This window comes from Sciurus carolinensis, chromosome 16 (assembly GCF_902686445.1).
Source record: "Sciurus carolinensis chromosome 16, mSciCar1.2, whole genome shotgun sequence".
NCBI classification, from domain to species: domain Eukaryota; kingdom Metazoa; phylum Chordata; class Mammalia; order Rodentia; family Sciuridae; genus Sciurus; species Sciurus carolinensis.
In genome coordinates this window covers 43,221,699-43,291,982 of record NC_062228.1, presented here as the reverse complement: position 1 = coordinate 43,291,982, position 70,284 = coordinate 43,221,699, and the positions used below count along the sequence as shown (strand labels likewise).

The 70,284-nt window shown below is 44.6% G+C and overlaps 2 protein-coding genes, 2 long non-coding RNA genes and 1 pseudogene across 10 annotated transcripts; 2 read left to right on the top strand and 3 right to left on the bottom strand.

Moving 5' to 3' along the window:
• Positions 1 to 1,890: 1,890 nt before the first annotated feature.
• Positions 1,891 to 10,690, bottom strand: Rbm42 (RNA binding motif protein 42). Of its 2 annotated transcripts, XM_047527569.1 has the most exons (10): positions 10,448 to 10,690; positions 10,070 to 10,214; positions 8,765 to 8,849; positions 8,586 to 8,660; positions 6,812 to 6,877; positions 6,558 to 6,733; positions 5,233 to 5,565; positions 4,861 to 4,978; positions 2,225 to 2,419; positions 1,891 to 2,132 (listed from the first exon to the last, which is right to left on the bottom strand). In XM_047527569.1, exons 1-10 carry the CDS (start codon positions 10,573 to 10,575, stop codon positions 2,020 to 2,022), a joined length of 1,434 nt encoding a protein of 477 aa, XP_047383525.1. In that variant the 5' UTR covers positions 10,576 to 10,690; the 3' UTR covers positions 1,891 to 2,019. The 2 variants fall into 2 exon arrangements, with proteins under 2 accessions (XP_047383525.1, XP_047383526.1); XM_047527570.1 differs by lacking the exon at positions 6,812 to 6,877 and having other exon boundaries at positions 6,558 to 6,712; positions 10,448 to 10,689.
• Positions 10,691 to 13,703: 3,013 nt separating this feature from the next.
• LOC124966427 (60S ribosomal protein L36a-like) lies at positions 13,704 to 14,040 on the top strand (annotated as a pseudogene).
• Positions 14,041 to 15,798: 1,758 nt separating this feature from the next.
• Positions 15,799 to 26,869, bottom strand: Haus5 (HAUS augmin like complex subunit 5). Of its 6 annotated transcripts, none has more exons than XM_047527477.1 (20): positions 26,754 to 26,869; positions 26,336 to 26,651; positions 25,773 to 25,835; positions 25,658 to 25,690; positions 25,498 to 25,522; positions 24,795 to 24,900; positions 24,561 to 24,720; positions 23,471 to 23,540; positions 23,302 to 23,384; positions 22,757 to 22,817; positions 22,477 to 22,601; positions 22,227 to 22,290; positions 22,013 to 22,143; positions 21,639 to 21,801; positions 21,398 to 21,478; positions 21,152 to 21,297; positions 20,698 to 20,809; positions 20,487 to 20,619; positions 17,942 to 18,074; positions 15,799 to 17,812 (listed from the first exon to the last, which is right to left on the bottom strand). In XM_047527477.1, exons 2-20 carry the CDS (start codon positions 26,431 to 26,433, stop codon positions 17,695 to 17,697), a joined length of 1,905 nt encoding a protein of 634 aa, XP_047383433.1. In that variant the 5' UTR covers positions 26,434 to 26,651; positions 26,754 to 26,869; the 3' UTR covers positions 15,799 to 17,694. The 6 variants fall into 6 exon arrangements, with proteins under 6 accessions (XP_047383433.1, XP_047383434.1, XP_047383439.1 ...); XM_047527478.1 differs by having other exon boundaries at positions 22,757 to 22,814; positions 26,754 to 26,868; XM_047527483.1 differs by lacking the exon at positions 26,754 to 26,869 and adding an exon at positions 26,089 to 26,142 and having other exon boundaries at positions 26,336 to 26,470.
• Positions 26,870 to 33,228: 6,359 nt separating this feature from the next.
• Positions 33,229 to 35,621, bottom strand: LOC124966441 (uncharacterized). The gene is made up of 3 exons (XR_007105343.1): positions 35,475 to 35,621; positions 35,070 to 35,297; positions 33,229 to 33,925 (listed from the first exon to the last, which is right to left on the bottom strand). It is a non-coding gene; the product is annotated as an uncharacterized LOC124966441 (long non-coding RNA).
• A 97-nt stretch (positions 35,622 to 35,718) lies between these two features.
• LOC124966444 (uncharacterized) lies at positions 35,719 to 43,587 on the top strand. The gene is made up of 3 exons (XR_007105348.1): positions 35,719 to 35,902; positions 42,470 to 42,599; positions 43,138 to 43,587. It is a non-coding gene; the product is annotated as an uncharacterized LOC124966444 (long non-coding RNA).
• The last annotated feature ends 26,697 nt before the right edge of the window (positions 43,588 to 70,284 follow it).

Below are 70,284 nucleotides of genomic sequence, written 5' to 3'. Positions count from 1 at the left end.
TTGTGCATTCACTCCATGTATCTGAAGGGAGTCCTGGTTTCTTTCCCTGAAATTGGCCTTTCTCCTGTCTGTGTATGTTTCTCCTTTGGTTGGTGTCTCCAGCTCTGGGTCCCTGTTGCATCAGAACTGAATCCAGTGAGGCTTTCTCACCCAGTATCTCCAGACAAGTCTTGCTCCCTCCCTTCTCTGAGTGTTCCCATCTCTTTTGCTCCCCACCTCCCTTCTCATTGCACTCTCTGCTAGTTCTTATCACTCTGCCAGAGCTTTCCCCTCTTCCTCCATCTCTGTATCTTTGCCTCCTCCTCCTCTCCATCTCTGTGCATCTTTTCCCATCCTCCCTTCCAAGACTCCTGTGCATACTTTAAAAACCCTTCTTTCTGGAATCACTCTCTTTCCATGTCCTCCCTTGTCCCTGAGGTTGCAACAAGCAGTTCAAGTATAGGAAGGGCTAGTGATGGGGAAAAGGGGGTTTGAGGGTCCTGGGATTGGGAGGTCCAGTCCAGGTGGCAGGGGGCTGAAGGGTACTTCCTGCCAAGGAGGGAGGCCCTCACCACTCTGACCAGACTGGAAAATGTGACGTCAGAGAGGAGGCAGTAAGGGAGGGAAGACAGGAACAGAAGTAACTTGATACCTCTCCAGGGTGATCTCCTTCCTGAGAAGACTTGGTATTGCACCCCCATCCCCTAGTCCTTCCCCGACTTGTCCAGGGTTCTGATGGCTGCATCCCTGAAGACCTTCATTCCTTTTTCACACTCCAGCCCTGCAAGCTCCTTAGAACCTGCCCTAAACTCCTTCTAGACCACCAGTGCTCAGTGGTGGTCTCATGGCTCTTTCTCAAGTGACAATCTGTGATGCCACCCCTGCTTGCTGCCTGAACTTTGTCCCAGCCTTTTGGGCTCCCTGCTGCCTTTAGGGTAAAGCCTAAGCTCTTAGCCTGGTGTTCAAGGTCCTGCTTGGACACTCTTCAGCAGGGAGAGGAAAGTTCAGAGAAGGGAAAAGACCTAGAAATACAGATATTTAGAGACAAGAAACAGAGGGCACTGAGAGACACCCACATAAGACATGATGGCTGGTGTTTGGCAGAGTGAAGAAACTATAAAGAGAGATCCAGAGGGTAAGAATGACAGTTTCAGAGTGGATAGTTCCTTTAGGAAGCCCTCCCTGACCCCTAGGTCAACACCCAGGGCTCCCCCTGCTGCCCCTGCTCAGTCTGGGCTCTCAGTCTGGCATGGGGCCTACCCTGACAGTGGACCATGAACTCTGAGGAAGCCGGGTACAGAGCTGTTGGTTACCACTGAGTCCCCAGCATCATCCAGGCCCTTGATGAGAGTTCGCTGACTGCTTAGAGCCTCAAGGCTGTGAGCTCCAGAAGGCGGGTCTAGGAGACCTCCTCTCTCTTTTTTTTTGGGGCAGGGGTGGGGGGTGTGTATACCAGGGATTGAACCCAGGGGCACTCAACCACTGAGCCACATCCCCAGCCCTATTTTGTATTTTATTCTGAGACGGGGTCTCACCGAGTTGCTTAGCACCTTGCTTCAGATGAGGCTGGCTTTGAACTCGAAATCCTCCTGCCTCAGCCTCCCCAGCTGCTGGGATTCCAGGTGTGCACCACCATGCCTGGCAAGACCTCCTATCTTGATGCTGACAACCAGGCTGGTGTATGGACATTGATCTGAAATCTGAGCCTTAGTTTGGCTGTCACCTTCCCACAGCCTTCCTTCCTGCTCTGGAATAGGTGGCACTCAATACGCACTTAAGAGGTTTCAAGTGGAGGTAATGAGCATAAAATGGGGCTCAAAATGCCCATCTGGATGTTTTGCCCAGGTAAAACTTCAAGGCTACTCACATTCTCTTTGCTACCCAAAGAGTTCTTCCAAGCACAGCCAGGGGTGGAAATGAACGTAAATTTATTGAAACTGGTTTTGGGGCAGGTGTGTGGATAGCTGGGGTTTTTCCAAAGACAGCTCTAGGGAGGAGCCAGCGCCCGGCCGGGTGGGAGCGGGTGCCCAGCCACAGACCCTATCTCAGGCCCAACTTCTTCTTTTCCTTCTGCTTCTTGCGGACCACATCCAGGTTCCGGTCCTTCCACATGCTCTTACGAAGCTTGATTGGGCGTGAGCCCACATATTTCCCTGTGGGACAGGAGGACTCAAGGTCAGGCTTGGGGTCAGGCTTAGGTCAGATGCCTGCCATACCCACTGTCCCTAGGGGAAGCCTCACCCACCATTCATCTCACGCATGGCGCGCACATAGTCACTGGGGTCCTTGAAGCTGACGAAGCCATATCCCTTGGTCTTGCCTGTGCGCTTGTCACGGATCACCTTAGCCTTAAGGAAGGATGGGAAGCGGCTGAAGGCACGTGCCAAGATGTCATCATTCACCTCATTGCCCAAATCCCCGCAGAAGATCCGGAAGTCATCTGGGGTTGGGGGAGAGACGTTAGAGGATGCAGGTGCTGGCCCCTGTCTGCCCTATTTGAATGTCCCCATCTTTTCTGATGCATCCTTAAGCCCTCCTCCCTCTATTCCCAAAGTCTCTACCCTGGGATCCTCAGTGATAAGAGCTGGTGCCCCCAACAGTCCTTCCACACTAAGGCACAGAGAGGTCAAGTGACTTCCCAAACTTATACAACTAGGACATGGCAGAGGTGGGACATGAGCTCTGGCATCTGGCTCCAAAGTCATCACTTTTAACCTCTAACTGTATTGCTCTTTCTCACTCAGGACTGTCACACATTCCCATGAAGAAGCCCCGAATTCTGACCTGGCCCTGGCCTTTCCTCTGAGAAACTGGTGTCCCTTGTTCTCCTGGACACCTCTCCATGGATGTTCCTTGGGTCCCTGACACTTGCCAGCCTCCCGCCATGGCACCTCAGCACCACAAGTTTCACCTCTCTTCAGCTATGCAAAGGCTGCTCTAATTCTACCTTGAAATTGGAAACTGCGTGACTTTCTCCAAAGCTGATTTCAGCTGCCACTCTTGGGAATATCCTTGGGCAATATCCTAGGTCTGAGCCTACAATGACCCTGCTCTACCCCAATGAATCACTATCCCCAGAAAGCACATATTCTTCTTCTCTTTTTGGAGATAGGAAAATGAGGCTTGAAAGGCTAACTACCAAAGTCACAGAACTAGAGTCTCAAACCAATACTGGCCCCATCTGGGTCAAGGCTGCTTGACCCTGGCCTGGGGCAGGTAGATGGTCCCAGGAGAGGAGGCAGAAGTCAAAGATTGGGTGGGAAGTGGGTTTATTTCCTTCCTCAGTTATTGCTATAGTTACCCCATGGCTTCTGTGATGATTAAGGACACTATGAGAACAAGCTAGGCCATCCCAGGAGGAAACAATCTGACAAATTGAGAGGGTAGGATCTTCTAAGACATTTGGCCTGGACGCTTGAAAAAATTATACACAAAAGAAGGAAGTGGCCTGCGCCTGTAATCCCAACAGCTTGGGAGGCTGAGGCAGGAAGATTGAAACTTCAAAGCCAGTCTTAGTAACTCAGCAAGACCCTGTCTCAAAAAACTCAAAACCAAACCAAATGAAACCCCCAACAAACCCCAATAAATAAAAATGAAAACAAAACAAAACAAAAAAACCCAAGGAGGTGGGAAGGAGACCATTCTCATTGAAAGATAATGTGTGGCTGCAGAGGTGCCTCCTGAGGCCAGGCTCTGTGCAGGCTGGCTTCCTCTCCCAGCCAAAGCATCTTTGTGGACAGGCCTCTTCCCACAACCCTCTCATCACTCTTGTTGCTGAGGATGACAATCCAGGGAAAGGGTCACAAGGGGGAGGTGAGCAAGCAGAGGTACCCCCTAAAACTTCCCCTGCCCACCTGGCTCTATGGCTACCAATGTGGGCCAGTAGGCAGGGTGCTGGTTGAAATCTAGACATGCCACTCACCTCCTACTCCACCATGCCTCCCAGGCCCTGTTTTATATGAACGAGCACTCATTTCTTCTGGTCAAGTGAATGCCAGGATCTAACTGTGCTTCCTTAGCCCAGATTATCTATGAATTGTTTATTTATTTTGCTTTGCTGGGGATGGAACAAGACCTTGCACATGACAGGTAATTGATCTGCCACTGAGTTGTGTCCCCTTAGCCCTCTTTAAATAGAACAAAACAAATAGTAGGATGTAAAAAATATAATGGAGAGACATAAAGCTACATGCATCCTAGAGTGGGGAAAAATAGCTGTAATAGAGTTGAGAAAACTGGGGAAATAAGAATATAAATTGATTATAAGATGTCATGGAATTACTGTTAATTTTCTTGGATAATGGTATATGATATGCAAGAAAGTGTCTTGAAAGAAGATGAATGCTAAGGTATTTAGAAATGAAGGAATAACTTCACTTATAATTTTCTTCAAATGACTGAGAAAAAGACAAGGAGCTGGGGGTAGCTCAAAGATAGAGCACTTGCCCAGCATGTGTGAGGCTCCATCCCCAGCAGTGCAAAACAACAGCAAAACACATACATACACCAAGGAATAAAGTGAATGTAGTAAAATGTTAACTGTGGACTCCAGGTGGTAGAAAGGCCATTCACTACCATTTGGTACTTAAAATTTTTTTATAAAAAAGATGGGGAAAAAAGAATGCTCTTTTGACTTTTAGCATGAAAGGCCTGTTATGAATAAAAACAGGGGCCAGAAAGCCCTAGGTTATCTATCACCCCCACCGAATTCTGGCCTGTGGTGGGGGAGGGACCTGCCCCTCAGAGCCTCAGTCTGGCCCTCCCTGAGGTGGGTTAACTACAGAGAGCTGTGGGGTTATCTGGCTCCCCTTTCCTGCCCACAGGCCCAAAGGCAGCGGGGTCTGTCCCAGGCTGATCAACACTCATACATCAGCCAATTACCTGCATCCCACTCCAGCAGGCTAGGGTCTTCCCAGCTGCTCCCAGCTGCTGTGCGAATGCAGCGTTTCAATTTCTCTGGCTTCCCTTTCTTCTTGTCTTCACCCAAGGGTTCTGGGACCTGCAGAGGAAAGGGGATGGGTACCAAGGGTTTGGTGTTAGAGTCTCCCACTTTGCTTTGCCCCCTGGCCCTCCTGTCTCTAGTACAGGCAGATATGATTCTAGGTATGGAGTACTTGTGTCTACCTCCCTCTTCCCCGAGTCCTCCTACCCTCTGGAAAGAGGAATATATGATTTCCTGTGTGTAGAAACTAGTGGGCTTCTGCCTATCTCCCCAGCCCCTTCTGTCCTCTTGTTGTTATGCTCCCTGCTTACCTCAAGAGCCATAAGGCCAGGAGGTGGCTCAGGCCGAGGGGGCCTGGGTCGTGGACGCAAGGACAGGAGCTCAGGAATGCGCAGTGGGGGCAGTAGGCCACGTACCACCTCCAGTGGGAGGGGCAAGGGCTCAGGTTCAGGCAATGGCATGGCCAGGGCCAGTGGCAGGCTGGGTCCAATGACTGCAGGGCCAGCTGGGGCACCTCCTGCACCCACAGCCACTGCTGCACTAGCCTCCTCCAGTCCAGCGGCTGCTGCCACCACTGCTTCTTCCTTCTCTTTCAGGCCCAACCCCAGGCCTAGGCCCAGCTCTCGGGGTGCTGCTGGCTCTTCCTGTGGGCAAGAGGAGGGCATGAGGGGGGTCAGATCACAGATTTGGATCTTACTTCCATCCCCATCCCACACAACAAAGTAAGGTGCTGGGAGCCAGAGAGCAAGCAAGAAAGGGAAGTCTCTAGTCAGACGGAAATTGAGAAATATAAGCAGAGAGGGAGAGACAGGCAGATACAGGTAAAAACATCAAGACACAAAGGCAGAAGGACATCAAAGGAAAAATAGAGACAGAGACAGAAAAAGACCATAAGCATGTTTCTCTCTACTCTTCAAAAAGGTTTGGCTATGGAAAGTAATAGAGAAAGACAGAGGCAAACAAAGATAAGAGACAAAGTCAAAGAAATGAAGCCAAAGGGAAGGCAATCTTAGACACATCCTGTGGGGTCAAAAATCAAGGATCTCCACATCAATGTTCATAGCTGCTCAGTTCACAATAGCCAGATTGTGGAACCAACCTAGATGTCCTTCAATTGATGAATGGATAAAGAAAATGTGGTATATATATATACAATGGAATATTACTCAGCCATAAAGAAAGATAAAATTATGGCATTTGCAGGCAAATGGATGAAACTGGAGAATATCATGCTAAGTGAGATAAGCCAATCTCAAAAAACCAATGGACGAATGATATCGCTAATAGGTGGATGATGACACATAATGGGGGGTGGGAGGGGTTAGTGTTAGGGTTAGAGTTAGGGTTAGGGAGGTGGGCAAGAATGGAGGAAGGAAGGACTGTGTAGAGGGAAAAGAGGGGTGGGAGGGGTGGGGGGGAAGGGGAAAAAATAACAGAATGAATCAAACAACATTACCCTATGTAAATTTATGATTACACAAATGGTATGCCTTTACGCCATGTACAGAGAAACAACATGTATCCCAATTGTTTACAAAAATGAAAAAAAAAAAAAAAAAAAAAAAAAAAAAAATCAAGGATCTCCCCGCCCACTATACTTCTGATGTATACTTCTTAGTTCCCTTTCCACACTCACCAGGGGAGGCCTCAGAGCAGCCATAGAGCCTAGGGGAGGCCCTGGGGCCCGAGCCATTGGTGGTAGCATCATGGGTGGTCCAGGAGGCCCAGGAAGAGGGGGTCCTACAAGGGCCTGGTGAGGGGGCCGCAGGGCCATTGGACGAGGAGCACCAGCTGCAGAAGAGAGAGCAGAATCTGTCAGGGTGTTAGTGGGGGAGTTGGAGGGCTTCAGGGGAAAGTTGTGTGGCAGGATGATGACCCTGGCCCCCTCACCTGCTCTCTGTAGCACGTGAGGGACGAAGGCTGGACGCAGGATAGGGGCCCTCTGAGGGGCCACAGCTGTGGGAAAGAGAGATGGGGGGGGTGTGTCATGGGGGACAGGGGCAATCAGGGAAAGGTGTGTGTGAGAATACTCTCAGCATCCAAGAAATCCTGAAGAAGAGTCTGGGGACTTTTCTGGAAGATGTGAAGGTTTTTCCATGAGTTCACTCAGCAAAAATTTATCCACAAGGATCTCATGTGGGTCCCAGCCCTGTAGTGGGCAGTGCTAAGGACCCACCAATAGACCCAGAGTTCTCAGGGAGCTCCTGTTTCAAAGTAGGAGAGAACAGATGCATCACTAGAGTGACAGTCCAGAGTGGTCAGGGCTGGAATGAGGGAAAGCTCAGGTGGAGGGATAACGGGTAGGAGAGGGAAGGCCAGAGAGCTGTCAGAGTTCAGATGAGCCCTTTGAACCAGCCTAGACTGGATTAGAGGTTTCCTGGAAAAAGAGACCTGTGAGTTGAGACCCAAAGGATAAGGAAGACTTAGGCCAAGGGTGAGTGGAAATGTTACTGGCAGGGAGAACTTTTATAAGCAATACCTTTTACCCTTTTCAGTTTAAAGTGACTGTCATAAGGAAGTGGAGGGTTGGAGAGTGTCATGACAAGGGTTGAAGGATCAGCAGGCATTTAAGCACAGTCTTCTTGGCTAAGCCATGGATGTTTTTTTCAGGACACAGGGGAGCCACAGTAGGGTTGGAAGGTGGGCAGGGTGATTAAGTCAGATATGCATTTTTTTTGTCAAAACTATACTAAAGAGTAAGAAACGTCAGCTTGGGATGCTGAGGCAGGAGGACTGCAAGTTCAAGCTGGATTCAGTAATTTTAGCAAGACCCTAAGCAACTTAGTGAGACCCCGTCTTCAAATAAAATATAAAAAAGGGATGGGGATGTGGCTCAGTGGTTGAGCACCTCTGGGTTCAATCCCAGGTACCAAGAAAAAAAGGAGTCAGAAATGTCAACACTTCTCATGTTGTCATATAAAAAAAGTGTAACAGGTTTAGATAACATAATTAACAAATTTAATTTAATAGAGATTATACCAGAATTTGATATCTAAATGAGAAATAATGTCACAAAAATTGACAATGTACATAGGGGTTACCTGAAAAACAAAAAGTGGAAAATAGGAAGTTTGGCTTGTGGAAAGGACAGGCTGGAAGATAACAGCAGAGTTACAAGAGGCAGTGGAGAGAGGGACCTCAATAAAAGCACTGCTGGCACATCTCAGCAATGTTCAGGGATCCTGGGGAGGCAGAGGGGATGGATCTCTCTCTGCAAGGAAGCAGGCCACATAGGGTCTGACTACTGGGTGAGGAGCTTGTTGTCTGTTTGACTTGTTCATCCCCTCATCAGATAGTGTGTAATGCTTTCTATGCAACAGGTACCAAGACTTCTGCCCCTTATGGAGCTGACATTTTAGAGGAAGCAAATGATGATGAAAATAATCATCATAAATAAGTAAATTGCATAGCTTGTTATAAGGTATTAAATGTTGGGGAGAAACATAGCAAAGGTTTGGGATTAGGAGTGACATGGGGGGTTGGTCTGCAGTGACCAAATTAATTTGAGAAACTCAGGAAGTACACAATAGGTTTGTACTTTAGAAAGATACAGTGTCAGGGTGGGGATGAATGGAGAATATGATTTAAACCAGTGATTCAAGCAAGAGGATGAACTGCCTAAACAATTATGCCTGGTTAATGTGGGTCCTGGCTCCTGACTTACCTGCTCGCCGGAGGAACATGGCTTCTCGAGCCTCTGGACTGTCCAGGTGACTCCGATCAGCAGGGCCAAAGCCAACTGTTGGGAAGGAAGAGGTGAGGATGGAGGGAGGAGTCATGGGCATCCCTTTTTGCCACCCTATCTGATCTCCTGACCCCCTCATCTTGCCATTCTTTACTTACCTGGTCCCACAAAAGGAGGGCCACCCACCATGGGAGGAACTACTGTGGCTGCAGCGGCTGCCCGGGCCTCCAGAGTCTGTTGCACCTGTTGGGGAGGAGGTTGGAGTGAGAGGCCTGAGTGCTCCCAGTCTTCCCTGACTGGTTCACCCCAGGAGGCCAAGGTTTTCATCCTTTATGTTCTGTATGGGGTTGGCTATTTGTCAGGTATCAGCTAAAATGTTACTCTTCAGGGAGGCTCTTGGAATCACTAGCTAAAGTTATCTTCAGCTTCTTCTAGTAGCAACTTCTTTCATCAACCAGCTTCATCTTCCCCACAGTACTTGGTACTATCTGAAATTATTTCCAACTTGTCTTGTCCCTGGTCCCAGCCAACATCTCTTGCTTAGATTATACAATAACCTTTTCCTCATTCTCCTTGATTCTGCCCATCTCTCCTACAGTCCATTCTCCAGACATATAGAACCACCTTGTTACATCTAAGTTGAACACCATCATCTTTCTGCTTAAAATCCTCCAACAGTTCCTGACCTCAGAGTAAAAGCCAAGGTTCTTATGGTGACCCACATGGCCCTACAAGATCTGGCTTCTATCACCTGTCTTTATCTCCTCCCACTTTCCTCTCTGCCCATTCCACTTCAGTCACAGATCTCCCTGCTAAACATCATTGCCCGCCTCCAGGTCTTAGTACTAGCAGGGGATGCTCTTCCTCCAGATACCTGCATGGTTCCCTCCCTCATTATCCTTTATATCTTTGCTTAAATGTAACCTTCTCAGAAAGGCCTTCCCTGGGCTGATAAAACACTACTCTTCTTACCACACTTTGACTTGTCTCTCCCTATTAAAACAAACTCCAAAAAGGCAATGATTGGTTTTGTTTTCTGCTAAATTTTCAAAGCCTAAAATAGTGCCTGGCACATAGATTGCAATCAATAATTGTTCTGGACAGAATGAATGACTTTCACTTACTTATTTTTGTTTTAATAGTCTCTCTCCACTAGTCATATATAGCTAGTTACTGAGCCCTTGAAATTTGACTGAGATTGACAGGAATTATTTAACAAATTTTAAATAGGTACAGAACATAACTATCATCTCGGAAAGTTCTATTAGATAACATACTCTAGAATATAAGCTCCCAAAAGGAAGAAATATTGTGCATCTTAGTCACTGTATCCTCAGTGCCTGGCACATGAAGTATTTGACATGCTAATTAAATCCACCAGCCAAAACGTCAACACCTGTTTGTGTACACACACTTGCTGTTGTGTTCAAGGCACTGCCTTACATGCCTTAGCTCTGCCTTACCTGCTGGTATGTGTTGGTCGCGATAATTGGGCGGATCACAGGAGCTGCTGGGACCTGCATCGCTTCTACCGTGGGAACTGTGGGCACCGCAGGCACAGCAGTTGGGATTCCAGTTACTGGAGCCCCCAGAACTTCCTGCTCAAACCTGGGGGAGCAGAACAGACACCAAAGATTAGGTCCTCGCACCAATTCTGGAACGCTGGGTACATCGCGACAGCGCCTTCATCCCTGACAACGTCTCCATTTCCCTACCCGCCCCCCGCCCCGAAGATTCCACTTCCCCATGACAGAGTTATAGCTCGCGGCCTGGAGGCTCCAGGGTTCAGAAGAAGCTCTAGTTCTGGGATGGTTTTTATCACCCCCTCTCCCGGGCCTTACAGGGCCATCTCCGCCTCCATTTCCTTCAAGCGTTCCTCGCCGCTCTTGCCCGGGATGCCGGCACCAGGGCCCGGGACCACGGGTCCTCCTGCACCCGGGAGCCCTGGGGCTGGCCCCGCCCCGGCCATTGCTGCTGCCGTCCTTGTCGCCGCTACTACTGTTCCAGCTCAGTGGTCCCCACGGGTCCTGCAGTCTACTCTCCGGCTTCGTAAGGATGGGCGCCCGCGATGACGTACAGCTAAAGCGACGAGTACCAGGACGTGACGTCATACGTCCGAGAGCGAGGGCCAATGGGACATGGCCACACCCCGAGAAGGAATATAAACCAATCAGAGAGCCGGAAGGATGAACTAACGGAAGAATCTGGGTCAATCAGAGCACAGTGAAGAGAAGCGGCCACCCTTTCTAGGAGGAACGTGGGCTAATGAGAAAGAAGCAAAGTCAGTTGGTCCCATCCCTAATGTGGAGTCTGGACCTTTGAGGACGCAGGAAAGTTGGGAGGCCCCACCCGTGCCATAACCGAGTTCTGTGCCTGAAGTTTGTAAACACGCTGAGATCCGCGTCAACCCTGGGACTGGGCAAGGCTAGAGACCTAGCCAGGGACAGGGAACTCCTACACTGGGTTACACAGGCACACTATCAGTGACTTCCAGGAAAACTAGAGACGTTATGGGGGGAAGCTCTGAGAAGCGCCTGACCCAGAGGCTTCCTGAAGACATTTGCTAAGAGAAAATGGGGAGAGATTTTCTGGGTTAAAAGGAACAGCTTATGCCAAGGCCCAGTAATCCAGAGTATCATCTCAGAAGTGCGTGGTGGGTTTGGTCTCTGCGCCCTTTCTTGGGACATGGTTGACTTCTTCCTCTTTTAACTCTTCCTCCTTTCCTCAAAGCGTTTTTTTATTTTCAAACAATAGAACAGCATAACGAACCTCTCAAACACTACCAGTATTCTACACTTTCGGTTTCATTTATAGTTCTCTCCCTTTTTGTGGTACCCTTGATGGAAACCAGAGCGTCATGTATGCTAGGCAAGCTATCTACCACCGAGTTATATCCCCAGCCCAATTAATTAATTTTTTAAATTTATTTATTAAAAATTTATTTTCATACATGTACGTAGGGTAATGTCTGTCTCAATCTACTGTCCTTCCCATCCCCACCCGCCCCGCCCCTCTCCTCACTCCCCTCTGTGCAATTCGGAGTTTCTTCATTCTTCCCTACCCACCCCCCACTATGGATCAACATCTGCTTATCAGAGAAAACATTCAGCTTTGGTTTTTTGGGATCGGCTTATTTCACTTAACATGATATTCTCCAGTTCCATCCATTTACCTGCAAGTGCCATAATTTCATTCTTCTTTAAGGCTGAGTAATATTCCTTTGTGTATATGTACCACATTTTCTCTATCCATCTGTTAAAGGGCACCTAGGTTGGTTCCATAGTTTAGCTATTATGAATTGAGTTGCTATAAACATTGATGTGGCAGTGTCACTGTAGTATGCTGATTTCAAGCCCTTTGGGTATAAATTGAGGAGTGGGATAGCTGGGTAAAATGGTAGTTCCATTCCAAGTTTTCTGAGGAATCTCCACATTGCTTTCCAAAGTGGTTGCACCAATCTGCAGTCCCACCAACAGTCTATGAGTGTACCTTTTTCCACACATCATTACCAGCACTTCTTATTGTTTGTATTCTTGATAATTGCCCTTCTGACTGGAGTGAGATGAAATCTTAGTTTCGATTTGCATTTCTCTAATTGCAAGAGATGATGAACATTTTTTCATATTTTGTTGATTGATTTTTTTTTTTCTGCGAAGTGTCTGTTCAGTTCCTTAGCCCATTTATTGATTGGGTTATTTGGTTTTTTTTGGTGTTAAGTTTTTTGAGTTCTTTATATAGCTGGGAGATTAGTGCTCTATCTGAGGTGCATGTGGTAAAGATTTTTTTCCCATTCTGTAGACTCTCTTCAAATTACTGATTGTTTCCTTTGCCTAGCCCAATTTAAATTATTTTTGCTAGAGTAAGTTCAAAGCAAATTCCAGACATCATTCATAAGTGCATCAGTATGTCTAACAAATAACTATTTTAAAACAGTTGCATTATACATATACTCTTACTAATACTATCAAATTAATTTCTCATTATCATCTAATATCCAGACCATGTTCAAATTTCCCTGTCTTGAAAGTATTTTTGTACAATAATATTGTAAAATCAGGGTCCAAATAAGGTCCACACAATGCATTTGGGTTTTTTTCTGCCAAAACTATTAGTTGCCTTCTTTTCTTTTAAACATTGTGTTAAAATCCACACTTTATTCAGATTTCCTTAGTGTTTACCTATTCTGTTTCAGCATCTCATCCAGGATACCATATTACATTCAGTTGCTATGCCTCCTTGGGCTTTTCTTGCCTGTCAGTTTCTCATAATTTCCTTGTTTTTGATGATCCTGACAGTTTTTAGGAGTGTTGGCTCAGGTTATTTTGTAGAATGTTTTCATTCATAATTTATCTGATGTTTTTCTCAAAATTAGGCTGGGGTTATGGGTCTTTTGGTGAAGGACCACAAAAGTAAAGTGCAATTTATCATATATCAAGGGTACATACTATCAATGCAACTTAACCACTGTGGATGTTAACTCTGATCACCTGGTAGAGGTAGTGTTTGCTAGGCTTCTTCACTATAAAGTTAGCTAACAAAACAAAACAAAACAAAAACAATAAAACCTTTTCATGTTCTTTAGAAAAAAAGTCACCATGTGCAGCTGCACTTAAGAATGGGGAGTTATGCTCCACCTCCTTAAGGGTGGATCATCTACATAAATTATTTGAAATTCTTCTATATTAGACTACATATTAATATGTAAGACTGCAGTTCTTACATATTAGATGAAAGCAAAGAAGTAGTTTTTCTAATGTCATTGGAGACCAAGTTTTTAGTATAAATGAAAGATACAAATAAATTGCACTTTACTTTTGTGGTCCTTCACCAAAAGACCCATAACCCCAGCCTAATTTTGAGAAAAACATCAGATAAATTATGAATGAAAACATTCTACAAAACTACACTCCATTCCCAGGGAGTGTAGTTCCGTGGTAGAACTGAACTTGTTTTGGCCTGCACAAGGCCCTTGGTTGAATCCTTGGTATGGTAAACACTCTATTATTTGAACTGGAAATATCAGAATCAACTTGTGATTTTTCTCTTTTTAAAAAATGTGTTTCCCGCCTTTTCCTTACTGATAACGCTCCTGCAAACATGGTGAACATTCCTAAGACCCGTTGGATGTTCTGTAAGAAGTGGCAAACACCAACCCCACAAAGTGACACAGTTCAAGAAGCTCAAGGATTCTCTGTATGCACAGGGAAAGTGGCGTTATGAACAGGAAACAGTGGCTGTGGTGGGCAGACTAAGCCAATTTTCAGGAAAAAGGCTAAAACTACAAAGAAGATTGTGCTGAGGCTTGAGTGTGTAGAGCCTAACTGTAGATCTAAGAGAATGCTGGCTATTAAGAGATGCAAGCATTTTGAACTGGGAGGAGATATGAGGAGAAAGGGCCAAGTGATCCAGTTCTAAGTTCATTGTTTTGTTATGAAGATAATAAAAAGTTGAGGTTATCTTCACTTAAAAAATAAAAAATAAATAAAAAATGTGTTTCCCTACTTAAATTCACTGAAGATCTTAATATAATGACAACACAGTAATAATGAGCAACCCTCATGTCCATCCAGACTGTGTCATTTCTGACTAAAAAGAACCAGAGATCTTTGGGACAAGAGCCAATTCTAGATCTGGAGGAGGAAATGTACAAAGTATTTAAGGGTGATCTTGTGCCAAAAACAAAAAACAACAACAACAAAAAACCAAACCAAACCAAAACAAGTCCTCCAGGACTACTGTGGTAGAATCAGAAGGAATCAGGAGCCAATCTGAAAGTGCTCTCACTGATCAAAGATAGAAGATTTTGAACAGCAAAAAGTCTCTGCCAAAAAACAAAACAAAACAAAAAAACTGCAATAGTTTAAAGTTCATTGAATATGTTCGAATGTGTAAACTCATAATAACACAAATACTTCATTGAAGATTCTCCAAAGTGGGACTGTCTAGGCAAAGGTAAATGCTCATGTAATTTTTTTATGGAGATTATCCCAGAGGTGTTCTATCTTGCATGTCAACTGATGTATCAGTGTCCTTTTTCCCACAGTCTTGTCAACAAAGTTAACTGTCAAAATTTGGGTTTCCTGTAGTATGAAGATTCCTCAGAAAACTTGGAATGGAACCACCATTTGACCCAGCTATCCCACTCCTCAGTTTGTATCCAAAGGACTTAAAATCAGCATACTACAGTGATGCAGCCACATCAATGTTCATAGCAGCTCAAGTCACAATAGCTAAACTATGGAACCAACCTAGATGCTCTTCAGATGAATGGATAAAGAAAATGTGGTATATATACACAATGGAATACTACTCAGCTAAAAGAGGAATGAAATTATGGCATTTCCTGGTAAATAGATGGAACTGGAGACTACCATACTCAGTGAAATAAGCCAATTCCAAAGAAACAAACACTGAATGCTCTCTCTGATATGTGGATGCTACCTCACAGTAAGGGGAGGGGAGAGGGAGGAAAAGAAGTTCATTGGATTAGACAAAGGGGAATGAAGGGGAAGGAGCAGGGATGGGAATAGGAAAACAGACAATCGGACATAACTTTCCTATGTTCATATATGAATATACAACCAGTGTAACTCCACATCATGTACAAGAATGGGAAGGGGCTGGAGATATAGCTCAGTTGGTAGAGTGCTTGCCTTGCAAACACAAGGCCTTGGGTTCAATCCCCAGCACCGCAAAAAAAAAAAAAAAAAAAAAAAAAAAAAAGGAAGTTATACTCCATGTTATGTACAGTATGTCAAAATACATTTTACTCTCATGTATAACTAAAAAGAATAAATAACAAATTTTTAAAAATTGGGGTTGTCTTTTTGCTAGCTTGGTTTCAATTTGCTTTTCCCTTATTACAAATGACTTTGGGTCTCTTCTGAGAAATATTCATTCATATATTTTGCCCATTTTTCTATGGACTTGGAATTTTCCTTCCTAGTCTGATACCACACACACACATTTATGGTGTAAGTCGCAAATATTTTTGTCCAAATTGCCTTTTCTTTATTTTGCTCATTTTTTTTTTGCCATGGAAAAGTTTATTATTTATTTATTTTTTTTGGGGGGGGGGGTACAGGAAATTGAACCCGGGGCACTCTATCCCTGAACTACATCCCCAGTCCTTTTTATTTTTGAGACAGGGGCTAGCCAAGTTGCCCAGGCTAGCCTTGAACTTGAAATCCTCCTGTCTCAGCTTCCCAAGTCTCTGGGACTATAGGTGTGCACCACTGTACTAGTGCAAGTTTATTTTTATGCAATCAATTTTGTTGATATTTTCCTTGATTGTGTATGGGTTTTTAAGTCATATTTAGGAAAGTTTGATCAACTTCTAGTTTATACCTTCATGAAGCTCACATTTCTATCTGAGGGAAAAAATTACATCGTATATTAGAAGATGTACTATGGAAAAAAATTAAGTAGGTTGAGTGAATAGAGACGCTAGTGTTTAGAGTTCATTAGGGAGGTGGGGGTTGGGAACTGTGATTAGGAAGGTGTGGGCCAAGACCCAGTAGTGGAAGGGATATATTAAGGATTGTGCTTAGGAAAGCAAATGTGCAATGACCAGGAAACAGCTATTAAAAGGAGGAAAGTTGGGAGAGGGGGCTCTGGAGAGAATTTGTGAGGAAGAAAGTGAGTAGCAAGGTTCAAGATCATAAAGATGTCAAATCTCCCTAATTTGTAAAATTGGTGCACCATCAATGAAATTACCATTTGTATTTGTTTCCCTTCTGGAACCAGGCATGTTAAGTATAAAGCTTGTTTTATTTGGAAGAAAAAATTAGCAAGAAGAGACAGGGAAACCTTGAAAAATAAAAGCCCAAAAGGACAACTTCTTGTTTCAGAGGCTAAAATGTATTACAAAGCCTTCATAATGAAAACCCTGTGGCAGTGGCACAAGAGGGGTTAGATCACAATAGGTCTGGAAAGGACCCAGAAACAATTTGAAGTATGGAAGTTTAGGGTATGGAAAGGTTTCAGACCAGTGGCAAGAGTTTTACTTTATAAATGGAAGAATAATTCAGACAGTGAAATGCACAGGCTTTAAGAGTACAGATGACAGATCTCCACCTGTGTGGCTCACACTGCTCTTGATATATGAGAGCACTCATCCTGTTACCCTGGGAAATTTCCTCATCTCCTCATTTGATCCCTGCCATCCATCCCTTCTTCAGAGGCACCTACTGCTCTGACTGGGAATTTTTATTAAGTGCTATTGGGATACATGCAAAATAAGACACTATTGAATCTGTTTGCCAGGATAAATTCCAAAAGGCTCAGATTCCAATGTGAAACAAACAAAACCCCAAAAGTATAAACACTTAGAGGGCTGGGGTTGTGGCTCAGTGGCAGAGCACTTGCCTAGCACGTGTAAGGCACTGGGTTCCATCCTCAGCACCACATAAAAATAAAAGTTTTGTAAAAGTATTACAAAAAATTTTAAAAAATTAAAAATAAAAACCTTAGACAATCTTATCTCCTGACCCCACCCCCTACTCCCACTGCACTGGGTTCCTCAGTGGCTTCCACACCAGCACATTCCAGTGCACACTGCAGCCTCCACCTGCGGACCCTTCCTGAGGCCCATGTGACTCTTGCATACTAGTGTAGTTCTCCATTAAAAAAAAAAATCGCACCTCCTAACCACTTTGTTTTTCTCTGTAGTGCTTATCTTCCAACGTATTATGTGTTTTTATTTACTTATCTTGCCGATTGTCTGTCACCCTACCCTAATAAGTCAACTCCTGAAGGCAGGGACTTTGGCCCATTTTATTCATTCTTGTATCCCCAGCACCTAGAGAAGGTGCTCAGTTACATTTGCTGAGGTGAAAGTGGTGGAGGGACTTGAAAGGGTACCTGGAGTGTGCTCCAGAGTATGCGTTTCCCTTAGCTTTGGTGGGATGAAAGGGCAGGGACAAGGGAATTGAGAGGAGCAGCAGAACAGTCTGAGGGGGATGGCAGGCATGGCTAGAGACAGGGGCTACGGGTTTGGGCCATGCTTTCCTTTCAATGTTTTATTGGGGGAGGTGAGTTGTTGGGGTGAACAGATGTGAAATTCTTGATTCTGGTTTGAGGCCCCTCTTCATCTGCACAACTGCTGCAAAGCTCCCTGGGCCTGAACCCAGCGCAGCTGCCACTGGGGCAGGGACAGACCCTGGCAGAGCTCCCCGGAGAGGGTGGCTTGGCCTGGCTGCTCCCACCTGGGAAACAGCATGGTGTCAGGAGGAAGGCTCAGCCTTCAGGACCCACACTGGCCTTCTATCACCATGACCTGAGTCTTCACTTTCCACCCAGCCCGGTTCCCTCCCTCTCCTGTGCCCGCCTCTCACCAGTCTGCCACAACTCTCTGTAGTTCAGGGATTCGTTCCAATGCCTGTTTCAGCAAGTTCTCCAGCCTCTTCAGAGCCTGCCCCAGGTTCTCCTTCTGTTCCTTTTCCTGGGATGCCTGGATCTGCAGCAGCTCTGAAAATTAGAAACCCAGGAGGCAGCTTTGAGGCCTCTGGCTTGCTGAAGCCTTGCAGCCAATTGGTCACCAAGCCTCCAGTCACCTAGTCTTGACTTCAGCATCTCTCCCAAACCCATCCCTCCTCCTGAGTCCTCATGTCAAAGGCAATACCACTTACCTCCACCAGGTCTCATCTTGGATGACTTCTTCCCTAGCTCTGTCAGCTCATGGCCCACCCATTCAGCTTCCAAAGTTAGTTAATGTCTTCTCTCTGTCTAGTTCCTTTCACATTTGTTTTTGCAGTACTGGGGATGGAACCTGGGGCCTTGTGCCTACTAGGCAAGTGCTCTGCCACTGAACTACAACCTCAGTTCCCGTTTCCTGAGTTTCTTTCTCTTTTTTCCCTACTCCCCTCTCAGCCTCCCTCATATTCCAAGTCTGTCTCTTACTCTGGTCATACTTCAGAGCAGTGACCTGGCAACCACTACCTGGCAGTCATAGCGATCTTTCTGAAACCCAAACCTCATCTTCTCCTTGTTTTGCTTAGAACCAAGGTTTCCCCAGTGTGCCACCACCCCAACCCTGCCTCAGCCAAGACAGAGGCCAAGTGTTCAGTCTGGTATTTGAGTCTGTATTATGTGGCTCCTGCTCATTATTACTGGGAAAAAGTCTGACCTAATCCCAGGGCCCATATGAGATACCATTTTTCTTTTAGGAAGCCCTTTCCAGCATCCCTCATTGCAAGGCTTTCTCCCCAGTCTTAACTCTTGTGGTATTTCTTCCTAGGACTGTGACTGGGCCTAGTCCCTCTTCATGTGCCCAGTTGAGAGCAGGTGTATTTAGTAGCATGAGCAGATCCCTGGTGCCTGAATCCTGACTCCATCCCATCTTGCCCTGTGACCTCGATCTTGACCTTTGTCCTTTCTTTAGCTATATCTGTTGGCAAGTGGACTTAACTGAGTGGTAGGATAGTAGGGCAGGGAGCAGACTGAAGAACTCTGGAGATTGGACCCACAGGGTGTGACAGGTGTGAGAGCAGGTTGGGATCTGGGAGGAATTCAGGACAACGGTTGTGTTTCTAGCTGAAGCACCTGAATAAGGAGGCTTGGATAATATACTGAGGGGAGGAAACTGGGAAGAAGACAAACAAACTTGCTCTTTGGAGTAGAGGGAAGTTATAGATCCATTAAAGTTCAAGACGGTTATGCAGCTGGGCATGGTGGCGCATGTCTGCAATCCCAGTGGCTTGGGAAGCTGAGGCAGGAGGATCACAAGTTCAAAGCCAGCCTCAGAAACTTAGCGAGGCCCTAAGCAATTTAATGAGACCGTGTCTCAAAAATAAAAAATAAAAAGGGGTGGTGATGTGGCTCAGTGGTAAAGCATCCTTGGATTAAATCCCTGGTATCAAAAACAAACAAACAAATAAACCCCCCAAAAAACAAAACAAAACAAAAAAACCCCCAAAACTAAAACAACAACAAAAATGATGCTCATGAAGTAGGGGCATACTGTGATGTCTTGGACTGTTCTTAATTTTCCTACACATTATTCCTTTTCCTTGGGGTGAGATGGAAGGCAGGGAGCCCCAAACTCAAAGGTCTGAAAATGGTGTCTTCCTACCTGCCTGATGGTGTCCCCAATTCATCTCTCATCAATTTACCTCTTCCATTTATTCATCTTTTGATTCCTTGCTCTGTGCTTCTACCATGGGTTCCTTGGGGCTGGACAGCTGTCTCCTCACTCCTTATCAAACTATTTGGGCTGGCATCTTGGACATTTATGAGTTTCTGTTTCCTTATCTGCAAACTGAGGTTCTAAATAATCCCATCCCTCACAGTGAGGAGTCAAAGAGACCATGTGAATGCAGAGACAGTTACAATCACACTAGAGACACAAAGTGCTTACTGCCTGCCAAGTGTTCAATGTCCTATTTGGGTCAGCTGACTGAGTCTTCCCAGCAACTCTGTATGATACTGTTACTTTGCTTACCCCACTGAGGAGGAAACTGAGGCATGGGGAGATCACATGGCAAGGAAGGGAAATGGTTGAGAAGAAAATCCAGGTAGTTTAACTCCACAGCTTAGCTTTTAACCACTCAAGCACACTATTTGGGGGTCATGAGTGAGTACTTAGCAAGCGGATGGCAGTGTGGTCTAGTGGTTAGGAGTTCATGTCAGACTACCTAGGTTCAATCCCTACTCTACCATGTGGGCAAACTACTAAGCCCTCTGTACCTCAGTTTCCTTCTGTAAAATGGGGAGAATGGTAGCACTTACTACATGGGCTTACCATGCAGATCAAACAACTGGATATGTTTTGAGCACGCAGGAAGCACTGAGTGAGCAGTGGGTCTTGTTTGTCATTATTAAGGAGGCCGACAGTGCTGAGAATGCACAGGGATGCTGGATGTGGGAAGCAGCGCAGCCTACCCTGGGTGGATGGTCCCAGTGGCAGACTGGTCTTCATGTGCAGTAGATCCCCACAACGGAGACTCTGCTGGTCCTGGAAGAACAGAAGGTCCTGGCGAAGAGAGGCAGCCTTTGGGAGAAGCAGCTCTGGTGCCTGGAGAGAGGGGGAAGAACAGTCACCTTAGGGTAAAGATGGAGGAGGGCAGACAAGTCATAGAGGACAGGCACTTACCTTCCCTGTGGGCAGCCCCAGTATGTGGCTCAGAGCTATGAGGCTGGAGCCCCTTGGGGACGCGGGGTGCAGCTGGTGGATGGATGGTAGGATCGTGGGCAGGGGCTTCAACCTGGGGTGGGGGAAAGTTCAGATTGGATAGAACACTGAGAGGAGGGTTTGAGTTCTAGAAGCTCTGGTGGACCAGACTGGCGCTGGTGACCTGAGGGTGAGGTCTGGCAGCCTGGAAACATTGCAGCTACATTTTTTTAAAAAATAATTTTTAGTTGTCAATGGACCTTTACTTAATTTATTTATATACAGTGCTGAGAATCGAACCCAGTGCCTCACACATGCTAGGTAAGCACTCTGCCACTGAGCTATAACCCCAGCCCCTGGAGCTACAGTTTTTGAGGAGGTGAAGGGAGTGACAGTCACCCATGGCAGGGGAGATGGGGTCTGGCCCCAGTCTTACTCTTCAGGGCTATGCCGCAGCAGGGTGCCTAGCAGAATGTGGGGCAGGTGCCGGGCTTCCTCCTCCAGACAGCGAAGCAGCTCCTGGCTCTGAGGTGCCACTGCCTCAGAGGTGGGGACTATCTTTCGCTGAACCAGAGCCAGTACCTGTTGGGAGGGAGAAAGTGGGTGGCAGCCTGCCTCCACCCAGCTCATCCCTAGCAGATTTAGTCCCCTGTTCCACACCTTACCCCAACACCCATCTCACCTCTCCAGGACTCCGGCACAGGCGTGTCTTGCTGGCTGAGTTTCCCTTGATGAGCAGGCGGATCTGTTCCTGGGTTTCCTCCTGGGGAACCAAGAAGCCACTGAGACTAGCTGCATGTCCTTTCCCTCCTCGTACCCTGTGCAAAGTGTCCTGCTTCCTCCCCACTGGAGGCCCAGTTCCTGGTCACAAGGCTCTAATCCTCCACTCTGGTCCTCTGCCAGCCTGAGGCCCTGCCTCTCACCACCAGCTGGCGCCAGTGCAGGATCCGCTGCTGCTTGGTCTGCAGCTCCCTTAGCAGAAGCTGCCTTTGCCCAGCTGCATCTTCCAGTTCCTGAATTTGGGCTCGCAGAGCCTTGAGCTCTGCCCACAGTCCACAGCATCGAAGTCCCAGCATTAGTGCTTTCCTGGGGGGCAAGCAGAGACAGCAAAGGAGAGAAAGGGAAGTGAGACCTACACTGGGGAGGAAGAGATCTGCACAAGGAACCACAAACACTGGGAGACAAAGTGTGAGGAAAGGGAGGCAGAGAGGCAACCACAGAGGCAGGAAATATCCCAGGACTGGAGATGCCTGGGACAGAGATGGTCTAGAGGCCTCTGCTGAGGGAGCCCCCTTACCTCTCACTGGATCCCAGGGTACGTCTCTGTACTTCCTCCACCAGACGCTGGAGATGGCCAGTCAGTTTTTGACGCTCCTTCAGGAGAGCACCCCGCTGGGTGACTAGTGCACCTACAGCCTGCCAGCCCTCCTGGGGTGGGTACAAAGTTTCTGTAGGCATGACCCATGAGGATGAGGGGATTGAGTAGGTCTTGGGAAGGTGCCTGTGGTTACCTGGATGAGATGCCCCATGGATGGCAAGGCCTGGCTGGAATCTGACTGGTCCGGTGCCTGGGGGCTGGGGTAGGGGCAAAGCTACTGAGAGAATAGCTATATCCTTGCCTTGGTACTTGGAGGTAGCCAGTTATCACCCACCTGCCACAATGGCACTGGGATGCAATTCTACCCCATGCCTGTTCCTAACCCCGTCCCAACTCACCCACCCACCTGCCTGCCCTGAATGCAGGAACATTCCACTCCATACCTGGACAGCTCCGTATCTCTAAGCCCATCTCCGCTGCACAAGGATCGAATCTCTGCTTCCCGCTCTGCAGCCAGGTACTCCAAGGCAGCCAGGATGTGGCCTGGAGGGTGGGTTGTCAGCAGTGTCTGGTGGGACATAAGGGTGAAATCAGGGCCAGGTGGGGGCAGGGTTGCAGGATAGGACCCCGAGGGAATGAGGAAGGGATGAAGTCTATGAGCAGTCACTACAGTTTTCATGGGGCTGGAAGGTGTGGCCTTTCCTGACAGCCCTGCCTTCTCACCTCCACTGAGCCAAGCCACTGTTGGTATGAAGTTCCAAAGTGGTCATCAGAAGGGCTTCTATTGGGGTGGGTAAGGGGATAAAGAATGTTATAAGACAAATCAAATATCCCTGTAATTATAACCACTCCACACTAATGTGGGGATTGTCATTGTCCCCATTTTACACATGTGGAAACTGAGCCCATCTAGGCATGCTAGACTGGAGATCCTTACTCACACAGTTTACGAGGCTTAGGACCTTTACATGCACACTATACCTGGGATGCCCTCTTGACTCTAGCTAAGCCAGAAAATACCTCAGCTCCCTGCTTCCTTAGTGGGAAAGGGTCTCTTCTGGTTGGACTGAGCCTCCCAGACTTCCCCAAGCCCAACAGATGTGAATATCACTTTCTATAATGGGTCACTGCTTGGGAACTGTGTCAGGGCAGGTCTGGCAGGACCTGATACAGCTCATTCTCAGCAACCAAAGAATTAATACACAAGTGACTTTCTGGCCTCAAAGTAAAAGTTCTCTGTAGAGTTCCTGGGTCTTGGGAACACTTACAGGATGCTACCACCTCTGGCTTGGAGAATCAGGAGGTTCTGCAGGAACTGGGCCCGGAGGGTACAGGCTTTTCGGACATCACGCTTGGGAAAGAACAGGACATAATTGGGATCCAGATGTCAGACTGAACCCAGTCTCCTTACCCCTTCCTCCATGGTCCAAGACTCACCAAGACCACAGGCTCCAGGGCCATAGCTGCTGATGTCAGGGGTCCAAAGGTCACATCCACTTTGGCCTTCCTGGAGGAAGACTGCATTGGGGCAGGTTGTACCTGGGAGGACAGATGTTTGGGCCCCATCCCCTCCCACTGCCAGACTGCCTAGTCACAGGTTTTGCTGAGCCTGGGTCTTAGGGCCACCTCCAAGATTAGGCCACTATTATCCTAATAGTGTTGCATTAGCTCCCTTCACTGGTCTCTCTGCTCTTCACCCCTGTAGTCTGTTCTGCACCCATTGGTCAGAAATCAGGTTTCGTACAACCTGGGAAGATCAAGTCACTGCTCAAAACCCTCCACAACAATGGGACATCTCCCTGACATGCTCAAAATAAAAACAGTGGATAACAGGCAGTCCTGATCACATATAACTATCATATCTAGCATAAGAAGGGTAATATGAATATTACCCATTTCACAGATCTTAGAAATTGAAGTACAAAGAAGTTAAGGACCTTGCTCAAGCACAAATAGTTATAAATGGCCAAGGCAGGTCATGAACTCCATCTACTAATAAAATCCCAATGCCTCTGGGGCCCTGGGTTCACTTCTTCAACCTTACCTCTTCACCTTGTCCCTCTTCCTTTCGAATGTTGAGCTGTACTGCCTCTTGGCTGTTCTTCTGGAAAATGAACTCTGGTGCTCTGGCTATTCCCCTCCACATGAATATTCGTGCCCAAACCCAAGTTACCTCCTCAGAGAGGTCTGTCCTGAGCACCCTAGCTAAGGTATCAAACACCTCTCCCTCTGTCTCACAGCTTCTTCTTCATTGAACTTATTTCTGCCCAAAAGGACAGGGTCTGTTTCCTAGTTTGCAGTCTGCCTTCTCTGTATCACAGCATAAGCTCCAGGAGGCCAGGGGCTTGTCCTGTGTCTACTATTGTTACCTAAGAGATGGTGACAAAACTCACTGGCCAAATGGACTTTAAATCCTAAGAGTGGGAGAATTCTGGAATCCAGGAGGGATCAGGGAAAATACTGGCTCTCTAAGGCGAATGAATAGCCACCATGGTGAGGGGTGGTATCTTGGGAGGATGAGGCCCACCTCTCTGTGTCCTGTAGGTGCCTGACTTGATTCTGCAGCTGCTGTACTGGGACTCGAAGTCCATGCTGCTGTCTTCGCAGGGCTCCAGTTTGGGCCCGGAGGAGGAGAGCTCGACATTGGGTGTCCCATGTGCTCTGCAGCATCTGCTCCACAGCCATGTCTGTGGAAGAAACAGGGTTCAGTACTTTCCCCACCCAGCATTACAGTGCCCATCTTCCTGGCCCCATGGGTCACCCTGAGCCTCAGTCTCTTGCTCCATCAGCTCCAGGCTCTGGTCTAACTCTTGGATCTCTGTCCGCAGGCGAGCTGCAGTTGCTTCCAGCTCCAACTTCCGACGGACCTGGCGGGATCAGTATAGGGTCAGATGCTTGCTCTGACTGTGGCTTAGCCTGGCCTGACTAACTTTGGGGAGGCAACAGGCCCCTCAACTGCCAGGGAGTGATCAAGGAGTTTTCCTGTGCAATTTCCGTGTCTGACACAGAAGCAATGGAACACTCTCTGCCTCCCTCTTTTTTCCTAGGATTGTTTCACTCATTCTCCCAGCAGGTATTTTTGTCCAGGCTAGTGACACATTTCTGTCTCAGTGCTAATCTCGTCCCTGAGCCCCACATGGAGGAGTACTGAGGCCTCCTGGAAGCCTCCCCCTGGATGTCATCTGTGCTCCTTATACAAATGGATCCCACACTGGCCTCTGCATCTCTCCCAAACCTGTCCCATCCTCTTTTCCCCTCACCAGGTTTGATGGGGCATACCCCCAACTGTGCCATTGCACCAGTTGCGTTCTGGCTCCCCCTGGACTGTAAGCCTAGGAATGCAGGCATCAGGGTTTTTTGTGACCCCATGACCCCAGCATATCCAGCACCCAGCAGGGCCTAGAGCAGAAGATGTATGAGTTCTTTCCTGGGTGAAAGGGAATCTTACAGCATAGGCCTCTCACCTCTGGACTGTCCTGGTGGCCATACCTGAAGAAACCATGCCAGAGTTAGGATACATATGAGGTTTGCAAGGGGAAGGGCAGAAAGTGTGAGGCTGTGGGTGGGGACAAGACCAGGTAGGACTGGAGAAGATAGGATGGCATGGCAATGAGAAGCACTTACCACAGCAAGTTTCCCCGGATTTTCTTGACATTACTATAGTGGAGAGGTAGAAGAAAGTTACTGTGAGCCTTGCCTGTGTCCTTCCCGCACCCTCCCCTGATCCCACTTGGCTCACCTCTGACTATGCACATGCTGCAAGATGTAGGCCCAGATGTCAGCCCCCTGTCCTAGACACAGCCTGTGGGGACAGTGTGTAAGGTTATGTCTGGGGCGTCACACAGGTGAAGGATGCTCATTCCTAGGTGATGGTGGTGGGGAAAGTCTTTGCTAAGGAGTTCTCACTTTTTGGCAGAAGGAAGGCCCTTCTCAGTCACAAGAGGATGAGTTTCTCACTAAGTACAGGGGCATCCTCCTTCCATGTGGGGTGCTCCTTTCTCCAGTTACTTCCAGAGGTGGGGTGAGAGGTGGTCTGCCCGGAAGTGCTCTCTTACCAGCAGACAGGGTCATCACTCCTACAGGTTCAGTCTCCACGGTGGTGGTTATTGCTAAGGGAGGGGGGTGGGAGTGTGGGGGTCACTATCAGGGCTTGTCCCTCAAATCCAGGATGGTCTTCTTGAGGTTAATCGCGCCAAGGTGCGGAGGCGTCCGTAATGCGGGAGCGGCGGCCTCAGCGCGCGGTGGGGTGCTCTGTCGCTACTCTCTACAGAACGGGGGGACCCTGCTGCCCGCCCGGCTCACCTGCGCAGCGTGGCCTCCGGGGCCCGGGACCCCGCGGGCACCCGCATCTCTTCGGCCGCCCAGCAACCCAGTTCCCGCGCTTCCCGCCCTAGCTCCATGACCGCGGCCCGCCGCGGCCGCGCCTCCCGCACCCTCTTTCAAGTGTGGCGCCCGCCTCTGACGTCACGAGCGCGCCAGCGGCGAGGCGACCGGTCCCCGGGCGAACTGCCAGCGCCCAGCCGCTGGTCCGGGGCGATCCTGCTGGGTCCTGCAGGGTCCTGCGGCGCTCACTGCTCCCGCGTGGGTCGCCTTCCGAGGTCCTCCCGCCCACCAACAGCTGTGCGTGAAGAGGCAAAGCGTCCTTAATGCCTCTTTATATTCTGGAGAATGGGGCGGAATCCTCAGAGGACCAGAACCCAGCGAGGAGACGCGCACTCACTGCTCGTAGGTTTCAGACACACGGTGTCCCCTGTCTGAGCGGAGCTGGTGAGCAGAGAGCGTGACCCGAACATCTCCCTGCTACGCAGCCTCCCAGGTCTTCACTCTTGCTCCTCGTGTCATTAGAGTTCATGGAACAGCCTGTGCTCCGAGGTGTCCAAGGCTGCCCGGGTCCCCAGCATCGGGAGGTCTCAGTTCCCTGGGGAGGTGGACGCTTCACTAGGTCGGGATGGTAGAAACTAAGCAGCAGGGGTGGGTCATTTGGGGAGGGACAGAGCTCTGAGCGTTCTGGAGAGCTGAGAGACTGGAGTAGAGGAGGAAGTACTGTGGGAGTGGGCTGAGACCCGGAGCGGAGCGCAGCACAGCCTCAAACAGGATTCTGGGAAGTGGTAACATGTTAGGTGCCTCACGTCCAGTTTGCTTACCTAGGTCACCACCCTGTCCTCTCTAGGTGTTGACTAAAGAAATCCCGGGAAGGTGGTGGCTTCAGACTAGAGCTGGGTACCCAGGTGGGAGGTTAAGGTAGGATGAGAAGTGTTGGCGAGGGCAGGGCTGGAACAGAGTGGCACTGAGAGGCAGGGCAGAGGACACTGCTTGGATGGGTCATGAGGTTGCCCTGTGGTTGTGGGGCCATCAGGGAGAGGTTCAGAGGTTCAGGGCTCTTGGAGGGTGTGGACCTTGAAGTGGAGACCTGAGAGCAAGAGCAGCTTTGGGTGAAGCAGGGATCAATGTGGAACCCTGTTGGTTTTAGGAATCACAGAGACATCCAAGGGGAGGCTTGGGCCTCTTGCACCCAAGCACCTTGGTCACTACTGAGATAGATCTGGAGGAGAAGCCTAAGATTCCTTTAAACCCTTCTCAAAGAGGGAGAAGTAGAAGAGTGTCACCAAAGAACATACACTTTACCTCACCAAAGAACATACACTTTTGGCACTAAACATATGACAAAATTCTCAATATAATTTCATTGGGGAATTGTTAATTAAAACAATAATGGGACACCACTAGGTATCTACTAGAATAGCTGAAATCTAAAATGCTGACAACACTAAATGCTGGTGGAGATATAGAACAACAGGAATTCTCAAGTAGTGGTAGTGGGAATGCCAAATGAAATGGCTGCTTTGAACGAGGGTTTGGAAATTCATTGCAAAACTCAACAGTTTTTCCATGCAATCCAAGACCTCACTGATTTTCCAATTAGGTACCTTTTTTTTTGAAAATCAAAAAAACCCAAAAAGCAAAAAACAAAAAAAACACAAACACACAAAACCAACCCTCCAGGCAAGCATTCTGCTTTTGGAAGGCTATTAGACACATATATTATGAACAGGCATACTTGTGTTCCCTTTTTGGTTCATTGCCAGCATGTAGTGAGTTTTGACAGAAGCATAACACTGATTTCTAGAGAAACTTTCTAGTGTTTATTCTTTTGTGATGCTGGGAATTAATCAAGTGTGATAGGTAAGTACTTATCACTGAGCTGTATCCCAAAACATTTTTTTAACATACTGGCTATACACATTACATTTCATGTGTGATATAACTGCATGTTAAGTTTACTTGATTAGAGAATATGGTCATGTTAAACTCTTGTCATTCTTGGGTGGCCTAGTATCTGACTTTTCCTCCTATGCCTGAGAGGCTTTTGTCTCCTAAGAGGAAGCCCTCCTCATACTGTGAAAGGATATGGTAGTTAGATGCTCTTTCAGCTTCCCATGTACCTAGGGCCCTTGCCACACCATCTGCTCTAGCCTGGTTGTTCTGATATTTGATTCACTTACATCTTTTTCTTGTAATTGTACCCATTTTATAGTAGGATTCTTAAACATCTCTTAAATTGTTAAAAGTATAATTGCAGAGAAGAGAATGATAAATATTGTATAATAAAACTGATTAAAAATTAATGGCCAGGGCTGGCATTGTGGCTCAGTGTAGACTGCTTGCCTGGCACATGTGAAACACTGCGTTCAATGCTTAGCACCACATAAATATATACAAATAAAATAAAGCTATTGTGTCCATTTACAACTAAAAAAAAAAAATAATGCTGTTGCAGCGTGCTGCAACAAAGGAGGGGACCCACGGCTGATGCTGGCAACAGTGGAGAAAGGACTCAGTCTTGCTACCAAGATCTGAGGAGAAGAGCTTTATTTGGCAGAGACGGAGCACTTGTCACAGAGGAAGCTGCTTCTGTCTTTACTGCGTATAACACTGTCTTATATGTCTGCAGTTAAGCTAGGCATACATCTTAAAGGTCAAGCCTTGCATAATAAGCAGTTACTAGCCTTTTGGCAGATTATCAGTTGGTAACAGAAAGTAACAAGCAATTCTGTGAACCCAGGAGGTGACAGGCTAACAAGCCACAGAAGAGCATCCTGTTCACAGAGCACAGGAAAAAGGCCTGAAAGGTGCACACCATGTTGGCCTCCTTCAAGGGTGCAGGGCAGAACCCTAGTCCCCAAGTGGCCTGTTTGGCCTGTCTCTCTCCCTACAGAATGCCAGATAGGCCTCCTTCCAGGAGACAGGTCCCACACATGGCCACTTCCACTTCTGCTTAAAATGGAGTAATAGGGATCAAATTGTTTGAACAAATTTGAAAAATGGAGTAAAATGCATGAAACAACAGTCTTGGAGACTGTGCACATCAGGCAATTAAGGATCATGACCCTTGGGGAGGGAAGCAGAGAAGGGTGAGAGCCCTACAGTTGCCTTAGCTTACTGCCTGAAATGTTTCTAGGCTTCAGTGCAAGGAGTCAGGGCTGAGCAGACCACATCTTCAAATTAAGGAGAAGGAGTTGGAGGGCAGATAAGCAGGACAATTGGAATTCACAGGGTGTAGTCCTGGAGAGGAGAGAACAGGACTGGGAGAGAACTTCACAGGTTCAGAGGGTTCCCCACCAGTAATCAGCAGAGTACATAATGATACATGTATGCGTGGAGGAAACAGCCTGAGTGTAGAGGAAGAGACATCTGAAGGAGAAGAGAAATACAGAGAGATATTTGAAGAAATATTGACTGAAAATATTCCAAAGAAGATGAAAATGACAAACCCCAAGTCCAAGTATCGCAATGTCCAGTGCCCATGATAAATAGTCCACTATATGTGGTGATCAAATTCTCAAAACTAGTGACAATAAGAAAATCTTAAAAGCAGCAGAGGGAAAAGGCCCTTGACAAGAGACAATGCCAGCACATTTTTAATTGGAAGCAAGGCAAATAAAAAAACAGTGGAGCACATCTTCAAGGTACTGGAAGAACTAAAAAGTCAACTTGGCAAACATATCTTTCAGAAATGAGGAAAAAAAGAAAAGACTCTTTCAGATATACAAACCCTGAAAGAATTCATTGTCAGCAGCACTGCATTACAAAAAAAAGTTTCAAAATCTCTCAAAGTAGGAAGACAAAGATGTCAGATTTGAATCTATGAAAGGGAATGAAGAGCACTGGAATGGGAATAAGTATATCCACTTTAAATTTATTACAATATCTTTAAAAAGATTCTCATTCAATTTAAAGCAGAAGATTTTGGTACGACATGTAATATACATAGACAAAAACGTGTGAAATGAAAGCACAAAGACTGGGAGTGGAAAACGGAAATATGTTCTACAAGGTTCCTACACTGTTGGACAGGGCCATATGACAGGTTTCTGAGAAGCCTGGATCTGATCCAGTCTCTCCCTTTCTAGCCTTTCATTCTCTGGAATAACTGTAGCATGTGTTGGGACTGCAGGGTCCTGAGAGGAGGACCTAACCAGAAGAGCCTGCCCCAGGAGCAGGATGTCCTTCAGTGCTTGGTCCCCTTGAGTCATGTGCCTCCTGATATGAAACCTGGAGGGAGGGGCTTTCTGGGCTTCCTCCTCTGTGGTGCAATTGGGACACACAGACAAGGCTCTGTCCACCCAGGCCAGCTCTCCTGAGCCTCGGGAGACTGTTTGGCAATGACTCTTAGGCTCCTGTTGTTCCTTGCTGCCTACTTGTGAGCACTTCATGTAACCTGTGTGTGGCAGTGTTGTGTCTCACCAGACACAGACAAGTTTAACCAGTGCATGGTGAATGTGCCTCCAACTCCACATGAAGTGTCTCAATATTACTTTAAAGACAAGTGATAATTTCAAGAGTTATAAACACTACAACAGCCTCAAAAATGATGAAACAAAGATGCACAGTCAATAAGCTAACAGAGGAGGAAGAAAATGAAATAAGATAATATTCAATTGAAAGGAAGATGGAAAAAAGGAAAGAGAACTAAAGATACACGCATTGAACAGAACAGAGGAAAATGGTATATTTGATTTGAACCATATCATTAATTACATATGAGGCTTGTGGCCTAAACACCCTAATTAAAAGATGAAAGTATTAAAAAGTAAAGATTAAAAAGTAAAGCCCAAGTATATGCTATCCATAACCAACACATGTTACATAATGGCCACATGTGGAGTTTAAAAATCAAAATGATGGGGCCAGATGTGATGGTCCATGACTGTAATCCCAGTGATGTGGAAGGCTGAAAAAGTTTGAGGCCACTCAGCAATGCGGAGATGCCTGAAGTAACTTAGTGAGACCCTGACTCAAAATAAAAAGTAAAAAGGACTGAGGATGTAGCTCAGTGGATTCAATCCCTGATATGGAAAAAAATGAAAAGGTTAACTATACCTTTGTTTGAAGAGAATTATATATGATAAAGCAATCCTACTTCTAAATATATAATTAAAAATAGGATGTCTAAGAGATATTTCCACATCCATGTTCATGTTTGTTGAAGCATTATTCACGGTAGCCAAAAGGTAGAAGGAACTACGTGTCTATTAATGCATGAATGGATAAACAAAATGTGATATATACATACAAGGGAATATTATCCAGTCTTAAAAATAAGGAAATTCTGATATATGTCACAGCATGGATGAATCTCCAGGACAGGATACTAAGTGAAAAAAAGTCAGTCACAAAAAAGACAAACACTGTGTGTTTCCAATTTTATAAGGTACCAGGAGTAGTCAGATTCCTTAACACTGCAGGGGCAGCTGAAAGCATCCTCCCCAAACGTGCGTGACAGCCTTCTCTGATTCCCAGTGAGGACACGTGTTCCCCATAATACAACCCAAGACCCTCCCTATCACCTGCAGTGACCTCTTGTTCCATCCACACTGCCTTGACTTGGACCATTGTTTACAAGTCTGCAATTACTTTTTTTATACCTTTATTTCATTTATTCATATGTGGTGCTGAGGATCAAACTCAGGGCCTCACATGTGGTAGGCAAGCTATCATTGAGCTACACCTCAAGCCCCCTAAGCAATTACTTTTGGACTGGTTCCTGTGGTTCTCCATAATGCCCTGGCCACCCAGGATACCCTCAGTGGTCCACTCTGACAACCCCAGCTGGTCCTGCACTTTGCCTTAAAAAAGGTCACTGACAGCCCTCGGTGAGCCATGTAACAGCCCATCAGCCCTGAGGTTGCCAGTCTTTCCCAACATGGCTTTGTACTGATATGGCCCTCTGTCTCAATATGACCCCTTAACCCACTACAACCTCACCATAATAAACCCCAATGTTCTGATATTCCCCATCACATCCTTCCTTGCCCTCCTCAGTGTGAGGCAATAAACTTTTCACCATGTTGTCAGAATGCCCGTCTGCTCTGGTTAAGTGTTATTCCTTCCCTTGAACTGTGGTTGTCCCAGAACTCTCTGATCAACAGAGCCAATTATCTCTGTACCCCCTTTACCCATGACTCCTGGTCTTTCCATTGTGCCCTCATCTCTATCCCTTTCTTTTTGTACAGTGAGGGTACACAGCAGGGGATAAAACTCAACTCCCAAGGGAGCTCCTGTCCTCCCACTCTTGGACCAGGTCTCCACCCAGTGTCTATATTAGTTGTACACTGCTGGACACATGGCTCTTTACTGCAAAGCCTTAGCTTTAATCTTGGTCTCCATCATGAATATCCGGGATCCAGAGGAAGTGTGCTTTCCAAATAGTCAGATTTGAATTGAATTTAGGTACCCAATTATTGTGTTGGAGAATCAGGTGTCAGAATTGCTTGGTTGTTGTGTGGAGAAGTCTCTCCATGTTTTCTGGTGTCAGACTGTTGTTTGAGTAGTGAGGAAAAGTAGGAAGAATATATATATATATATTTTTTTTCTGATCTCAAATGATTTGCCTGTTCAGACACTGAGGAGCAGGTGTCCCATTCATGATAAATAGTAAATAGTATTTACTGCCAGGTTGTTATGGTATAGATAGATATGTGGTATCTCCCCAAAACTCACATGAGATAACGCAAGGGTGTTGAGAGGTGAAACGATCGGCTTATGAGAGCCTCGACCTATTCAGTGCACTGCTCCACTGGAGTGGATTAAGTGGCTGGTAGGTGCAGGCAGGCAGGGTGTGTCTCCACGAGGTACATCTCTGGGGTCCCTGGTGAACAGAGCCCTCTCTCTGCTTCCTCCCTGCCACACTTTCCTCTGTCATACTCTTCCATCTCACCATGAGCCCAGAGCAACAGATTTGGCCATCTATAGACTGAGGCCTGTGAAACCACGGACCCCAGATAAACTTTTCCTCGTCTATGTTGTTCTTGTTGGGTCTTTAGCTCACAGTGACCAAAAAGCTGATTAAAACACAGGGTTTAGTTACATTGTTGCATGTATTTGATGGTTTGTTCATGTGGCAAGAAGGTCACCTTATCATCAATGATATGAGGACTACAATGAGGACCGGCAACAGGGCCAAAATAATGCCTGTGATGGCCAAGCAGTAGGCTATATCAGAGGTCCTGGCTGCCTTGTCATATTGTTTGGCTTGATTGTAGCGTATCGTCTGAGTTTCAGGGGAGAGGAAACAGGAAAAGATGAGCATGAAATGAGTTCTCAAAGCGGGTGAGCTATGGGACTGTAAGGACCCAGTGTGGGCATCTCAACCATAGCTCAGGCTCCCATCACAAGAGGGAGGAAAAAAGCTGAGTCAGGGTCAGGGTCAAGAGGGAGAGGGAGGATGAGGATTGGCATCATGCAGGTTCCCACCCAGTAAGAACAGATTATGGATGGAAGTCCTAGTGGGCAGCAGCATAAGAGGGCCATGAGTGCTATGACAAAGTGGTCGCTGGACGCATCATTTTCTGTGCTGTCATCACTGCTCTCATGAGTCATTTATTCAACCACCTGGGGGCAGAGAGCGGGTTAGGTGAGTGTGGCTGTGGACTGTGCCATTCCTTCCCACTCCCTCCCTGTTACCTGGTGCCTTTCTCCTTGGCTGCTCTAAAACCTTCATTGACTCCCTTTCAAATTGTCATGGACTCCTGTAACTCCCACTATGTCCTCTCTATCCTCTATGCTTGTTTAAATCCCTCCAGTCCATTATAGCGCCCCACCTTCTGGGCCTATAATTTGTCTCTCTCCCTCTAACCTATTTTCCTGGGTCCTAACACTTCCTCCAAGTCCTCTACAAGTATTTTGAAGCTTCTCTCCATTGTTTCTATTTGGCGCCTTCTACTTTCCCCCACCCCAAATCCCTGCCTCTGATGAGCCTTACTCCCCAAAACTCAACTGATCCCTTATAGCATTTTGTTCCTCTAATGCTGCCATTGTCCTCAAAGGAGCCTTTTCTTTTCTCTTATAAAATTATTCACACTGTGAATAATATCCTCACATTATCACTTTTTATCTTACAAATCTTCATTATAAATTGTTTCCTTCTAAACTTCCGCTATAATGCTCTCACTGACCCTTTTACAATCTCCCCCACTTTTCCCTGTGAATCCTTCAGTGGTCCTGCTCTAACCCATTACTGTTCATCCAGAAACTACTTGTTTGCCCCGTCCAAATAATCAGGTGGCTCCTCTAAGATTTTTTTGATTACCTGTAAACTGACCCCCAACACTGGCTTCTTTATTTTTTTCCGTACTGGGAATCAAACCCAGGGGGAGTTACCTATGGAGTCGCATCCCCAGTTGTTTATATTTTTCATTTTAAGAAAGGGTCTCACTAAGTTGCTTAATGCCTCACCTAAGTGGCTAAGGTTAGCTTTAAACTCGCCATCTTCCTGCCTCAACCTCCCAAGTCGCTGGGATTACAAGGAACCCAGTTTCCCTTTTCTCAACAGATTTTCTTTGTTCCCTTACAAATTCGTGCCATGTGTTCCTCTAACACCTCCTTCCTACCCCCACCAGCTTCCTGATCTTTTCTTCTCCAACTACTTAGAACAGCTTCCCTGTTCTCCTAAACTGTGACCCTCCAAATACTTTTATATCCACTTGTAACAAACACCTGTTCTCTTCATCCTCCTTTCCTCCTCCCCTCTGCTCACCTGAAACATGACCAGTAAGACAGCTGGATCTGGCATTACTAGGACTCCACAGAAGATCGCAGGCGTCACCAGGGATTGTTGTGAGGCCAGGCAGGCCCCACCTCCTATCCCGTTGTTCTATTTCTATTGGCTGCTTCGAGGCGCAAAGACACTCAAACATAGATGCTGATTGGTGTAATCGCGTTATGCACTCATGTGATTGGTCAATTCAGGATTCTGGGCTTTCACCTTCAAAACGAACAAATAGGCTTCATGTTCTTGAACCTGAGCTAAAACTTCTCACCAGAGAACCCCTCCCCTACTTGCTTCCTTAGTGATGTAAGGGTTTCTCCTGGATGCTCAGAGCTAGTCTTCCCCAGACTCAATGGCCGTGACCACCTGGCTATCACTGTCTACAGTGCGTACCTGCTTGGGAGCCCTGTCATGGCAAGGCCTGGACCTCATATAGCCCAGAATTCCTCATGCGAATAAGTAATAAATGAGTGAATTTTGCGTCAAATTCAAATTTTTTGCAGGGCCCTTGGTTCTTGGGAAAATTCACAGGTTGCTCCCTTCCCTGGTCCCGCCGCGGCCGCGCCTCCCGCACCCTCTCTCAAGTGTGGCGCCCGCCTCTGACGTCACGAGCGCGCCAGCGGCGAGGCGACCGATCCCGGGTCCTGCAGGGTCCTGCGGCGCTCACTGCTCCCGCGTGGGTCGCCTTCCGAGGTCCTCCCGCCCACCAACAGATGTGTGTGAAGAGGCTAAGCGTCCTTAATGCCCTCTTTATATTCTGGAGAATGGGGCGGCATCCTCAGAGGACCAGAACCCAGCGAGGAGATGCGCACTCACTGCTCGTAGGTTTCAGACACACGGTGTCCCCTGTCTGAGCGGAGCTGGTGAGCAGAGAGCGTGACCCGAACATCTCCCTGCTACGCAGCCTCCCAGGTCTTCACTCTTGCTCCTCGTGTCATTAGAGTTCATGGAACTGAGCCTGTGCTCCGAGGTGTCCAAGGCTGCCCGGGTCCCCAGCATCGGGAGGTCTCAGTTCCCTGGGGAGGTGGACGCTTCACTAGGTCGGGATGGTAGAAACTAAGCAGCAGGGGTGGGTCATTTGGGGAGGGACAGAGCTCTGAGCGTTCTGGAGAGCTGAGAGACTGGAGTAGATGAGGAAGTACTGTGGGAGTGGACCGAGGCCCAGAGGGGAGCGCAGCACAGCCTCAAACAGGATTCTGGGAAGTGGTAACATGTTAGGTGTCTCACATCCAGTATGCTTACCTAGGTCACCACCCTGTCCTCATTGTCCAGGACGGAGGCTGCCTCTCTAGGTGTTGACTAAAGAAATCCTGGGAAGGTGGTGGCTTCAGACTAGAGCTGGGTACCCAGGTGGGAGGTTAAGGTAGGATGAGAGGTGTCGGACAGGATGAGAGGTGTCGGGAAAGGGCAGGGCTGGAGCAGAGTGGGGCTGAGAGGCAGGACAGTGGACACTGTGCGGATAGGTCACCAGGTTGGACTGTGGTTGTGGGGCCATCAGGGAGAGGTTCAGGGTTCAGGGCTCCTGGAGGGTGTGGACCTTGAAGTGGAGACCTGAGAGCAAGAGTAGCTTTGGGTGAAGCAGGGATCAATGTGGGACCCTGTGGGTTTTAGGAGTCATGGGGACATCCAAGGGGAGGCTTGGGCCTGTTGGACCACTGAGAAACAGGTTTGGAGAAGGTGAAGATTCCTTCAAAATCCTTCTCAAAGAGGGAGAAGCAGAAGAGATTGCCAAAGGTTGATGTAATTTGTTTGGCTTCCAGGAGGAAAGATGGGCAGTGTTGACTCCTCCATGTCTGCTTTCTCAACAGCTGTCAATCCCCACTTCCATTGCCACCCTCAGACCTGTGTGTGTAGACTACTTAAAAATCCATCAGTTAAATACTATGTCTGCCATGGGTTTATGAGCTTTTATGGGGGCTTTGAAGATGTCTGAGACCTTTAAAATGTATTGGCCGTTAAAGAATGAAAGACACAGACTTGGAAAAATATTTGCAAAACACATACTTGGTAAAGGATTTGTATCTTGAATATCCAAGAATTCTTGAAATTCAATAATAAGAAACAACCAATAAAACAAATGGGTAAAAGATATGAACAGATACCTCAGCAAAAAAGACATACATATGGCGCATAAATATATGGCAAGATATCAATATAATTTCATCAGGGAGTTGTTAATTAAAACAATAATGGGATACCACTAGTTTTCTTTTAGAATAGCTGAAATCTAAAACACTGACAGTTCCTGATGTAGAACAACAATTTCTCATGCAGTGTTAGTGGCATGCCAATTGACACAGCTACTTTGAATGAGGGTTTCAAAATTCATTCCAGAACTGAATAGTTTTACCACACAACCCAACACTTTACTCTTTATCCAATTAAGTACCTATCTGAAAAAAAATTCAACTCTCCAAGCAAGCATTCTGCTTTCAAAGGCTATTAGTCACATACATTATGAACGGGCATACTTGTGTTCCCTTTTTGGTTCATTGCCCGCATGTTAGTGAGCTTTGAAGAAGCATAACACCAATTTCTAGAGAAACTTTTTTTTTATTATTTATTCTTTTGTGAGGCTGGGAATTAAACCAGCATGCTAGGCAAGTGCTCAACCACTTAGCTACACCCCAAGGTCAACAAAATATACATTTTTAACATACTGGCTACATGTATTGTATTTTATGTGTGATATGACTGCATGTTAAATATACCTGATGGTCAGAGAATGTGGTCGTGGTAGACTCTTGTTATTCTTGGGTGGCCTAGTATCTGACTTTACCCCCTATGCCTGAGAGGCCTTCATCTCCTAAGAGAAAACCCACCACATACTGTGAAATGAGAATGTAGTTAGATGCTCTTTCAGGTTCCCATGTACCTAGAGCTATAGCCCAGCCTATCTACTCTAGTCTGGTTGTTCCTAAATCTGATTAATTTACATCTTTTTCTTGTAGTTACACCCATTTTATAATAAGATCTTAAACGTCTCTTAAATTGTAAAAAGTATTACAGAAAAGAGAATGATAAAAATTGTTTAATAAAAACCAATTAAAAATATATGGCCCCCCCAAAAAAATGTATGGCCACTTACACTTCTGCTTAAAATGGAATAATAGGGATCAAATACATGGTCTGAATGAGTTTGAAAAATGGGCTATAATGTATAAAACAGCCTTGAAAACTATGCATATCTAGCAATAAAGGATTGTGACCCTCTGGAGGCCATGAAGACCACATCTTTCTTAAATTGAGAAGCAGGAGTTAGGAGTGCATAGAAGCCAGGCCAGTTTTATAGTCCTGGAGAGGAGAGAACAGGACTGGAAGAAAACTTCACAGGTTCAGAGGGTTCCCCACCAGTATTCAGTAGAGTATGTAATGAAATATGTATGTGTGGGAGGAAACAGCCAGAGTGTAGAGGAGGGGACATTTGAAAATAGTAAGGGGAACAGTCTTCAGAGCCCACAGATGGCTGAGGAACATGGATAATCCCACCTACCAACCTGGAAAACCTTATAATTCAGTGGGCATCGGAGAAGATTCTTACTTCAGTAACAGGGAGAGATTAACCCTAGACTAAATCTTTTTCTGAAACTGACTAAAAAAGATTAAAAGCATCAGGTGTGGTGGTGCAGGCCTGTAATTCCAGAAGCTTGGGAGTATGAGGTCAGGGGATCTGAAACTTGGCGAGGTCTTAAGCACCTCAGCAACACCCTGTCTCTCTCTAAAATGTAAAAAAGTGCTGGGGATGTAGCTGTGGTTAAGTCCTCCTGGGTTCAGTTCCCTGTACAAGAATATTGAAAAAAATATATAGAGAGAGAGAGAAGGAAGAGAAAGAGATTGGAAGAATTAAGCTATTAGATGCATTCAAGAAAGAATTTTCAAGAATATGTCTAGAAACACATAGATTCCAGAACCCAAGAATATGAAATTAACATTATCTGTCAGCAGACCTTGGGATGTGGTTCAGTATTGGAATACTTGCCTAGCATGTGGGAAGTCCTGGGTTCAATCCCCAGCACTGTTTAAAAAAAAAAAAAAAAGAAAAGAAAAAAGAAAATGGTATCAGTAAAATATCACAAGGCATGTAAAGAAACAGGGGAATATGACTCATAATGATGAGAAAAGTCAGTAAGTTCTCAATAAGCCAGAATGTACATAGATGATAGAATTGGAGGCAAAGATATTAAAACAGCTGTTATATCTATATTCCATATGAACCAATTGCTAGAGAATATTAAACATTTATGTGGAAGAATGAAAGAAAAAAATACATGTATGTCCACCTTAATTTCTGGCAGTGAAAACTCAACATAAGAAGTGAAAAGAAGGATGGATAGGAATAATAACAGATTCTTGCAGACGTTAATGAAGACGTTATGTGTTATCTTTTTATCTGTGTGCTCAAAATACCTGATGAGAACAACTTGGAGGAGGAAACATGGATTCAAAGTTGTCAGTCCATGGTAAACTAGCACCATGACCTAGTTCTGAGGTGAGGTTGAAAGTCATGGCAGGAGGGTATTAAGAAGAGACCTGCTCAGCTGAGGCAGATCAGGATGGAGAGAGGGAGTAAGCACATTTGACAACAGGGACCAGACAAGATAGAGTCCCCAGGAGTACACCCCCAGTGACTAACCTCCTCTAGTCATGCCCCCTTGTCTACAGTTACCATCCAGTAGTCCATTGAAATTATGAATCTATCAAGTGGATTAATCCACTGAGGAGGTTACAATTCTCATCATCCTATCTTTCACCTCTGAACATTGCAGTTTTGCATAACCATGAGCATTTCAGCAGATATCCCTAAATCCAACTTATAACAACACGTAGAAATAAAAACTACTCTAATTAAACATTGAGAGGAAAATTTTGAAAAAGAATAATGAAAGGAAAAGATTGAAAATAGTATCAGTGAACTGTGGGAGAACTTCCACCTGCCTAATACACATGTAATAGGAATCCCCAAAGGAAAAGGGAAATACAGAAAGATATTTGAAGAAATATTGACTGAAAATATTCCAATGAAGATGAAAATTACATCCCCTCCAAGTCTACTAACCCAATGAATCCCATGCCCGAGAGTCCACTATATGTGGTGATCAAATTCTCAAAACTAGTGACAATAAGAAAATCTTAAAAGCAGCAGAGGGAAAAGGCCCTTGACAAGAGACAATGCCAGCACATTTTTAATTGGAAGCAAGGCAAATAAAAAAACAGTAGAGCACATCTTCAAGGTACTGGAAGAACTAAAAAGTCAACTTGGCAAACATATCTTTCAGAAATGAGGAAAAAAAGACACTTTCAGATATATAAACCCTGAAAGAATTCATTGTCAGCAGCACTCACTGCATTACAAAAAAAAGTTTCAAAATCTCCAAGTAGGAGGACAAAGATGTCAGATTTGAATCTATGAAAGGGAATGAAGAGCTTTGGAATGGGAATAAGTATATCCACTTTTAAATTTATTACAATATCTTTAAAAAGATTCTCATTCAATTTAAAGCAGAAGATTGTGGTACGACATGTAATATACATAGACAAAAACGTGTGAAACGAAAGCACAAAGACTGGGAGTGGAAAACGGAAATATGTTCTACAAGGTTCCTACACTGTTGGACAGGGCCATATGACAGGTTTCTGAGAAGCCTGGGTCTGATCCAGTCTCTCCCTTTCTAGCCTTTCATTCTCTGGAATAACTGTAGCATGTGTTGGGACTGCAGCGTCCTGAGAGGAGGACCTAACCAGAAGAGCCTGCCCCCGGGAGCAGGATGTACTTCAGTGCTTGGTCCCCTTGAGTCATGTGCCTCCTGGTATGAAACCTGGAGGGAGGGGCTTTCTGGGCTTCCTCCTCTGTGGTGCAATTGGGACACACAGACAAGGCTCTGTCCACCCAGGCCAGCTCTCCTGAGCCTCGGGAGACTGTTTGGCAATGACTCTTAGGCTCCTGTTGTTCCTTGCTGCCTACTTGTGAGCACTTCATGTAACCTGTGTGTGGCAGTGTTGTGTCTCACCAGACACAGACAAGTTTAACCAGTGCATGGTGAATGTGCCTCCAACTCCACATGAAGTGTCTCAATATTACTTTAAAGACAAGTGATAATTTCAAGAGTTATAAACACTACAACAGCCTCAAAAATGATGAAACAAAGATGCACAGTCAATAAGCTAACAGAGGAGGAAGAAAATGAAATAAGATAATATTCAATTGAAAGGGAGATGGAAAAAAGGAAAGAGAACTAAAGATACACGCATTGAACAGAACAGAGGAAAATGGTATATTTGATTTGAACCATATCATTAATTACATATGAGACTTGTGGCCTAAACACCCTAATTAAAAGATGAAAGTATTAAAAAGTAAAGATTAAAAAGTAAAGCCCAAGTATATGCTATCCATAACCAACACATGTTACATAATGGCCACATGTGGAGTTTAAAAATCAAAATGATGGGGCCAGATGTGATGGTCCATGACTGTAATCCCAGTGATGTGGAAGGCTGAAAAAGTTTGAGGCCACTCAGCAATGCGGAGATGCCTGAAGTAACTTAGAACCTATCTCAAAATAAAAAAAGTACTGAGGATATGGCTTAGTGGATTCAATCCCTGGTACAAAAAAAAATGTAAAAAGATGGAAAAATATAAGCTATTTCTTTGTAGAAGAGAATAATTATATGATTAAGCAATCCTACATACACACATATATACATATGTAATTAAAAATAGGGTTTCAGAGATATTTCCACATCCATGTTCATGTTTATTGCAGCATTATTCGTGGGAGCCAAAAGGTAGAAGGAACTACATGTCTATTAATGCATGAATGGATACACAAAATGTGATATATACATACATGGGAATATTATACAGTCTTAAAAATAAGGAAATTCTGATATATGTCACAGCATGGATGAATCTCCAGGGCAGAAATAAGCCATTCACAAAAAAGACAAATACTTTGTGTTTCCAATTTTGTGAGGTACTAAGGGTAGTCAGATTCCTAGAGATAGAAGGTAGAATGGTGTCTCTCAGGATTTCAGGGATGGGTAAGCAGGGACTTGTTGTTTACTAGGTACAGAATTTCAGTTTGAAAAGATGAAAATGGTTCTGGAAACTGATTGCATAATAATATTAATGTATTTAACACTATGCAGAAAACATGACTGCTCCTAGTCTATAGAACCTATTTCTAATTCTGGGAACATGTCCCCAGGTGTAAGAAGAATGCACTGGGATGAGTTATACTCTCCCCAAATGAGTTGTAGAAGCACTAAGTCCCAGTACCTCAGACTATTGTCTGTATTGTAGGTAGGGCCTTTAAAGAGGTAATTGAATTAGAATTTTGTAGGGTGGGCTTTAATCCAATAAGAATTGTATTCTTATAAAATTTTAGGATGCAGATAAAACAGGGATGACTGCATGGGGACACAGCAAGATGGTACCCATCTCAAGCCAAGGAGATGGGCCTTAGAAGAAATCAAACCTGCCGACACCTTGATCTTAGACTGCCAGTCTCCATTATGGTAAGAAATTCCAGTTCTGTTGGTTAAGCCCAACTAGTCTCTGATATTTGCAATGGGAACCCTAGCAAATGAGTAGCGTACCTATTCCTGAATGATATCTGAACACCACTCCAGCTGCTGCAAAGCCCTCAGGGTGAACTTGAGCAGAGAATCACCAGTCGCACAGCAGGGAAATGAGACACAGTCAAAACAGTGACCCAAACTTGACCAGCCTCCTAGCCAGACAATCCTCTGAGATGGTCTTCCTGCTACTAAGCATGGGAATTTTCTTACTAACTTTTGATGATAAACACTTGATTAGCCTTTACAAAATCCCAACAGACCTCCCAGGAATCATCACAAAGAGCCATTACATGCCTCACTGACATTCAAGGATAACCTGGACGGTTCCCCATCACCCCCAAGCAACCTCATGCAAGTCTTTCCCTTTTTGACAATATGTCCACCAAGGTCAACTAACCTCCCTCTATACCACTAACACTTCACACTAACACCCCTGACTTGCTAAACCAAATGTGTTGTCTCTTTAACACTGCAGGGGCAGCTGAAAGCATCCTCCTCAACGTGAAGGAGAGCCTTTGGACACGTGTGCCCCATGACACAACCCAAGACCCTCCCTATCACCTGCAGTGACCTCTTGTTCCATCCACTCTGCCATTTATAAGATCTCCTTGTCAGGGGAAATGTTTAAAAATCTGCAATTACTTTTGAACTTGTTCCTATGATCCTCCATACTCCCCTGGCCCAGGATACCCCTCAGTGATCCACTCTGACAACCCCAGCTATTCCTATCTGGTCTGCACTTTACCTTAAAAAAGGTCACTGACAGCCCTCGGTGAGCCATGTAACAGCCCATCAGCCCTGAGGTAGCCAGTCTTTCCCAACATGGCTTTGTACTGATATGGCCCTCTGTCTCAATATGACCCCTTAACCCACTACAACCTCACCATAATAAACCCCCAATGTTCTGATATTCCCCATCACATCCTTCCTTGCCCTCCTCAGTGTGAGGCAATAAACTTTTCACCATGTTGTCAGAATGCCCGTCTGCTCTGGTTAAGTGTTATTCCTTCCCTTGAACTGTGGTTGTCCCAGAACTCTCTGATCAACAGAGCCAATTATCTCTGTACCCCCTTTACCCATGACTCCTGGTCTTTCCATTGTGCCCTCATCTCTATCCCTTTCTTTTTGTACAGTGAGGGTACACAGCAGGGGATAAAACTCAACTCCCAAGGGAGCTCCTGTCCTCCCACTCTTGGACCAGGTCTCCACCCAGTGTCTATATTAGTTGTACACTGCTGGACACATGGCTCTTTACTGCAAAGCCTTAGCTTTAATCTTGGTCTCCATCATGAATATCCGGGATCCAGAGGAAGTGTGCTTTCCAAATAGTCAGATTTGAATTGAATTTAGGTACCCAATTATTGTGTTGGAGAATCAGGTGTCAGAATTGCTTGGTTGTTGTGTGGAGAAGTCTCTCCATGTTTTCTGGTGTCAGACTGTTGTTTGAGTAGTGAGGAAAAGTAGGAAGAATATATATATATATTTTTTTTCTGATCTCAAATGATTTGCCTGTTCAGACACTGAGGAGCAGGTGTCCCATTCATGATAAATAGTAAATAGTATTTACTGCCAGGTTGTTATGGTATAGATAGATATGTGGTATCTCCCCAAAACTCACATGAGATAACGCAAGGGTGTTGAGAGGTGAAACGATCGGCTTATGAGAGCCTCGACCTATTCAGTGCACTGCTCCACTGGAGTGGATTAAGTGGCTGGTAGGTGCAGGCAGGCAGGGTGTGTCTCCACGAGGTACATCTCTGGGGTCCCTGGTGAACAGAGCCCTCTCTCTGCTTCCTCCCTGCCACACTTTCCTCTGTCATACTCTTCCATCTCACCATGAGCCCAGAGCAACAGATTTGGCCATCTATAGACTGAGGCCTGTGAAACCACGGACCCCAGATAAACTTTTCCTCGTCTATGTTGTTCTTGTTGGGTCTTTAGCTCACAGTGACCAAAAAGCTGACTAAAACACAGGGTTTAGTTACATTGTTGCATGTATTTGATGGTTTGTTCATGTGGCAAGAATGAGGTCACCTTATTATTGACAGGATGGCCACAATGAAGATTGGCAGCACGGCCAAAACAATGGCTGCGATGCTCAAGTAGAAGGTTATTTCAGAGGTCTTGTCTGCTTGATCATATTGTCTTGATTGATTGTGGCGTGCCGTCTGAGTTTCAGGGGAGAGGAAAAAGGAAAAGATGAGCATGAAATGAGTTCTCAAAGCGGGTGAGCTATGGAACTGTAAAGACCCAGTGTGGGCATCTCAACCATAGCTCAGGCTCCCAGCACAAGATGGAGAACAGGGAAGAAGCTGAGTCAGAATCAAGGTCAAGAGGGATAGGGAGGATCTGAATTGGCATCATGGGGATTCCCACCTTGTATGAAAAGACTAAGGCTGGAATTCCTAGGGGCCAGAATAAAATGAGGGCCAGGATCGATAAGCAAAAATAGTCATCGGGCTCATTTTTTCCTGTGTTTCCTGCCATCCTTGAGATTACTGGTCATTTATTCAACCACCTGGGGGCAGAGAGCAGGTTAGGTGAGTGTGGCTGTGGACTGTGCCATTCCTTCCCACTCCCTCCCTGTTACCTGGTGCCTTTCTCCTTGGCTGCTCTAAAACCTTCATTGACTCCCTTTCAAATTGTCATGGACTCCTGTAACTCCCACTATGTCCTCTCTATCCTCTATGCTTGTTTAAATCCCTCATGTCCATTAGAGCGCCCTACCTTCTGGGCCTATAATCTGTCTCTCTCCCTGTAACCTATTTCCCTGGATCCTAACACTTCCTTTAAGTCCTCTGCAATCACTTAGAAGTTTCTCTCCTTTATTTCTGTTTGGTACCTTCTACTTTCCCCCACCCCAAACACCTACCTCTAATGAGCCTTACTCCCCTAAACCTCAACTGATCCCTTATAGCATTTTGTTCCTCTAATGCTGCCATTGTCCTGAAAGCAGCCTAATTTCCCCCTATAAAACACATTGTGAATAATATCCTCACATCATCACTTTTAATCTGTAAAACCTTCATTATAAATTAAATTTCCCCCCTTTAAACCTCTCCTGCTATAAAATAAGACTCTCACTGATCCTTATATAGTCTCCCCTATTTTCCCCTATGAATCCTTTATTGGACCTGTACTAACCCTTTATTACTCAACCATAAACTCTTTGGTTGCCCCATCCAAACCTCCAGGTGGCTCCTCTAAGACCTTCTTTGACCACCTGTAAACCCTAACTCCTTTTCCCATATTATCTATAGTCTCGTCTCTGTCCCCTTACAAATTTATGCCCTGTGTCCCCTTAACACCTCTTCCTATCTCCACCAGCTTCCTGATTCTTTCAACTTCCCCATCCACTTTGAAGAGTTTCCCTGTTCTCCTAAATCTGTGCCCCCTCCATATACTTTTCTGTCCCCATCTTCCCCTCCCCTCCTGCTCTCTGCTCACCTTAAACATGACCAGTAGGGCAGCTGGATCTGGCATCACTAGCACTTCACAGATGTTCCGAAGAGTCACCAGGGATTGCCATGGAGACCCAGGCAGGCCCCTCCTCCTATACCATTTTTCTACTTCTAAGAACTGATTGGAGGTACAGTGACACTCAAACATAGATGCTGATTGGTGTAATGGTCTTGTGTGCTCACGTGATTGGTCAGTTCAGGAATGTGTGGTTTCACTTTGAAAAGTGGTTTGTAAAAAGGCTACTTCTTAAATCCTAGCTAAGCCTCCTCATAGAAAACCGCAATCTTCTCGGCTTTATTAACTGGGTCAGGGCCTCTTCTGGCTGTTCTGAACCTCTCAGGCTTCTCTGACCCCAAGAGCACTGATCACCTGGCTGTCACTAGCTATAAGGAATCCCAGTTGGGGAGCACTGTCATGGAAGGGGAGTGGTCCTGCTGGGTCCTGCAGGGTCCTGTGGTGCTCACTGCTCCCGCGTGGGACCCACTGAGGGAGATGCTGGAGCCTGCTCGCTTTCCATGGTCCTCCTGCCTACCACCAGCTGTGCGTGAAGAGGCAAAGCGTCCTTAATGCCCTCTTTATATTCTGGAGAATGGGGCGGCATCCTCAGAGGACCAGAACCCAGCGAGGAGACGCGCACTCACTGCTCGTAGGTTTCAGACACACGGTGTCCCCTGTCTGAGCGGAGCTGGTGAGCAGAGAGCGTGACCCGAACATCTCCCTGCTACGCAGCCTCCCAGGTCTTCACTCTTGCTCCCCGTGTCATTAGAGTTCATGGAACTGAGCCTGTGCTCCGAGGTGTCCAAGGCTGCCCGGGTCCCCAGCATCGGGAGGTCTCAGTTCCCTGGGGAGGTGGACGCTTCACTAGGTCGGGATGGTAGAAACTAAGCAGCAGGGGTGGGTCATTTGGGGAGGGACAGAGCTCTGAGCATTCTGGAGAGCTGAGAGACTGGAGTAGATGAGGAAGTACTGTGGGCGTGGACCGAGTCTCAAAGTGGAGTGCAGCACAGCCTCAAAAAGGATTCTGGGAAGTGGTAACATGTTAGGTGTCTCACATCCAGTATGCTTACCTAGGTCACCACCGCGTCCTCATTGTCCAGGACGGAGGCTGCCTCTCTAGGTGTTGACTAAAGAAATCCTGGGAAGGTGGTGGCTTCAGACTAGAGCTGGGTACCCAGGATGAGAGGTGTCAGGCAAGGGCAGGGCTGGAGCAGAGTGGGGCTGAGAGGCAGGACAGTGGACACTGCCTGGATGGGTCATGAGGTTGCCCTGTGGTTGTGGGGCCATCAGGGAGAGGTTCATAGGTTCAGGGCTCCTTGAGGGTGTGGACCTTGAAGTGGAGACCTGAGAGCAAGAGCAGCTTTGGGTGAAGCAGGGGTCAGTGTGGAACCCTGTGGGTTTTAGGAGTCATGGGGACATCCAAGGGGAGGCTTGGGCCTGTTAAACCCAAGGACAAGGGACCTTACTTACCACTGAGATACAGGTTTGGAGAAGATGAAGATTACATCAAACCCTTCTCAGAGAGGGAGAAGCAGAAGAGATTGCCAAAGGTTGATGTAATTTTTGGAACTTCCAGGAGAAAAGATGGGCAGTGTCGACTCCTCGATGCCTGCTTTCTCCACAGCTGTCATTCCCCACAACCATCTCCACCCTCAGTCCTGTGTGTGTTGACTACTTAAAAATCCATCCATTAGGGCTGGGGAGATAACTCAGTTGGTAGAGTGCTTGCCTTGCCAACACAAGGCCCTGGGTTTGATCCCCAGCACCACAAAAAAAAAAAAAAAAAAAAAAAAAAAAAATCCATCCATTAGATGCCATTTGTGCCATGTGTTTATGAACTTTTATGGGGGCTTTGAAGATGACATTTAAAATGTATTGGCCATTAAAAGAATAAAAATCACAGACTTGGAAAATATATTTGCAAACCACATACCTGATAAAGGACTTGTATCCTGAATATTAAAGAACTTTTTAAAATTCAACCATAAGCAAACAAACAACCCAATAAACATGAGCAAAAAATGACCTTTACCAAAGCAGATGTACATATGGCAAGTGAATTTATGAAAATACTCTCAATACCATGTCACATGTGAATTACTAATTTAAGACAGCAATGTGGTATCACTAATTATCAGTTAGAAAAGCTAAAATCTAAAATACGGAAAACACCAAATGCTGGAATAACATTCAGTGTTAGTGGGAATGCCAAATGACATGGCTGCTTTGAATGAGGGTTTGGAAATGAATTGTAAAACTCCACAGATTTTCCACACAATCCAAGATCTCACTCATTTTCCAGTTAAGTACTTTGTTTGAAAAGAACCCTAACTCTCCAGGTAAACATTCTACTTTTGAAGGATATTTGCCATATGTTATGAACTGGCATGCTTGTGTTCCTTTTCTGGGTCATTACTAGCATGTTAGTGAGCTTTGACAGAATCATAACGATTTCTAAACTTTGGATTATTTATTCTTTTGTGATGCCAGGAATTAATCCAGTGTGCTAGACAAGTGCTCATCCTGTGAGCTTTTTACATCCTAAGCTTTTAGCTTACCAAAATATTTTTTTAACATACTGGCTATACACATGACATTTCATGTGTGATATGACTGCATGTTAAATTTACCTGATGGTCAGAGAATGTGCTCATGGTAGATTCTTGACATTCTTGAGTGGCCTGGTATCTGATTTCTCCCTATGCCTGGGAGACCTTCATCTCCTAAGAGAAAGCTCTTCTCATACTGTGAAAGGAGATGGTAGTTAGATGCCCTTTCAGGTTCCCATGTGCCTAGGGCCCTAGGCCAGCCTATCTGCTCTAGCCTGGCTGTTTTGACATCTGATTCACTTACATGCTTTTCTTGTAATTGCACTGATTTTATAGTGAGATTGTTAAACATCTCTTAAATAGCCAAAATATAATTGCAGGAAGAAAACAATAAGGGTTGTATAATAAAAAACTCCATACTGATTTAAAAAATCAACTGTCACTTCCACATCTGGTTAGAATGGAGTAATAGAGATCAAATTAATTTGTCTGAAGGAATTTGAAAAATGGGCTAAAATGTATGAAATAACAGTCTTGAAGACTATGGGCAGCAGGGAAGAAAGGACAGTGACTCCTGAGAAGGGAAATGGAGAAAGTGTGGGTTTCCAGACTTCAGTGCAAGGAGCAGGGACTGAGTAGAGCCCAAATCTTCCTCAAACTGAGGAGATGGAGCTAGGAGTGCAGAGAAGTCAGGACAGCTTCAGTTCACAGGGTGTAGTCCTGGAGAGGAGAGAGGCCAGGAAGAGACCTTCAGAGGCCTTCAGAGGGTTTCCCACCAGTAATCAGCAGAGTATGTAATGATACATGCATGTGTGAGAGGAAACTGCCTGAGGGTAGCGGAGGAGAGGTATAAAAGTACTCAAGGAAACAATCTTCCAAGCTCACAGGGCGTCAAGGAACATGGATGATTTCATCTTCCAAACTGGAACACCTTATATTTCAGTGGGCATTGGGAGGAGATTCTTGCATCATTAGTAGGGAAAGATTAACCCTAGACTAAATCCGTCTCTGACACTGACTGAAGAATCTTAAAAGTAAGACCTGGAAGGATGATGCAATTATTTAACTGCATTCTAGAAAAAAATTCAAGAATATTTATAGAGCTGTGAATATTCCAGAACCCAACAATGTAAAATTCACAATATCTGTCATCAGAACTGGGGATGTGGCTCAGTGGTAGAACACCTAGCATGTGGGAAGCTCTGATAAAGTCCTAGGACCTCAAAGAAAATGGTATCAGTAAAAAATCACAAGTCATGTAAAGAAGCAGGGAAGTATGGCTCATAATGATGAGAAAAACCAATAAATGAAAACTGAGCCAGAATGAACACAGATGATACAACTGATAGGCAATATCATTAAAACAGCTCTTACAACTCTACTCTAAGTGAACAAAGTGCCAGAGAATATCAAACATTTATGTAGAGGCATGAAAGAAAACTATGTATCTCACAATTGGACTTCTGGAGGTGAAAATTCAAGTTCTGAAATGATAAAGAGAATGGATAGGAATAAGGTTCTTGCAGAAGAAAACATTATTGAACTTGAGTACATACCTGTTATTCATCTTTTCATCACTGTGATAAAATTACCTAATAAGAACAACTTGAAGGAGAAAAAGTTTGTTTTTTTTTTTTTGGTCTCATGATTTCAGAGATCTCAGTCGATGGGTAGCTGGCTCCATTGCTCTAGGCCTGAGGTGAGGCTGAACATTGTAGCAGAAGGGTGTTGTAGAAAAAAGCCGCCCAGCTGAGGCAGGTCAGGAAGGAGAGAGAGAGCAAGTGCATGTGCCAAAGGGAGCCAGACAAGATAGAGTCCCGAGGAGCACCCCCCCACCCAGTGATATCCCTCCTCTAGCCATGCCCACCTGTCTACAGTTACTACCCAGTATCCATTCAAATGATTATCCATCAAATGGATTGATCCACCGAGGGAGGTTACAGCTCTCATAATCCTTTCACCTCTGAACGCTGCAGCTTTACCTTACTCATGAGCATTTCAGTGCTCCATTCATAGATCCAAACCATAGCAACACATAAAAATAATAAAAACAACTCTAATTGAAACATTGAGAGGAAAAACTGAAAAAGACCCATGAAAGGAAAGATTAAAAAAAAATCAGTGAATTGTGGGAGAACTTCCACCTGCCTAATATACATGTAATTTGAATCGCAAAGGAGAAGAGAAATACAGAGAGATATTTGAAGAAATATTGACTGAAAATATTCCAAAGAAGATGAAAATGACAAACCCCAAGTCCAAGTATCCCAATGTCCAATGCCCAAGATAAATAGTCCACTATATGTGGTGATCAAATTCTCAAAACTAGTGGCAATAAGAAAATCTTAAAAGCAGCAGAGGGAAAAGGCCCTTGACAAGAGACAATGCCAGCACATTTTTAATTGGAAGCAAGGCAAATAAAAAAACAGTGGAGCACATCTTCAAGGTACTGGAAGAACTAAAAAGTCAACTTGGCAAACATATCTTTCAGAAATGAGGAAAAAAAGAAAAGACACTTTCAGATATACAAACCCTGAAAGAATTCATTGTCAGCAGCACTCACTGCATTACAAAAAAAAGTTTCAAAATCTCTCCAAGTAGGAGGACAAAGATGTCAGATTTGAATCTATGAAAGGGAATGAAGAGCTTCGGAATGGGAATAAGTATATCCACTTTAAATTTATTACAATATCTTTAAAAAGATTCTCATTCAATTTAAAGCAGAAGATTTTGGTACGACATGTAATATACATAGACAAAAACGTGTGAAACGAAAGCACAAAGACTGGGAGTGGAAAACGGAAATATGTTCTACAAGGTTCCTACACTGTTGGACAGGGCCATATGACAGGTTTCTGAGAAGCCTGGGTCTGATCCAGTCTCTCCCTTTCTAGCCTTTCATTCTCTGGAATAACTGTAGCATGTGTTGGGACTGCAGCGTCCTGAGAGGAGGACCTAACCAGAAGAGCCTGCCCCCGGGAGCAGGATGTACTTCAGTGCTTGGTCCCCTTGAGTCATGTGCCTCCTGGTATGAAACCTGGAGGGAGGGGCTTTCTGGGCTTCCTCCTCTGTGGTGCAATTGGGACACACAGACAAGGCTCTGTCCACCCAGGCCAGCTCTCCTGAGCCTCGGGAGACTGTTTGGCAATGACTCTTAGGCTCCTGTTGTTCCTTGCTGCCTACTTGTGAGCACTTCATGTAACCTGTGTGTGGCAGTGTTGTGTCTCACCAGACACAGACAAGTTTAACCAGTGCATGGTGAATGTGCCTCCAACTCCACATGAAGTGTCACAAAATTACTTGAAAGAAAACTGATAATTTTCGAAGTTAAATATAAACACTACAACATCCATGATGAAACAAAGATGCATAGAGATGAAACAAAGATCCATAGTCAATAATCCAACAGAGGAGGAAGAAAATGAAATAAAAATATTTAATTGAAAAGGAGATAGAAAATGAGGTAAAAGAGGAATAAAAATACGTTAAATTAGTAGAAAATAGGAACAGAGTATATTTATATTGGAGCCTAACATGTATTTACATTAAATGTACTTGGCCTAAAACTGTAATTAGAAGGCATAAGTATCCTGAAGAGATGACAAAGTAAAAACCCAAGTATATTCTATCCACGAGTAACATGTGTTAAATGAAAGAAACACAAGGAGTTTAAAAGTAGAAAGATGGAAAAAGATGTATGATTTCTTTGGTAGAACAGAATTGTCACCTGATCCAGCAATCCTACTTAGAGAGATATATATATACATATATACACACACACACACATATATATACACACACGCATATACATATGTATTTACTAAATTATATTAGAATTAAATATAGGGTTTCTAAGAGATCTTTGGACAGACATATTTATTGCAGCTTATTTTATGGCCAGTAGGTAGAAGCAACCATGTGAGTATGTGTGTATGAATGGATAAACAACATGTGAGATGCACAAAAAAGGGAATATAATTCAGCCTTTTAAGGAAATTGTGATTCATATTACAACATGAATGCATCTCAAGGATTTTGAGCCGGTCACAAATAAACTGTGTGCTTCCGTATATGAGGCATGGAGTGTTGTCAGATTCATAGTAGAATGTTGCCTGTCAGGACCTGGGGCATGTAGGGCATAGGGACTTTTTTAATAGGTACAGAATTTCAGTTTCAGAACATGAAAATGGATCTGGAAACTGATTGCATAACAATATCAATGTATTTAGTACTATGCAGACAATATGGCTGCTCCTAGTCCATAGAACCTATTTGTAATTCTGGAGACGTGTCCCAAGTTTTAAAAGAGTGCACTGGGATGAGTTATATGCTCCCCAACTGGGTATATTGAAGCATGAAGTCTGAGTACCTCAGACTATTATCTTTCTTGGAGGTGGGACCTTTAAAGAGGCAATTCAGCTAAGGTAGTGTTTCAAGGGTCGGCTTTAATGCAACATGACTTGTGTCCTTACAGAAACATTAGAAAGATAAAACAGACAGAGGGAGGTCTGTGTGGAGACACAGCAAGATGGTAGCCCTCTGCAAGCCAAGGAGATGGGCCTTAGAAGAATCCAAATCTGTTGACACTTTGATCTTGAACTATCAGTTGCTGTAATGGCAAGTAATTAAACTTTTGTTGCGTAAGCAACATAATTGATGATGTTTTGTGGGTTTTCCTGATACTAAGTTTGGGGAATTTCTTATTAACTTTTTTTTGAAAACATTTTCATTGAACTGTAATGCACATGCCACAAGTCGATCCATTTTAAGGGTACAATTCAATAACTTTTGTAGTGTATTCACAGAATTGTGTACTCATCATCAAGATCTAAGTTGAGAGATAAATTCAAGATGGTGGTCCAGAGGAAGGCCGCATTCCTTGTCTCTCCATAACTTGGGATTCAAGCAGAGGAAATCTGCCTATCATCCACCATTTGCCTGTTTGCCCATCTCTTGCCAGCCAATAGCCTGCCTTTGCCTACCTATTGCCCACCACCTGACATCCACCTGTTGATCATCCACCATTAGCCTGCAGACCACCCCCAGACCACCAGCAGATTGCCTGCTCCCCACTGCAGCCTGGAAGTCCATTGTCACATTACCCACAGGTGTGGTTACATGTGGCTGCCACCATTTTGGGACAACAGCCAAGGTCTGCAGGTTTGCCGCCACCATCTCGGGACATGACCACCTCGGCCTGGGGACTCAGGCCGTGGCCTGGATATGTATTGAGGTACCTGCAGTTCTGGTAGCTCCTGTGTGTTTCTGCTCCGTGTGGTAGTGGCTGCCATCTAGCTGCCTCTTTGCAGGGTTGCTCCTCTGTGTGAGCCCAGCCCTGGTGGCCTCTCTGCAAGTTGAAAGGGCATTGAGATCTTGGGACTGCAGCAAGACAGAGCCTAGGGAAGCTGAAGGCCAGGTCCATCAGCTTGCAGCTGGGTTGTGTGAGTCAGTCTGGGTCTGGCAAGCCTGTGGAAAGCTGAGTCTAGGGGCAGTTCCCTGAGGGGAGCACAGGTTGAAGAAACTGGGGAACACTGGGCTGTCTCCAGGTGAATGAGCCCTGAAGTGTGCAGGGACGGAAGGGGGCAGGTACAACGGGTGAGAAATGTGTAACGGTGTGAGGGCATCTTGCTATCGGCTTGCCCACCCAACTGGTCCAGCACACAACTGGACTGGGGCTAAGATCAAACTTCAGAAAACCCACCTATGAACAGAGAAGGGAAGCTGAGAAAATTTTTGAAAGCCAATTTAAGCAACCATTCAGTTTTCCATTGAGATTTTCTCCTTTTCCACTCTCTGTCTCATAGCTCTACCATCTTTGAATCCAAATATTTTTCATGCATTGATTTATTGATGAATGGGATGTCTGAATAGGATATGATAGTTTTATTGTGTATTCTTATATTTTTACTTTAAAAAAAATATGTTTTTTTTTTGCTTTCACCTATCTGTCTCCCTGGATTCTCTTTCTCACTTTTGTCATGCCAACAGCCAATGTGTATTAATTCCTCCCTTGCTCTTGCTATAAATTTTTGCCTCTATCTTCTCTCCCTCTATCTCTTAAACATCACATCCTACACTACTTCTGTTCCCTCACTGTCCATCATGTGAAATGCTAAACCCCTGTAGCAAATGTACTGTTTATATTGTAGACTATAATTGAACACTTCATTTCTATCTATTGTGACAAAACTGTAAATGTCTTAATGGGAGCCATTAGGTTTAAGGTGGTAGATTTCTTGAGTTGGGTGCTGTTAATATTGGTCTCCCCCTTAAAGTTAAAGTACTGGAATCTTCAGGGTGACTGTAAGACTACAGGGTAGAATCTGTACTGCCTCAGCTCCATACTGCCAGATGAGAAGACACCCAAACAATATGAAAAACCAAGGAAACAAAGTGCCTGAAGCAAACCAAGAAGTTCTAACAATAGAAGCCATAGACAACATCGTAGAAGAAATATCACAGAAGGAGTTTAGTAAATACATAGTTAGACTGATCTTCAAATTAAAAGATGGTACTGGAGAGAAAATATAGGAAGTGAAAGATCACTTCAATAAAGAGGCAGAGATTATAAAAAGGAATCAAGCAGAAATCCTTGAAATGAAGGAAACAATAAACCAAACTAAAATCTCAGTGGAATGTATCTCCAACAGACTAGACCATTTGGAAGACAGAACCTCAGACAATGAAGACAAAATATATACTCTTGAAAATAAAAGTCAACCACAGAGAGAAGATGGTAAGAAACCATGAACAGAACTTCCAAGAAATATGGGGTATCAAGAAAAGACCAAATTTAAGATTTATCAGAATAGATGAAGGTTTAGAGATACAAACAAAAGGAATGCACAATCTTTTCAATGACATGAGAAAACTTCTGAGATCTAAAGAATGATATGGAAAATCAATTACAAGAGGTGTCCAGGACCCCAAATGTACAACATTACAGCAGACCTACACAAAGGCACATTATAATGAGAATGACTAACATACAGAATGAGGATACAATTTTAAAGGCTGTGAGAGAAAAAAGATCAAATTACATACATGGGAAACCAACTCAGATCTCTGCTGATTTCTTAACCCAGGCCCTCAATGCCAGGAGGTCCTGGAATAACATATATCAAGCTCTGAAAGAAAATGGCTGCCATCCAAGAATTTTATATCCAACAAAATTAAGCTTCAGATTTGAAGATGAAATGAAAACCTTCCATGATAAACAAGAGTTAAAGAATTTACCAATAAAAAGCCTGCACTATAGAACATTCTCAGCAAAACATTCCAAGAGGAGGAAATGAAAAAAGAAAAAGAAATGAAAACCAGCAAAGTGAGGAACTACACTAAAGGAAAGTTCAATCAAAGAAGAAACTAAGTCAAGTTAAAGACCCAAGTGACTGGAAATACAAATCATATGTCAGTAACAACCCTGAATATTTTTTTTTCTTGTGGTGCTGGGGTTTGAACCAAGGGCCTTGTGCTTGTGACTTGTGCTTATGAGTCAAGCACTATACCAACTGAGCTACATCCCCAGCCCAACAACCCTGAATATTAATGGCCTAAAATCATGAATCAAAAGACATAGACTGGCCGATCGGATTACAAAAATACCCAACATATGGTGTCCTCAAGACACTCACCTCCTAGGTAAAGATATCCACAGACTGAAGGTGAAAGGTTGGGAAAAATATATTACTCACAAGGACTGTGTAAACAAGCAGGGGTTTCCATCCTCTTATCAGACAAAGTGGACATCAAACCAAAGTTAGAAGGGAAAAAGGACATTTCATACTGCTGAAGAGAATCATACACCAAGATGACATAACACTCATAAATACATATGCCCCAAACAATGGAGCATCTACTTACATCAAACAAACCCTTCTCAATTTCAAAAATCAAATAGACCACAACATGGTAATACTGGGTGACTTTAACACATCACTCTCACCACTGGATATATCTTCTAAACATAAACTAAACAAGAAAACTATAGAATTGAATAATACACTCAATGATTTAGACTTAAGGGACACATACAGAGTATTTTATCCATCATCAAGCAAATACACTTTCTTTTCAGCAGCACATGGATCCTTCTCTAAAATAGACCATATGTTATGCCACAAACTAACTCTGCAAATACAAAAAATAGAAACACTACCCTGCATTCTGTCAGATCCTAATGAAATGGAAGTAGAAATGAATGATAAAATAAAAAAATAGAAGCTATTCCAACACCTGGAGATGAAAAAGCATGCTCTTGGATGATGAATGCATAAAAGAAGAAATCAAGGAGGAAATAAAAGAACTACTTAGAGGTAAATGAGATCACCAATACAACTTATCACAATCTCTGGAACACTGTGAAGGCAGTGGTGAGAGGAAAGTTCATTGCATTGAGCTCATACATTAAAAGAAAAAGTCAACCAATAAATGACCTAACATTACATCTCAAAGCCCTAGAAAAAGAAAAGCAAATCAACACCAAAAGCAGCAGAAGACAGGAAATAATTACAATCATAGATGAAATCAATGAAATTAAAAGAAAAGGAACAATTCAAAATACTGACAAAACAAAATGTTGGTTGTTTGAAAAAATAAAATAAAATTGATAAACTCTTAGGCACACTAACAAGGAGAAAGAAAGTAAACTCAAATTACTCAAATTCGTGATAAAAAGGAAATATCACTGAAATACTACTGAAATACAGAAGATAATTAAAAGTATTTGAAAATTTATACGCAAGTAAAATAGGAAATTTGAAGACATTGAGAAATTTCCAGAGACATATGATCTACCCAATCTGATACAGGAGGACATATGCTATGTAAACAGATCAATTTGAAGCAATGAATAGATGATGCCATCAATAGCTTACCAACCAAGAAAAGCCTAGGACCAGATGGATTCTCGGTTGAGTTATACAGGACATTCAAAGAAGAAATAACAGCAATACTCCTCACATTATTCCGTACAATAGAAAAGGAGGGAACCCTTCGAAACGCATTCTATGAGGCTAGTATCACCCTTGTACCAAAACCAGACACGTAAAGGAAAGAAAACTTCAGACCAATATTCCTCATGAACATCGACGCAAGAATTCTCAAAAAGATTCTGGCAAATTGCACGCAAAAACATATTAAAAATGTAGTGCACCGTGATCAAGTGGAGTTCAAACCTGGAATGCAAGGTTGGTTCAACATATAGAAATCAATAAGTGTAATACATCACATCAATAGACTTAAGACAACAATCATATGATTATTGCAATAGACACAGAAAAAGCATTTGACAAAATACTTCACCTCTTCATGTTCAAAACACTAGAAAAACTAGGGATAGTAGGAACATACCTCAATATCGTAAAGGCTATGCTAAACCAAGGCCAACATCATTCTCAATGGAGTAAAATTGAAAGCATTCCCTCCAAGAATGGGAACAGGACAGGGATGTCCTCTTTCACCACTTTTATTCAAGATCATCCTTGAAACTCTAGTCAGAGCAATCAGACAGATGAAAGAAATTAAAGGGAAGGAATGGAAAAGAAGAACTCAAACCATCACTATTTGCCAATGACATGATTCTATGTTTATAAGATCCAAAATTCCACCTGAAAACTTCTAGAACTCTTAAATGAATTTGGAAAAGTACCAGGATATAAAATCAATACCGTAAATCAAATGAATTTCTATACATAAGCAACAAATCCACTGCAAGAGAAATTAGGAAAAATACCCCATTCACAATAGCCTCAAAAAAAATAAAAAACAGGAAACAAACAAACAAACAAACTTGAGAATCAATCTAACAAAAGATGTGAAAGATCTCTACAATGAAAACTACAGAACACTAAAGAGAGAAGTTGAAGACTTTAAAAAATGGAAAGATCTCCCATGCTCTTGGATAGGCAGAATTAACATTGTCAAATGGCTATGCTACCAAAAGTATTACACAGATTCAATATTCCTATTAAAATCTTGTTAAAATTCCAATGACATTCTTCACAGAAGTAGAAAAAGTAATCATGAAATTCATTTGGACAAATAAGAGACCCAGAATAGCCAAGGTAATCCTTAGCAAGAAGAGTGAAGCAGGAGGCATCACACTACCAGACCTTAAACTATACTACAGAGCAATAGTAACAAAACCACCATGATATTGGCACCAAAATAGCCATGTAGACCAACGGTTCAAAAGAGAACACACAGAGAAAATCCCACATAAATATGGTTAACTCATACTAGACAAAGCTGTCCAAAATATACGTTGGAGAAAAGCTAGCCTATTCACCAAATGATGCTGGGAAAACTGGAAATCCATTTGTAACAAAATGAAATTAAACCTCCATCTCTCACCCTGCACAAAAATCAACTCAACGTGGATCAAAAACTTAGGCACTAGAACAGAGACCCTGTGGCTAATAGAAGGAAAAGTAGGCCCAAATCTTCCTGTTGGCTCAGGACCTGACTTCCTTAACAAGACTCTTAAAGTGCAAGAAGTAAAATTAAGAATCAATAAATGGGATGGATTTAAACTAAAAAGCTTCTTCTCAACAAAGGAAACAATCACTAACAGGAAGAGAGAGCCTACAGAATGGGAAAAATTGTTTGCCACAAGCACCTCAGATAGAACAGTAATCTCTAGGATATATAAAAGAACTCAAAAACTTAACACCAAAAAGCCAAATAACCTAATTAACAAATGGGCTAAGGAACTAAACAGACTCTTCACAGAAGAAGAAATACAATCGATCAACAAACATTAAAGAGTGTTCATCATCTCTGCCATTAGAGAATGCAAATCAGAAGTACTCTAACATTTCATCTCACTCCAGTCAAAATGGCAATTATCAAGAATACAAGCAACATGAAGTGCTGGCAAGGATGTGGGGGAAAAGGTACACTCACAGATTGTTGGTGGGACTGCAGATTGGTGCAACCACTTTGGAAAGCAGTGTGGAGATTCCTCAGAAAACTTGGAATGCAACCACCATTTGACCCAGCTATCCCACTCAGTTTACACCCAAAGGACTTGAAATCAGTATCCTACAGTGCCGCTGCCACATCAATGTTTATAGCAACTCAATTCACTACAGCTAAACTATGGAACCAACCTAGATGCCCTTCAGCAGATGAATGGATAAAGAAAATGTGGTACATATACACAAAGGAAAATTACTCAGCCTTAAAGAAGACTGAATTTATGGCATTTGTAGGAAAATGGATGGAATTGGAGAATATCATGCTAAGCGAGATAAGCCAATCCCCCAAACCAAAGGCGGAATGTTTTCTCTAATAAGCAGATGCTGATGTACAGTGGGGGGTGGGTAGGGAAGAATGAAGGAACTTGGGATTATGCAGAAGGGATTGAGGGGAGGGGTGGGGTCTTAGGGATGGGAAGGACTGTAGAATAAGACAGACATTTCTATCCTATCCTATATACATATGTGCAAAAATAAAAAATTATTTTATCACTCTCAGAAAAAAGGTAATGAAAAAAATTTCAATACATCATATGACTTTCCTAAGTTAACTCTGAAATGTTCACATTTTTCCTGATCCCAAATGAAATTGATGTGTACTTACTAAGAATAAAAACAAATAGTTGAAAAAGAAAAGATCTAAGTGTAGGGACCTGGGGTTGTGGCTCAGTGGTAGGGTGCTCACCTAGAGCATGTGAGGCACTGGGTTTGATCCTCAGCACCACATAAAGATAGAATGAATAAAATAAAGGTATTGTGTCCACCTACAACTAAAATATATATATTTAAAAAATCTAAGTGTAGCTGGGCATGACAGTGCACACCTGTCATCCAAGCAACTTGGGAAGATGAGGCAGGAAGGTTGAATGTTCAAAGCCAGCCTCAAAAATTCAGTGAGGTCCTAATCAACTTAGCATGACCCTGTCTCAAAAAAAAAGTCACAAAGGACTGGGGGTGTGGCTGAGTGGGTTCAGTTCCTGTTATTCAAACATCAATAAATAAGTAAAAAAAAATGATCTCATTACAAAATTCTCTGAAAAATGTACTAAACCCATTACCGATCACTTTTTACTCTCTCCTCCCACCCAAGCTGTAGAGTTATTAATTTTGATGTTAGACTCTTACTTAGCCTTTACTAAATCCAAACACCAGCCAGTAATTTTCACAAAGAGACATTTCCTGCCTCACTGACTTTCAGGCATACCGTGAACGGTTCCCCATCACCCGCAAGTGACCTCATGCAAAACTTTCCCTTTATGACCATATGTCCATCAAGGCCTACTAACTTCCCTGTGTCCCACTAACACTTCACACTAACACCCCTGACTTGCTAAACCAAATGTGGTGTCTCCTTAACACTGTAGGAGCAGCTGGAAGCATCCTCCCCAAACGTGCATGAGAGCCTTCACAGCTTCCCAGTGAGGACACGTGTGCCTCGTGACACAAACCGAGACCCTCCGTGACAACTGCAGTGAACTCTTATTCCATCCACACTGCCATTTATAAGATCTCTTGGCAGGGACAAGTGCTTACAAGAGTGTAATTACTTTTTAAAAATACTTTTATTGCATTTATTTATATGTGGTGCTGAGGATAAAACCCAGTGCCTCACATGTACTAGGCAAGCTCTCCATCACTGAGCTACACCTCCTGCCCCCTAAGCAATTACTTTTGGACTGGTTCCTGTGATCCTCCATACTGCCCTGGCCACTCAGTATACCCTCAGTGGTCCACTCTGACAACCCCAGCTGGTCCTATCTGGTCTGCACTTTGCCTTAAAAAAGGTCACTGACAGCCCTCACTGTGAGCCATATAACAGCCCATCAGCCCTGAGGTTGCCAGTCTTTCCTGACATGGCTGTGTCTGTCCTGATATGGCTCCTCTGTCTCAGTATGACCCCTCACCCACTACATCCTCACCATTCTTTCATAATAACCCCCAATGTTCTGATATTCCCCATCACATTCTTCCTTGCCGTCCTCAGTGTGAGGGAACAAACTTTTCACCATGTTGTCAGAATGCCCGTCTGTTCTGGTCAAGTGTTATTCCTTCTCTTGAACTGTGGTTGTCCCAGAACTCTCTGATCAACAGAGCCAATTATCTCTGTACCCCCTTTACCCATGACACCCGGCCTCTCCACTGGGGCCTCACCTCTGTCCCTTTCTTTTTGTCCAGTGATGGTGTACAGCAGGGGATAAAACTCATCTCCCAAGGGAGCTGCTGCCCACCCAACTCGGAGCAGATGTCCCCCCAGCATCCTTACTGATTGAACACTGCTAGGGTGTGTGGCTCTTTGCTGCAAAGCCTTAGCTTTGTTCTTGGTCTCCATAAGGAATATCCAGAATCCAGGAGGAACTGTGGGTTCCAGGTAGATAGTCTCAGAATTAAGTCAAAATTTAGGACACCCATTTGGTGTGTGCTCAAGAATCTGATGTTGAAATTTGCTGGTTGATACATGGAACAAACTCCCCACATATCTGGAGTCAGACTGTTATTTGAGTAGCGAGCAAGAGGAGGAAGAACCTTTGTTTTCCTGACCCTAAATCATTTGCCTCTCCAGACATTGAGGAACAAGTGTCCTTTTGAGCCCAGGTAGATCAATACAGCCAGGGTGCTGTAGTTTAGATATGAGGTGTTCCCCAAAAGCTCATGTGTGAAACATTGCAAGAATGTTTTGAGGTGAAATGACGGGTTATGAGAGCCTTAACCTAATCAGTGCACTGCTCCTCTTGAATGGATTAACTGGGTGGTAACTGTAAGGAAGGTAGGTCTCCTGGGGTCCCTGGTGAACAGGTCCTCTCTCTGTGTCCTTAATGCCACGTCCTGAGTTGCTTTCCTCAGTCACCCTCTTCCACTGTGGTGTTCTGCCCCCTCTTGGACCCAAGCAGTAGAATCTGCCTTCTGTGGACAGAGACCTCTGAAACTGTGAACCCCAGATAAACTTTTCCTACACTATATTGTTCTTGTCAGTACTTTTGTTCACGATTATAAAAAAATGGACTAAAACACAAGGTTAAGTTGCACCGTTGTATGTATTTGCTGGCTTGTTCATGAGGAGAGAAGATGGTCACTTTAGAAACATTAGGAAGACCATGAAGGGGACTGGGAACAGGCCGAAAATAATGGCAATGAGGGCCAAACAGAAGGTTTTTTCAGAGGACTTGGCTGCCTTGTCATACTGTTGCGATCGATTGTAGCTCATTGTCTGAGTTCAGGGGAGAGGAAAGAGGAAAAGATGAGCTTCATGGGTTATTCGAGGGGGGTGAGCTATGGGAGTGTAAGGACCAGTACAGGGGCTCTGCACCTACAGCTGGGGCCATAGCTTGGGCTCCCAGGACAAGAGGAAGGAGGAGGAAGAAGCCACTCAGGATCAGGGCCAGGTGTCGGGGGAAGATGAGTATTGGCATCACGCAGATTCCCACCTTGTGAGAGTAGATTAGGGATGACAGGCCTACAGGACAGCATAAAATGACGGACAGGAGGGCCATGAAATAGTAGTCATGAGAAGGATCGTTTTCTGGTTCCTCACCACCGGTCTCATCATCAATCATTTATTCAACCACCTGGGGGCAGAGAGCGGGTTAGGTGAGTGTGGCTGTGGACTGTGCCATTCCTTCCCACTCCCTTCCTGTCACCTGGTGCCCTTCTCCTTGGCTGCTATAAAACCTTCATTGACTCCCTTTCAAATTGTCCTGGACTCCTGTAACTCCCACTACGTCCTCTCTAACCTCTCTCTATGCTTGTTTAAATCCCTCCAGTCCATTAGAGTGCCCCACCTTCTGGGCCCTATTATTCTCTCTCCCTGTAACCTTTTTTCTGGGTCCTACACTTCCTCCAAGTCCTCAACCATCGCTTTGAAGATTCCCTCCTTTGTTTCTCATTTGGCACCTCTTGTTGCCCGCCCCAAATTCCTGCCTCTGATGAGCCTTAGTCCCCCAAACCTCAAGTGACCCCTTAAGCCATTTTGTTCCTGTAATGCTGCCATTTTCCCCAGAGCAGCCTCATTTTCCCCATGTAGAACACAATGTGAATAACATCCTCACATTATCACTTTTAAACTGTAAAACTGTCCCCTTCTAAACCTCTCACTCTATAAAACTTCTGGTGCCCACAACTCTCACTGACCCTTTTACAACATCCGCCATTTTCCCCTATGAATCCTTCATGATCCTAGTCTAACCCTTTACTGTTCCCCCATAAGATTTTCGGTTTCTCCACCCAACTTTTATGTGGCTCCTGGAAGATTTTCATTGACCACCTGTAAACTCTAACTGCTTTTCCTTTTTTATCTGTAGTCTCCTCTCTGTCCCCTTATACATTCGTGCCCTGTGTCCCTCTAACACCTTCTTCCTACCCGCACCAGCTTCCTGAGTCTTTCAACTGTTCCATCCACTTTGATGAGCCTCCGTGTTCTCCTAAATCTGTGCCCCCTCCGTGTACTTTTCTCTCCACTTGTAACCAACACCTGTGCCCATCATTCCGCCTCTACCCCCTCCTCCCTCTCATCTCTGCTCACCTTAATCTTGACCAGTAGGGCAGCTGGATCTGGCATTACTAGGACTCCACAGAAGCTCGCAGGAGTCACCAGGGATTGCCATGGAGACCAGGCAGGCCCCGCCTCCTTTCCCGTTTTTTCTACTACTGGTTGATTGGAGGGGCGCAATTCCTGGTGCTGAGTAGTGTAATGCTAATCTCTCAGGTGATTGGTTGATTCGGTCATCTGTGGTATCACCTTGAAAGAACCTTAAACAGACTCCATCATCTTGAAGTTTTTCTTTTTTGGGGGGCTTGGGGCAGGTTCTCAGGAATTCAACTGAGGGCACTGGACCACTGAGCTGCATCTCCAGCCCCATTTTGTATTTTATTCAGTGTCAGCATCTCCTTGAATTGCTTAGTGCCTCGCCTTTGCCGAGACTGGCTTTGAACTCGCCGTCCTCCTACCTCAGCCTCCTGAGCCCCTGGGATTACAGGCGTGCACCACCGGCCCGGCCATTGAAAAATTTTTTATAAATGTTCTTTTGTTATTATATCTAGGAACCGTTCTTAACCCAGGATCAGAAAGATTTTCTCCTGTTTTCATCTAAACGTTTAGTAATTTTACATGTTGTTTTTAAACCTATGTTTCGGTTTAGAGAGAAAGTGTGTGTTAAGTGTGATGTTTAGGCTGACATTATTAGTTTTTTTGCATATCAGTGTTCAGTTACTCCAATACCAATTAAAAGATGATGCTTTCCTTACACACTGTCATTGTATTTGCCTTGAAACTAAATTGACTCTCTTTATCTGGGTCTGTTTCTCACTCCTTATTTTGGTTTGTTGATTGGTGTTTTTATGTTTTTATCAGTATCCACTGTCTTATTAGTAGCTTTGTAGTTAACTCTTTTTTTTTACAAATGTTATTGTATTTTTATAGCTCTATTTTATTTATTCATTTTATGTGGTGCTGAGAATTGAACCCAGTGCTTCACACATGCTAGGCAAGCGCTCTACCACTGAGCCACAACTGCAGCCCCTGTAGTTAATTCTTAAATATGGGTATTGTGAGCTTTATTCTTCTTTTTCAGAAATGTTTTGACAATACTTATCTAAATCTATACATCTTTTTAGGATTTTAATATGAATTGCATTAGACTGGGGAGATGTTCAATGATATGAATATAGTGAGTCGTTCCATTTACTTACGTATTTTAAAATTTCTTTAATCAGCAGTAGTAGTTTTAAACATACATTTTGTTCATACGATGTTTTTGGCACATACACGGCTACTAGATTTTGGGGGGAGCTAATGAAAATATCATTTAAAAATTTGGGGTTTTTCCCTTGGGAGAAAGAGGAAAAATACCAACAATTTTCTTCTAACATAACAAAGAAAATTTAAAACCATGTCTGCCTTCCAGAAAACAAGCTTGTCAACCTAAGTTTTTTCAAAATAAGGGTGATACCTCAAAAGTAAGACATCTCATCATAATTGAAGACTTGTAAGAGGTTGGGAGTCACAATCACCAGACATGGTAACAATGCATGTTTTAAAGCTTAGGATTTCTGGAGTTAGAAATAAAACTCGCTAGAGCAGTTTCTGATGTGGGACAGAATCTGTCTTTAGTGGCTGCTTATCCTGTTCAGATTCTTCCTCTTATCCCACTCAGATTTCTTTCGCCTACAGGAAGAAGGTCCCATAGGTTCATGGCCTGGTACTGGATCCCTTGGGTCATCACCTAGGGAGAAAGGTGGGTCTGAGAAACAAGGAATCTACCCTGTGGATCAGAAGAGAACAGAAGATTATTCAGAAATAGAATACAGGACATTTGGGTTGAAGATCTCCAGGACTAATGGGGAAAGATCTTCAAGGCTTAGTTGTAAGCAGAAAGAAAGTATAATAACCAAATTAATGAACACCCGTGCACCTGGATATGCATGGGAAGGTAACCAGAAAGAGGCACAACAAAATATTGAAAGTATCCAGGCATGGTGGTGCACGCCTGTAATCCCAGCTACTCAGGAGACTGAGGCAAGAGGATCACAAGTTCAAGGCCAGTGCAGGCAACTTATTGAAGCTTTGTCTCAAAATAAAATGAAAAGGATCGGGATGTAGCTGAATGGTAGAGCGCTTGCCTAGTATGCTCGAGGTCTTGGTTTCTTTCTCCCACATGGCAAAAACAAACAATAAATAACATCAATTGCTTTTGAGAGGAGATAGTAGTGCAAGGAGCAAGCCATGCAGTGAGCACCTCTCCTCTTCCACACCCTTGTACTGCATGAATCTTTATGAGTGCATTGGTGTGAAAGTTGTGCAAGTCAAAAAAATCATAATTTAAACAGGTATAAAGACCTAAGGGAAGGAGAGAAAGAATACCTGAACTGATTGGCCACATGGCAAATTCTGTAAAGAGTGACCATACAGTTCTGGGTGGCTTCAAATCAATTGGCTAAGGGACACATCGATAATGGGTCAAAGTAAACAAACAGAAGAAGAGGAAGAACAAGGAGGAGGAGGTGGAGGAGGAGAGGAAGCAGGAAAAGGATCCAAAGGAGAAAAGAAGAAAAACATCTGAGTGTGCCAGTAGATGGCTTGCTTGTGTGTTGTTTTAAAAAATTAGAAAGAGCATGTGACCATTGTAAACGACTGTGCTCAGTCATAATGAAATGTAAATTCTACAAATTGAGTTAAAAACCCATCTTGGGTTGGGGTTGTGGCTGAGTGGCAGAGCACTTGCCTAGCATGTGTGAGGCACTGGGTTCAATTCTCAGCACTACGTAAAAATAAATAAAGGCATTGTGTCCATGTACAGCTGAAAAATACATTAAAACCTGTGACATTGCTGGGTGTGGTGGTGCACATGTGTAATTCCCGTGGCTAGGGAGACTGAGGTAGGAGGATCACAAGTTCAGAGCCAGTCTCAGCAACTCAGTGAGACACTGTCTGGATTAAAAAAGCAAATCTATATCTATATATCTATATCTATATCTATTTGCCTATATCTCTATATATTTACTTCTATATATGTAGATAGGTAGTTAGTTTCGGGATGTGGCTCGGGGGTTAAGAACCCCTGGTTCAATCCCCAGTACCCAAAACAATACAAAATAAAACAAAAGTGACCTTATTCTGTGGTAAGCAGTCGTGAGCTAGATGGTAGGAAGAGTGCTAAACCTTCATGTTGCTTTACAGCAATTCCATTGACCATGTCTCAAGAGACAGGAGTATAAATTGTGGTTTTGTATTTACATGATGCTAAACAGTGGGGAAATGTCTGAGCTTGGCACACAGGTTGGCGAGAGTCCAGCAGATTGAGCAGAGAAGACTAGTTGGCTTTCCAGTTCTTGTGGTGCCATGGGACTTTTTTCTTTTTTACTGTTTAGGCTCACATGGGCCACCCTAACTCTGTCTTTTCAGGTGATGGTGATAGGCCCCAACTTGACTGATCTGAGGAGGGACGGGAATGGTTGACCCTCTAGATGCATTAACACAATAATACCCTCTCCAGACACACCCCTAATACAGAGCATTGTCCCAGGAATCCTTGGAGACACCTGGGACCACAGAAGAAACAGACACAACATCATAAAACCCACAGTGAAGGTGGAGTCAGACCTTCGATGTTCTTTCTCGTAGTACTGCCTCTAAACCTACCAAGGATTAAGTGTCTTGTGTTGGGTCTAAGTTTCAAGCTGAAAGCCCTAAAGTGCAAGAACTGTTGTAACTGTTTTTCTGCATGTGCACTGATTAGGGTGGATGGGGTTGTGGAAACAGGTCAAACTCGTCATGGCTCAGCAGGACAGTTTATTTTCTGCTTAACTCCTCCAGCTGTCTGGAGCAAGAGCAACTGCTCCTAGAATAAATCAGGAACCCAAGCCAGTGCGGTCTCTGCCACCTCTAACAATCACCCTAAGTATTACCTGCCCAGCTGACCAGGGGAGGAAGAGAGTAGAGGGGTGTTCATGGGGGAGGTATTTAAAGGGCAGTCTTATTCGTGGCACTAGTTGCTTCTGCTCATATTCCACAGGACCAAAGACAGCCTCGTGGGCACACAGGGGAACCTATGAAGTGTGATTGAGTGCTCCCATTTAAAAAGGCCACTGGGATTTGGGGAGGAGTTGGTTGTCTCTTCCGCAACAACGCAATTTCTACTTACGATCTTCATTTTCCGTGGTGGGGGAAACTTCTTTCTGCTGAATCTAGGGTTTCTGGGTCTAAATTTGGACTTATCCATGAAGCTAGGGCACTGAGAGCAGCCCCTGGGCATCTGTTGTCCATGGTGTCAGTCTAGATCCCTGATTGTATTCCTTGGGTATGGCTCCTCTGCTGTCCCTGGTTCCTCTCTGATAATCATCTCCTGCCCTGGCGCTATGAATCCACCTTCTCCTCATCAAGTTGGGGCATGGGGTACCCCACTTGGCTGTCTGAGCCCCTTTCTTCCTAGACCTCCATACCACCCGTACCTCCCTGAGATCTCGTAGCCTCTCTAGGCGTCATCTGAGACGAGGGAATACAGGTAGTACCTGAGGTCTCTGACACCCTTCTTCATGCAATGCAGGCTGCAGGGAACTTTTAATGGATATACTGATGTTAAGCCCTCTCTACTCCTTTTCCATGAATGGGGAACCAGATACCCTTCCAGATTGGGAGAGAGGTCACCTTCGTCAGCTAATCTGTAAATTCTATTTTGATTCTTTGAGGTCTTTCCGTTGTTCCCTGAGAGTTTGACTTTTGGATCTCAACAGACAGAAGAAGATTCTGTTTCCTATCCCTGTTCTGAATGGAAAAACACGTAACAAGAATAAACATTGATTCACATTTCTAAATATTGTTCCACCTTGGCACTCTTATGACTGTTTTACAGACAAAGGAGCCAGGCCCAAGAAAAGTATCTTTTCCAAGTATGTAGATTTTTTAAATGTCACAGGGGTTATAAACCTCCGTCTGCCCTATTTTCATGTCCCTGGGCTTCACCATTAGGGCATTCTGATTTTCACATGGTCTAGGAAATTCATAGCCCAGCAAACCATAGATATGGACCCAGCACACACAAATATGCACAAACACACAAGAAGACAGAACATTCCCTTTAATTTTATCAGCTTAAATAAAATTTTTCCTGTAAGCACATCCAAGAGTCAAGGAAGAGGATCTAGGACATGAAGTATGGACGCCTAAGGTCATGAAGACAGCTCTGGAAGCCAGGTCAGCTGAAGGTAGTACAGACAGGTGACCTAGATGTTTCTGGGCTGATGGGTTGCTTGGATGTTGAGTTCCTTGGTTGGTGGGTTTCTTGGTAGGGGATGTCTCAGCTTTTGTTTTTCTTGTCTGGTGGCTGTGCAGTGTCTTTGTGGGTTGGTCTGTTGGGGAGTAGACTTCGGGGATGCTGGGCTGGTCTTCACAAAAATAGGGCAGCTCCGTAAATGATGCCCAAACCAGTGATAATGCCCAGTACAGCTAGCCAACCAGCTGTGCGCGATTTCTTGTACGCCACTTCCCAGTTGCTGGTTTTGTTAGCTTCCATGGTCTGTAAAGGTGACAGCGTAGTTGAAGGTTGCTGAACCAAGAAACCCTGAGCCCATAAACCTTTGGGAGAAGGGTTGAAGCCCTCCCACCGCTAAGGGAAAATCACTACCCAGGTCTCGGGACTGGAGCAGATGTAGGGGGCCGCCAGGGGATAGGATGGGCCATGCCTAGGGCAGTATTTTACCTCTTTCCTCATTTTGAAAGCTGCAATTCCGCAGGGAGGGAAAAGGAGTATAGCGAAAATGATCAAACATAGGTGGTTCGGAGCATAGAATGCCTTTTCTTCGGGAGTTTGATTAACTACTGGTTTAGGCGGTGGAGGTGGTTTTGGGGCCATGATGTCTCCACTGAGTTAAAGACTGACGCTGAATAACTTGGGAACAGACCTTGACCCACGACACCTCCTCTTGTTGTACTGGGAATGCCAAGACCCAGACCAGTCAAAGGCTAGTTTTTCACAATGGAGAAACCAGCACCTCAAATCCTGATTGGTTATCCTCGTGCGGAGGCGTGGTCTCACTATGGACCACTGAGGCCTCAGTGTGGAGCTCCACCCACTACCAGGACGTTGACCCCGCCCACTCTGGTAGGGATTGGTTGGCAGGCGTATGTTTGTGTCATGGCTCTTCCCT

Excerpts from the sequence above, each read along its gene's own strand:
- Rbm42 (XM_047527569.1), bottom strand. The coding sequence starts at position 10,575 with ATGGCCGGGGCGGGGCCAGCCCCAGGGCTCCCGGGTGCAGGAGGACCC. Across the intron at positions 6,878-8,585 it reads CATGTTCCTCCGGCGAGCAG|CTGTGGCCCCTCAGAGGGCC; the intron begins GTAAGTCAGGAG and ends TCTTTCCCACAG. Across the intron at positions 5,566-6,557 it reads CTGCTCTGAGGCCTCCCCTG|GAAGAGCCAGCAGCACCCCG; the intron begins GTGAGTGTGGAA and ends TCTTGCCCACAG.
- Haus5 (XM_047527477.1), bottom strand. The coding sequence starts at position 26,433 with ATGGAGCTAGGGCGGGAAGCGCGGGAACTGGGTTGCTGGGCGGCCGAA. Across the intron at positions 22,144-22,226 it reads CCATGGGGCATCTCATCCAG|GAGGGCTGGCAGGCTGTAGG; the intron begins GTAACCACAGGC and ends TACCCACCCCAG. Across the intron at positions 21,298-21,397 it reads TGTGCCGGAGTCCTGGAGAG|GTACTGGCTCTGGTTCAGCG; the intron begins GTGAGATGGGTG and ends CCCTCCCAACAG.